General features: G+C 41.3%; 1 protein-coding gene across 2 annotated transcripts; it reads right to left on the bottom strand.

The window, feature by feature from the left end:
• Positions 1-29,423: 29,423 nt before the first annotated feature.
• Positions 29,424-36,096, bottom strand: LOC147424012 (uncharacterized). Of its 2 annotated transcripts, XM_086501216.1 has the most exons (19): positions 35,978-36,096; positions 35,538-35,862; positions 35,227-35,440; positions 34,959-35,124; positions 34,617-34,850; positions 34,359-34,500; positions 34,234-34,291; positions 33,482-33,537; positions 33,351-33,405; positions 33,214-33,278; positions 31,547-33,131; positions 31,298-31,447; positions 31,039-31,200; positions 30,902-30,950; positions 30,669-30,818; positions 30,536-30,594; positions 30,322-30,456; positions 30,147-30,238; positions 29,424-30,066 (listed from the first exon to the last, which is right to left on the bottom strand). In XM_086501216.1, exons 2-19 carry the CDS (start codon positions 35,661-35,663, stop codon positions 30,013-30,015), a joined length of 3,552 nt encoding a protein of 1,183 aa, XP_086357342.1. In that variant the 5' UTR covers positions 35,664-35,862; positions 35,978-36,096; the 3' UTR covers positions 29,424-30,012. The 2 variants fall into 2 exon arrangements, with proteins under 2 accessions (XP_086357342.1, XP_086357343.1); XM_086501217.1 differs by lacking the exons at positions 29,424-30,066; positions 30,147-30,238; positions 30,322-30,456; ... (1 more) ...; positions 30,669-30,818; positions 30,902-30,950 and having other exon boundaries at positions 31,078-31,200; positions 31,269-31,447.
• Between the last annotated feature and the right edge of the window lie 35,993 nt (positions 36,097-72,089).

The following is a 72,089-nucleotide window of genomic DNA, read 5'->3' on the forward strand; positions in this document are numbered from 1 at the left end:
ATACTGAGGCCATCTTGGCTTCCAGATGTTCTCCATGACTCCCTGCTAGCAGCAAGCTAACACGAATACCATTTTTCGGAGTTCTCTTTGTAAAACACCTATTATTCTGATAAATCGAGAATATTGTAACTCCTATTTTCTCGGATAAACTCTGTAATTAATGAGCCGGGGCTACAAGCTTCCAGATCGTATCAACCTGTCATTACCCTAGCTTTGGTAGAACTCTCAGTTATTAGTTTTGACCACCAGAAACCTTGGCTAAGGTATAAAAGCCAATTTTTGTAAGTTTTTTGAAAGTTTTTGGATAATGAAATACACAGCGTGAGCTAACGACGCTCACTTCTCTCCTTCTCGTGTTTCCTACTCCCTCCGCGGTTGTCACATTGCAGTCACGTTTTTTGCATTGCAACCGCATGTAAGAGCTCTACGCATTGACATAAACACATCACAGTATTTCGTAGCTTTTGGCGTTGCCGATCCGCAGCCTAGAATTTACACTTTTAAATCCAAAACTACGCTAAGCATTTAGATGCATTCTGGGTCGAAACTCACTAGGTCAAAAAATCCACTGCTGTTAATAATCGTGATTTTGGAACTTGATCTAAAGTGCGGTTTGAGACCATAAACATGTTTGCTTAGGTCTTATAAACATGTCCTAGAAGTTTTGTACGTTTGGATGTCATTTGATGCTGTAACTGATGTGATTTGTTTATAGATGAGCGATTGGCTTTTGGTAATTTCAGTCACTTGAGTGTAACTTGAGTTAGATGCGACTTGTTAGTTGTTTTCCGAGAGATTGACAACCTCTTGTAGACTCTATGCACTAGTCGAGTCAGTTTCATCCCATGGATTGACAATTTAATCGTGGTTCTTACTAATACTGCAATAAGATAGAATGGTGAGGTTAGACATGCGTCCCACATTTGGCACTTCTGCCAGGGATCGAAGAGACCTAAACTAGGGAAAAACACGAGCGTCTTGTGAAGTTATCCTTTAACTTCCTCTAGGATCGCCTATAGTTCAAAACTTTGTTTTAAAAACCGCATAGCTTAAGATTATCGTCTTTTGTTGTGTAGAGGTAGCTTGGAAGTAATCGTACTTGCTGAGTGTCTTTAGGATTGTAGGATTGTAGAAATAGATTAGGATTTTGAGGATGATTGGTAGACGAGACAAGTCTTAAGATCAATGCTTAGGAAAACATAAAAGACAAGAAAACGAGTGTTGGTGAACACTTTCCACAACCCCATTGCATGAGAATCTAGGAGTAGGGTAAGTAGGATCCGAAGTGGATTTCAAAACATTGCTCTCTTTGAAAGAATCAAGTGTAAGTTGTTATTGAAAGTTACAGAATTTCAGGTCTATGGCTAGAAATAGCTCAAAAAGACTCGAAACCACTTAATCTGACTGGAGAGTAAGCTTAAAAGTTGTTTGAATCAATTGGTAAGCTCAAGGACACTTCGAGGTAAAAATTTCAAGAGTTGGAAAAACTCAGATTATTTCTTGTCATTTTAGGTCAAATTAAGTTTTGACTTGATTCATAGGCTTAAAATAGCTCATGTAAAGACTGTCTTTGAAAAAAATGCAAAAAAGTATTCATTTCAAGCCTGAAGTTAATAATCGCAATTATTAACTTTCTGCTCTAAATTGACCAAGATTCATACCATTGACTCATTGCATGTGTACAAACAACTTTTGTAAAGCCCAAAAGATTAGGATCACCACTCTGTCAAAAAATTGGGTAAAAACTAAAGTTTGTACTGACTTTTTGAATCTTGAGTGTAAATAGGGAAAAATTTTGTCCAAACTTGTTGAAAATGGATTCATAGTCTTATATTGATGTGATAAACATGTGTACATACTCACTTGACCAAAAAGATGCAAAAACTTGTCAGTTGTAAATAATTGCGATTATTTATATCTGCCCTATTTTTCAACTTTTTTGACCAAGTCAGCATACCACTAGTTTTTCCATGTTGTAATAAGCCCATAAACCAAATTTGGTAAGGTTTGGATCACTAGATTGAAAATTGTGACCAAATTTGCAAAGTTAGTCTGACGACAGAAAATTGATGACCATTTGACCAAAATGTGTCCAACATGACGAAACTTGGATAGTGACCTTAACTTGAGGTGCTTAATAGATCTGTGTCAAAGTTGGGGCAAAAAGTTGCAAAAAATTAGAAGAAGTAAATAATTGTGATTATTTACATCTGCTTCAAAAAGTGACAATCTTGCAAATGTGAGTATACCACAAGGTCAAGCATATCAAGTAGACCCCACAAATCAATTTTGGTGAGATTTGGATCATAAAAGTGAGACTTAAGCCAGATTCTTGAAATCACAGTCTACGGACAGAAAACATTTGATAAACTTGATCAGATTTTGTCCAAACTTGTTGAAACTAGTCCAAAGACTTTAACAAATTGTATACTTGCCAAACCAATCTCAAAAGTGCAAAAAACTAGCAAAAGTAAATAATCGTGATTATTTACTATTGCTACCCAGGGACATCAATTTTGACTTTTGTACTTGTACAGCGTTAAACTGCTGTTCTCGAAGGAGATCAAGTACTTTGCGAACATGTTGCTTGTGATCTGCTTCATTCTTAGAATAGACTAGAATGTCATCAAAGAAAACCAAGACAAAATCATCCAGGTAAGGTCTAAAAATATCCTGCATAAGTCGATTGAAGCTTGCAGGAGCATTTGTTAGACCAAAAGACATTACTGTGAATTCGTAGTGCCCATACCTAGTATTGAAAGCTGTCTTCAGAATATCTGATTCCTTGATCCTGATTTGGTAATATCCTGACCTTAGATCTATCTTTGTAAATATTCTGGCGCCGTGGAGTCTATCCAAAAGTTCGTCAATCCTTGGAATTGGATACTTGTTCTTGACAGTTACCTGGTTCAGTCCACGATAGTCTATGCATAGCCTTAAGGTCCCATCCTTCTTCTTTTGGAAAAGGACTGGAGCACCCCAAGGAGAAGTACTGGGTCGAATGAATCCTTGCTCAATGAGTTGCCTAAGTTGTTCTTTGAGTTCGATGGCCTCCGGAAGTGACATTTTATAAGGTCTTTTTGAGATAGGTTCACACCCAGGGATAGTCTCAATCTCATGATCTACCTCTCTGTGTGGTGGAAGATCCGTAAGGTCCTCAGGGAATACGTCATCATACTCCCTCAGCCAGTCTGGTCGAAGTGAGGTATCTGATTGGTCCACCTTATTGAGTTTAACTGCATATATTTGCTGACCCTTCCTTAGTCCCTTCAAAAGTCTGCTGGCCTTAACTAGAGTAGCCTTAGGTCTCCCGTTTTCCCCCTGGATTAAGGCTTCATTTCCCAAGTTATCTGTAAAGGTAAAATTCCCTTGTGCACAATGTATGTGGGCCCTATTTTGCTTTAGCCAGTCCATCCCTAGTATCCCATCAAAGAATCCTAAGGGTAAGGTTCGAAATTGGGCAGAAGTTGGGTGTCCCCCTAAATCAAAGTCAATTTTTCCTGCAGAGTGTTGAGATACTACCTCCTTGCCGTTTGCTAACTCGACAACTAGTTTGCTTGACGGATACTTATCTAGCTTAAGCTTTCTCATGCATCTGGGTGAAAGAAATGAAAGAGTACTGCCACAATCTATAAGGAAGTTAACTTGTTCACCTCTGAGAGATCCTGGCGTATGAATGACTGTGTATTGCTCGCAACCATTGGGATTGTCAATTGCAGCATGCAGGGTTGCTCTCTCCACTGCTTCGTCACCCACAGTTGGTTGAACTACTGCGGCATTCACTCTGGCGGTAACTCCACGCCCTCGCCCTCTGTTCATTCTTCCGCGTCCTCCTCTTCCATTAGCTTGGCCACGCCCACGGGTATTCAAGGGTATGGCATTGGTGTTGGTTGCATGAATGTTCCTGGGGCAATTGGATCTGTAGTGTCCATGCTCGCCGCAACCATAGCATCGAACATCGGGGAACTCCATGGTTGTGGTGGTAGCCACAATAGGGCGCTGGTTATAGGTTTGATTGGCTGGTCTGTTGTCCCAAGCAGTGTTCCTTGCCCTCTTTGCCCAGTGACTCCTCCTATTCTGATTAGCCTTTTGTACTTCGAGAGCTAGAGGTTTAGCCCTCAACAAGGCATCCTGAAGTGTTGACGGCCTGAGAGCCTCCAGCCGAGTGTTCAAGGGATCGATTAGTCCTTGACAGAACCTTGCCACCTGTTGTTCCAAGGTCATCTTAGGAGCATATCTCCGAAGAGTGACAAACTTTGCATAGTATTCTTCGACCGTTGAATTCAGCTGCCGAAGTGAAAAGAATTCATTCATTCTCAAGGTCCTATAGGCAGGTGGTAAATAACGTCCCATTATCGCAGCTTTGATGTCTTCCCAGGACTGGGAAGATCCCTTAATATCCATGTCCCTGCAATGTTGCTTCCACCATATCTTGGCATCGCCAGTCAGGCGGAACATCGCAAGCATGGTTTGATTTACGGGTTGGGTTCCCGCAGCTTCAAAGTAATCGTCCATGGCTTCCATCCATACTTCCGCATCTCTCTCCACATTTGCCCCCTCGCCCTTAAAGATCGGAGGTTGGGCTTGTTTGAGGAGAAGCTTCTTCTCTTGCGCTGCCGAGTACAGAGCAACAGGCGGTACCTACATGGGTTATACGAAATTCTTGATACCACTACTTGAATTTCAAGAGACACGAGACTTTAATAAAAATTCAAAATTCCACTTTATCAAGAGACAGAGATTCAGAGACAAAAAGCACTTTATTGATGGAATTTTATTACAATCAAAATTCCTCAAGGTTTAGAATGACTGGTGACCGCTTATTACAAGGCTTTATGGATTTGCGTATAACATACGCCTAGGAAATGGTATTGACATGATGCACTACTTCATTCGTGTAATAGTTCTTATACACATTCTTGAGGGGATAATAAACTAAGATATCGGGCCGGAGTTCCGCTTTCAGTAATCCAAAGGTTTTGACTCGGTTTGCTGGGATCACATTGGTGACCTTCTCCAAGAGCCAGTCATTGATAGTTTGGTTGGAGTTGCCCGAAACAGTATGATCCAATCGAGTGGGCACCAAGTAGAATATCTCTATCACTCTCAACTCTTCTCCCCAACGTATCTTCTTCAAGTAGGTCGCCAGGCATCCTAGCTTCCGAGCATTGATGTAGTAAACCCCTCCTGGAAATGTCCAATCAAGTTCCCATCCTTTATCAATGCGAGTGGAGTGTGGCGTATAAGCCTTCAACAGTATCTCCATGACATCTCGCCTGAACTGGTAAACTGGGGATCTTCGAGCTTGCTCATAAATAAGCTCAAACACTTGGAACTTCTGATATTCGAGCACGGGGTCTTCCTGCAACACCAATGCAAGGAATTCGGATCAACGACCTATATACTTTCAATTCCTTTGAAATGTTCAAACAATACGACTTTATTTTCCCAGCCTAACCTAGGCTCTGATACCAGGTGTGAGGTCCCCACCCCGTCGTATCAAACAACGGATCTGATGGTAAACCTGGTGGCCACTAGATCTATAGCGGAAGCAAACAAAATGGTTCAGGGTTCAACTAGCGGACGATCTCTCATCACAAAGTGAGTCGAGTTCGAGCCTACTAGCAACGAGATCTAGCTCCACCTCGCAGGGAAAGCGTACTTAACTATCTAGCGATCCTAAGACCCACCTTCCAAGAGGAGAGAAGCCTCGAGTGCCTTTTTCCCCATGTTTCAGAGGCACGTACTCTCGAGAATTCCCCGCTCTAGGGCCAATGAGCGTTACTAATATCGAGTAAGCACTATGGGGACAGAGAGTTCCCGACCAATCGGGACCACCCATCTCGTAGGCATTGGCAACCTGAGCCAAGCCCCCAATTTCCACCCCCACACTCACACTTCCTCGTGTGACCTAATTACTACCACAAAGGTTGTTCAACATAAATATTCCTTGTTTAATTCCGAATCACATGGTTCGTTAAAACAGCCCTTCAACCAGTATTGCAAACAACACCAAGACAGAGTTCTAGTAAAAATTCTACTCAAACTTATTCATAAAAATTCCAATGTTCTGGAGGTACAACATCCCCCCTCCAGCGAGAGTTCACTCCTCCCGTTGTCGCCTAGCTGCCCATACAACTAGGTATGTCCACCGCATAGAAAACACGTCATGGACACTCCCACCGCATAGAAAGCAAGACGTGGGTTCCCACCGCATAGAAAGCAAGTCGTGGGTATCCACCGCATAGAAAGCATGTCGTGGATTCAAGAGTCCTAACGAGGAACTCTGCCCCCTGTGATCAGTAGGGGGGTCAGGACTGATTCAACATTAGAAATAAAATGAACATGTCGAGCTAAATTTTTCCTAGAAAACATTCTTTCCTCTTGCAAACAGCATACCCATCAGACATTACCTTCCTACTTTAGAACTTAATGTACAATGATTTCAATGCCGAGGTTTCCGTCGGATTTCTCCAACATGTTTGGGGATATGAGCATTCCTAACTAGCGTATGCAATGTTAATTTAAACAACTTGAATAAAAATTATGATCTACCTCTTCCACTTCTTCATCGATGGCCCCTGAGATGGCCGGTATTTGCTCGTCCATGGGAGCCTTCCCCTTTCCGTTGACATTGCTCGTTCCTGCTTCACGATCATGGGCACCCCCGAAGCGCGTCCTCTTAACCGGGGCCATTTCTCACTACTTTAAATGATTAGCTTGGAGAAAGAGCTAAGGTTCACAAGCATCATAACAGTCCAGTGGGTAGATTAGTGACATCAATTAATCCCTCATATATGAGAGTCTAGATTTCCTTCATAAGCAATCATTAAGGATGGCACATAATCCTATGGGAACCGGCTCTAAGATAATTATTCGGATTGCATGATCAAGAATAATTAAGATTTCACTATTAGAATTACCAGAGAATTGGATTAAGTATGATTAAACTATTTCCTAGCAATTTGATGATGCAGATTTACCCTATGCATATGTGTGAGGAAAAACCAATTCTTAGAGACTTAATGACGGATTAATTTCTCCTTAATTACGTCTTAATGCATAAGAAAAATGAATTCAATTAAGCTGCAATGTTAATGAGTGATTACAATAGTGATTCTCTTCAATCTGTACAAATACTAGCTTACCGATTAATTGCTATGCTATCTAGAGAGAGAAGATTCTGATAATTATGCTCTAATCATTAATTCGAGAGTGAAGAATGGCTGATAATTCAGCTATGGAATGATGATTACATAATAGAGTACGAATAAGGAGAATTTAGAGAATAGTCATAGAGATTTTCGGCTAGGAATAGACATAATGTACGAGAAAATTTGATGGTGGGAAAAGATATTTTCAGATGGCATTAATTAAATTGTCGTTACCGTGATTAAGAGCTGGTAATCTTCTCGATTTTCTGATCTAATCGAGCTTCTTGAGATGAAAATTCGGCAGCACCTCCCTCCTAGCTTCCTCTTCAATCAGTGTGTGATTCGGCAGCACCTCCCCAATGTGTGTGGGTGTGTGTGTATGCACTGTGTGTGTGTGTGTGATCATAAATAAGTGTGTGTGTGTGTGTGTATGCAGGTCTTTAAATAGGTTCCTACAGGCTGAAAATCGATCTGGGTTGCTAATTGCATCTGGGAGCTTCTCCAGTTAAGCATGGTAAGTCCAGTTCTCTGCCCACCAAGTGTCAGGTTGGCTTGGTTAACTGGTTCTGAGACTGAGTTGCAGGCTTGGCAGCTTTCCCAAGACTCCCACAAAGCAAGAGGGCACCCCCTAGCTGCTATAGCTGATCTGGAGTGGGCTGGAACCTGTTCCCACACAGTTCCGGGCCCCCGGTACCTCCCTGGACAATTTTTAGGAAAATTGGTTCTAGGCTAAAACGGGTCATACAAATCGGATTTTGATGCCGTAAATTGCCATACGAAGCTCTAACTAAGGCGTACTGGCCCAAGTACCTGCCATATTTAGCAAATTTTCGAGACGGTCAAGACTGGACGGGTTGGGTGACCAAAAACTTACTATTTTTGGAAATTTTTCACAAAAATTATTTTAATTCACATTTTCAAGCTTTATAACATTCTAAACATCATGGCACCGACAGAATCTGGAAAACTGCTAAAAATAGTAACTTATTCCATTGTATTCATTTCGTGGTACAAGGGTGCTCTTGTGATCGGGTCAGAGACCTTACAAAGAAGATGTCCCTAAGGATAACCAAAGTGAGAAAACAGCGTCCACTAAACCAGCACAAGTGGGAATGGCTGCTGCAGCACCACTTTCAGCCATAGAAGATATGCTTAAAAGGATGAACGACATGATGAACAACATGCAAAAAGCACCTATGAGAGGACCAGGACAAGGGATACCTCAACAGGGACAACCAAGTAGGCCACAAAAATGGTGTGCAATTGAGGGAAAATGGACCAACCATGAGACCCACGCGTCCTACTTTAGACCAAAGTATGATGGGAATGTTCAGTACGTGCCCATGAGGCCACAAGGACAACCCATGTACACATATCAACCTAATATGGCCCAAGCTCAAAGACCACCAATGGGTATGGAAAGACCTCAACCTGTGTTGGGACAACAACCTCTGTATCTAGGACATAATGCAGTGCCTGTAAAGTACATGCACTCTGAAGGAGTCATAGATGAACAAGCATTAGTGCTTGTTACACCCTATGTGGAGCCTAGTCCATCTACAGTAATGGTAGAAGGAGATTGGTATAATTCATTTTCACCACCAATGGAAGAAACCGTGACTTATGCTCCACCAGAGCTCGCACCAATGTATTATGTAGCTAATTAAGGTGTCAGACCTCCCATGATTAGACCCATGATTAAGCCAAGAATGGGAAACTGTCACAACTGTGGTGCTGATGATCATTGGAAAAATGAATGTCCAGAGCCTGACAAAAACCTCAAACTAGTTGAAGCCTATTGCATACAATGTTGCAAAAAGGGAGAACACTTTCCTGAAGATTGTCCTAAAAATCCTTTAAACAAGGGTAAAACAGTAGTAAACGTAGTCCAAGTAATACCTAGTAGCTCATCAGAGAGTGAACCGATTGTTCCTATCAAGGCAATCACTAGAGCCCAGGCAAAGAAAAAGAAACACAACTCCTCTGGTGATTCAAAAAATATGAAATCTTGGACTCTCAAAGGATCAAAAGAAGCAGAAGCAAAAGATATGAGATGAGAAATCAAAAACAATGGGTTGAAATCGAGGAGAAAGCAAAAAAGCTATTCCAAGAAAAGGTAAAAGAAACTGGACAGTGAAATCAAGGAAACAACCGTGAAATCTAGAGGATCCGTTCTGGTAGATAAAATTTTTGAGCCTATTCATACCTCCTTGGAAGCCTACCAAGCAGGACTTATAGCATGCCAAAACATGAAAAACAAATGGAAAAACTATCCTTCTCCGGACATGGAAGGAGCTAAGCTGGAAGCTCATCAAAATTTGGTAAGAATCACGCAAGAAATTCTGGAAAAACAAAAACCCAAGCTTGAAATTATCACAAAACCTAGAGCTTGTGGTAAGAGAAACGAAAGAAAAACCCAAAGTGGTGGCAGAACCCCACCTTGAAACAAAAGAACCAGAACTTATAGTGCCTGATAGCGAGGATGCCTTAGACGGAATTCCATTTGTAGAGAAAGACTGGCCAGGACACGTATGGGAAAAAGTTAGAGAGATCAATAATGGGAGCCTAACTCTAAAGTCGGCTCCTATAGAGGAAGTCTAGTTGGATAACCTACCTTCTGATGTGAACATGGATGTACAATCCTTGTACGGGGATTGCGCATTTGAAGCTTCGGGAATGTCAAAACCATTGACCTTGAAAACATTACCTTCTTACTTGGGAGATAATGAAGATAAATCCATAGTGTGTAAGACCACTCAAGTAAAAAGAGCTAAACAAACCCTAGAAGTAGACAACATTCATTCAATCATGTCTACACCCATCCAATGCACTCTTACCTTGGGAGAACTGTTAAAACTTAGACCATTTTTATGGAATGATCTACAGAAAACCCTAGAGAAGGTGGGGATAACGGGATTAATCTCAAAAAAAATTAAAAATTTGAAAAACGAAACGGACAACAAAGAGATTTGATCTGTTCTCATGAACAAAGTCGAAGAATATTACGAAGGGGAAGAAGGAAACACCACCATTCCAGTGAAATATAATGACATTGAAACCATGGCAATACTGAATAGTGGAGCAGGCATAGCCATAGCCACGAAAGCAGTGTGGGAATCCTGGGGCAACCAGCCATTTAGACAAACTCGAATGAAATTGCAATTGGCTGACAGACACATTGAGAGACCATTAGGGCTGCTTGAAAAAGTGATAGTCAATTCCTGTGGAATTGAATATCAACACACTTTTGCCATAGTAGACTTTGGAAAAAAACTCAATAATGAAATCATATTGGAAAGACCTTTCATGTGATAGGTACAGCTTATCCAAGATTGGGGAAACAATTATATGTACTTGAAGCAAGTGGGATCTATAATAAGAGTAAATCTAAAAGATCACACTTATAGAGATGTCTTGAAAACACCCATACAAGAGTTTGATTCAGTCTCTTTAGCTGAAACTAAGCTTCCATCGTGGTTAAACAAAGACACCCTTATTTGGATGTGTGGAGCTTCACAAAATGGAAGTTTAAGATGAGAAGAATGTATCCTAGAAAGGAACTGCACAGACGAAGCCTATGTACCTGAACCCTTTACAGAGCATTTGTTTGAGTCATTTGAGTGGACTCAAATTTTAGAGACCATGGATGTATGTGTGAATATGTCTATGCCTACTCAATTTTGCAATGAGGATGGCTATGACATAATTCCCATCCAAATGATTTCAGCCCTCAACATTGAAAACGAAGATGAGGAACCTAGGGACTTGATGAAAGCTAAACAAGTCTTTTCAGACCTCTACTACGATGCAACAGATGAGTTAGATGAACACTCAGCTACCTCAGAAGGTTCGGGGTCAGAAAAAGAACATGTGAGAACTAATCTACTCTTGAAAGGAGGGGAGGAAAAGTTTTTTGACTTTCCAAACCAGAAATCGAGAAGACAAAAATGGTATAGACGAAAAAGAGACACTAGAAACATGAAAACATGACCTATGCCATCAGTCTCCAATCAAACACAATTCCTGATGCAGATAGATGCAAATGGTTGTGTCAAAGACAAAATCATGGGCAAATATCCTTCAAACAAAAATTCAAAAATTTCAACAACATCGAGAAAATGAAGAAAGGATACTCAAGCAAACTCACAGGATAAGAAACCACTTATGACACGAGTTGAGCGGAAAAAGAAATATCAAGAGTTGAAAAAATCTCTAAATGAGATATATACGACCGAAATGGAAACCACGGAAGAGGAGGGTAAGGATGTAATAAGTATTCCATCCCATTACAAAAAGTATACTCTACAAGATCAAAAAATCATTGTCAAACAACCTGCTAGGGAACTATGTAAACAGAGCGAGTCCTATGAAGAGCCTGAAAACGCTAAAAAGATAGACTTAGCTGAACCGCGAGAAGAGCCTAGACCTGCTTACATTGTGAATGACCTAACAAAAGAAGAAGAAGAAGAGCTCTTGCTGAGCTTCTTAAAGGAATACCAAGATATCTTCGCTTGATCTTACAAGGATCTCAAGGGTGTTGATCCAGAAATATGTCAACATACCATACAAATGAGAGATGATGCAAAACCAAGTAGACAAAGGCCATACACCTATAATGAAACGTTTGCCAGGAAGATAAAATAAGATATTGAAAAACTAAAGGAAGCCAAATTCATTTACGAAATTGAACACACAGATTGGGTGTCTCCAATTGTGGTAGTACCCAAGAAGAATGGAAAATTACGAGTGTGTGTTAATCTCAAAAAAGTGAATGCAGCTACCATTAGAGACAACTTTCCTCTTCCAATCACTGAGCATGTTTTAGAACGAGTTGCAGGAAAAGAAGCTTACAGCTTCATAGATGGCTTTTCAGGATATAATCGGCTTTTGGTTGACCCAAAAGATCAGCATAAAACTCCTTTTGCAACAGAATGGGGTATTCTTGCCTATCGGGTTATGCCGTTTGGGTTAACTAATGCTCCAACCATATTTCAAAGGTTGATGAGCCATGCTTTTATATAATATCTTAGGAAATTCTTAGAAGTATATATGGATGATCTTTACATACGTTCATCAATCCGGGCGGCTGATCATTTTGAACACCTCAAAAAGGTATTCAAAAAATGTAGACTTTATAGGATTTGCTTAAATCTTGAAAAGTGCACATTCATGGGTAGACAAGGAAAAATTCTTGGACATATAGTGTCTAAAAATGGCATAGCTATTGATATTGAAAAAATTCATGTCATTGCTAATTTGCCTAGACCAACAACAGTTAAGGGGGTACAAGCCTTCATGGGGCATTGTGGATATTACCGACAGTTCATCTACATGTACGCTATAATTGCAAAACCCATGTATAGCTTAATTACACACTTTCAGTGGACCGACGCATGTGAAGAATCCTTCATGAAGCTTAAGCAAGCTCTCACCTCAGCTCCAATATTAAAAGCACCATATTGGAATAAGATATTCCACGTACATGCAGATGCTTTCAATTTTGCTATCGGTTGTATACTAGCTCATCCAGGAGATGGAAAAATTGACTTTCCTATTTCTCATGCTAGTCGACAATTGAACATGGTAGAAAAGAATTACACCACCACCAAAAGGGAAGGATTAGGAATGATCTATGCCGTTAAAAAGTATACACATTACCTATTAGCCAACAAGATTGTGTTCTTTGTAGACCACCAAGCTTTGTTGTACTTGGTCAACAAGCCATGTAGCACAGGAAGAATAGTGAGATGGTTCATCATTCTTCTGGAATTTTATTTCAATATGGTTGTAAAAAAGGGCACTACACATCAACGAGTAGATCATTTGTCAAGGATTATTTCAGGAGAATCACCTAAAGGGGTAGACGATGATCTACCATATGCCTATTTGTTCTCCGTGGAAATGATACCTCGATGGTCGGAAAACATTTTTTCATTGATGACAATAGCTCAAGTGGATTCACAAATACCACTTCCTATTACAATTAGATTAATCAAGCAATCGGCTATGTACCAATTACTAGTTGGTAGGCTATACAAAAGAAATCGAGATGGAATATTGCTCTTGTGCATTAATCTTGAAGAAAAGAAACAGTACCTAAGTCAAGCACAGGTTACCATAGTAGGACTTCACTTTGAGGAATTCTAAACTATGCAACGAATCTTGAGACTTGGAGTATTTTGGCCGACTATGAGGAGTAATGTTCGATCTTTTGTAAAGGATTGTCCTCAATGTCAAAAACAAACACCCATACCTCATATAACACTATTTCAAATGTCGTATGTTCCTAAGTGGAGTAACTATCTGTTTACTTACTTATCGAGCCGAACATTTCCTGAGGATATGAGTAAATGTTGTCAAAGAGCAATTGAAACTGAAGCAAGAGACTATGCTCTTATTGGGAACCAATTGTATCGGAGAGGTAAAGATCAACATTTACGTCTTTGTGCAAATAAAGACGAGTATATTTTGATTATAGAACAAGCACATGCTGGATTAGCTAGAGGTCACTTTTCTAGTGAGACCACCGCAAGAGCAATCTTGATGGTAGGCATATGGTGGCCAACACTTTTTGCAGATGCTAAAGAATATGTTCGAAGGTGTGATGCTTGTCAACGAGCAAGAATGCCAACACACGTAGATAGCATGCCCTTAAGACCAATGATGGGAGCTAGAGCTTTCGCAAAATGAGGTATAGATTTTGTTGTGCCAATACAGCCACCTGCTTTTAGAACCCAAGCTCAATATATCATTGTAGCAACGGACTATTTGACCAAGTGGGCCGAGGCTAAAGCAACTCAAAAGAATGATGTCAGAATCACTGCTGCATTCTTATATGAGTATGTATTCACGAGATATGGACTACTAATAGAAATTGTCAATGATCAGGGAACTCATTTCCTCAATGAGGTAATCGAGTATTTGCTTAATGAGTTTATGGTCATCCATAACAAATCATCTCCCTATCACCCACAAGCAAACGGACAAGCTGAGCATACGAATAAAATTCTTAGCTCGGTGTTGACTAAAATAGTTAGTTCAGGAAGGGCGGGCAACTCATTGTTCCAATTGCACCAAGCAAGGAGGAATGGAAAGGAAGCAATCAGAAGGCCAAACCACGAAGTAATCAATCTTCTCCATCCCCTCAGCTTGCTACAAGTAGCATGCAAGGAGTCCGGCAAATTTGGGTACCAAAAGCACAGCTTAAGGATAAGCCGATTCAAATCTGGGTGCCTAAGACTTCACCGACAAAACAAAAGAAGGTTCCAAGGGTTAAAACACAGAGACAAGCATCGCTGAACGAGGAACCTAACATGAAATTGGTGTAGATATAGTGGAAATTTGAGATTTTGAGTTCCAAATTGGTTCAAACTTGACTAGTGGGCTTAACAGATCATGTACTTTGGATGTATGATGGCAAAATATTAAAACTCCCCCAATTTGGCTAGAAAGTAAATAATCACGATTATTAACTTTTCTACCAAAATCAACATTTTTTTGTACAAATTGGTTCTAGGCATTGTATAGACCCTGTGTATGAGATATAAGGAGATTTGGATCAAGAAATGGTGTCCATAACCCAAAAATTGGCTTGCAAAGACTTCTTCATGTTTTTTGGCAATTTTCCAAGTTATAGAAGTTATAGGTGCTCATTTTGTCTTATACTTGATTTTTGGCATGTAATATGTGTGTACACATGATAGGTGAGGTGATGTGACAATTTCCAAGAAAAAATAGTGCAAAAATAAATAATCACGATTATTTACAACAGTGACAATTTTTTTGCAAAACTTACAAATTTTGCCATAAACACATTCTATACTCCTAAAACAAGGCCTAAATTGAATTTGGTCAAGTTTGGTCTTGCCGGCATCACTTTGTGCTTTGCCGACTCTGAAATCACCGATTTCTGTGAGTACACTGCCTGTTGATTTGGTCAGACAATTTTGAGGCTTTGGACTTGTTCGCAACATAGTCGTGAAGCAGCTCATCCAATTCTGGCTCATTTGGAGCCAGTTTGACCCCGTATGTCGAATTTGATGATTTATAGCCTTCGAGCCATTTTTTGCTTTTTGAGGGATTTGCTTGATTGATTTCACTAAACCAATCATATACATTGTATATGGACCTCGTAGGCAAGCTGTCTGTGGAGTCAGATCGAAATTCTGGCATTTGTCCAAAACCTAGCTTTTCTATTGGGGACCCCCTCGACCCCTACCGAATGGCCAACTGATGATAAAGAAAGGTTCTATAATGTCAAGGCCTGCTGCAGTTCAAATCCCATCTGATTTGGTCGAGCTAACAGGCCGCTATGGTCAGTTTTTGGACGTAGGTTTTCATGCTCTGCTCGGTTTCTAGGGTTTTTTCTAGGGGTTTAGACTAGCTACCGGCCATACAAAATGGATAATTGACGAGTAAAGAACTTACCCCTCATGTCTCGTGTGAGACGGCGCTGAAAACGGGCAAGTGTAGACTCCGAAAAAGACGCGTGAAAGAGGTCAAAAGCTCTCTCTGCAAAGGCCGCAAGTGGAAATGAGGTGGTTTTAGCCTACCCTACCTAGGATATCTATAACCGGACTTACCGGACCAATTTTTCCCAGATTCCCTCGTTAGTCCTACTAGGCCGTGAAATCTATGTTAGACTCAAAAATTTCCTTGATCGGATTCTTGTAGCTCATTCTACAAGAATTTTGCAAAAGTAGGCTTGGCCGCCTAATTTAGGCTTCCCGCTTCCATCTTCTGATTTCATTGAAAATTTTTGTGGTTGTCCGCCTTGTCTTTCTGATCACCATCGTGTCTTCCATTTTTCCATCTAAGCTTCCTTGCTATTTATTATTAATTTTTGACCTGTTTATTAAAAAAATTAAAGAAAATAGCAAAATGCTTCAAAAAAGTAAAGTGAAAATCCAATAATTAAGAAAATCCATTGAAAAATAGAGCTTTATTGTTTTTTGTTGGATTTTTTTATTTTTAAGTCTCAATATCAATAAAAATGATGAAAAATATCCAAAGAAGACTATTTTTTGATGATTTTCTGATAATATATACATTATTTACACTCATCGAGAAAATATTATCAGTGAATTTTCCCTTGATGATGGATTATAAAGGCATTATTAGGTAATTTTGCAAAAAAATCACACGTTAACATCGAACTTTTTCCTCCCTCGATCTTCAAACATTGCCCTTAATTACTTCATACTTAGTGCCCTTCCACCCCTCCTAGATGGCGTACTCCGGGACCACTGTGTGTATGGGTGGAACAATCATGTCTATGTATAGCCGTGGTTGGCTCTACCATGCTTTGCAGAAATTTGTTTGGACTTTACAGTTTTGTTACTTGCATGCTTTTATGCATCTATGCTTGTTCAAAAATTGATTTGAAGCAAATTGGACCAAAATTGTCAGCATTTCAGACTAAAGGACATTTCAGAGAAAAATCCGACAAATCTGCTAATTGTGACACTCTATTCACTAAATAAGATCCATGCAAGCAGCAGAGAGGGCCAAAAAGAAGCTCAACCAGAAAGAAAAGTTGCAGGAGCTGCCCGCATACCAATTGGATACAGATTCAGTCAAAACAGCCAAGGCAGCATATCTTTCAAAAGAACAACTAGAAGAGCATCACACCACAGTCTTCACCGGCAGAGTCAAGAGTGAGGAGGAACATTAGGTCGAGTTGCAACTCTTACCTAAAGAAGTATATGATGTTGCCGCGAAGCCTGAGACCAAAGAAGCCAACCGCAGGCTAGGACTCAGAGATTTCTATGAACAGGAGCCGTGCGGAGTGGATTTCCAGAAAGCTTATGAGATTTTATCCACTATTAAAGAGGATGAAACTGCCCAAATTTCTGACACGTAGGGAAAGAAAGTCAAAGTGGTAATAACTAAAGAAATAGTGGTAGAGGCACTCAGACTGCCCATAGAAGGAATGACCATGAGGACAAGGGACAGGAAAACGGCAAGTTCATTCACCAAAGAAATCGCCACAGTCACCTTTGCAAATTTAGTTCACAAGCAAGTGGAAGAGCCGGCCATGTTATACCACCAGCATTTCCACTTCTTGGCAAAATGGCAACCAAGGTATACCACGCCAAATCACGCGGTTGCCACCGCTTCCACACAAGTTCTCAAGTCAACAACCAGGCAACCTGTGGACCACGTAAAATACGTCCAGACCACTCTGAAGGGCACAAAGAAAGAAGGGAAGATTACTTACATGGGTGCGCCAGAAGTCTTGACAAGGATTGCGTACCATGCCATAGGCATGGCCGACAACCTGCCACATGTCCCAGACCAAAACACATGGATACTAGCAGCACAACCATCTCCTAGAGCTACGAGATTAGCAAAGAGAACCTACGGATCTAATGAAGAGTCCGCTGAAAGCTCACCAGAAAGACACGGCAACGAAAGCTCAGATAATGAGGAAAAGAGGGCAAGAAGAGAGGAGATGAACAAAAAAGATGTGGCCGCACACCAAGAAGAGCCCATGCAAAAGCAAGCTCACTTTGAAAGAGAAAACATGCCTACCAGAGCAGCCGACAAGCACAAGGAAAGGACCCGAAAAAATGGGTGCCGGACTTAAGGGCCCAAGGACAAAGCATCACACACGAAAAGAGGCTAAAGATCCAACCGAATCTTTAGAAAAAATGTATCAAGAAGCAAAAGCCCTAAAGTTGAAAGAAGTCCAAGAAGAGGCAAGGAAAGCAAAAGAGGCAGAGGACCAAAAACAAGCCGAGGAAACGGCAAGGGAAGAGGCACAACACGAACAAGTTGCGAGTCTCGCCGACCCACCTCACCGCCTACTACTGACAGCAAGAAAATCCTATGCCGAGCCCACCACCATCATCTGCAGGTAAAGACACCACTACAAAAGATGAGCCTGAGAAACAGAAAGCCACAGAAGTTGAGTCCACCAAAGAGACAGAATTTTCACAAGAGGCTAACCAGCAAGAGCAACAGCAAAAGGCAGAAGAATCTGCACAACATGCAACCACTACACAAGAGCAACAACCAGAGAAAGAACCCGAGCCAGAAAGGGACACAACAAAGTCTGAGCCAGCACCCTCTACTGCAGCACAGCAAGAGAAGGCTGAGACACAAGAGAACAACCACAACCTCAAGGGCAAGAAGAACCAGCAGCCACGACACAGCCAAGAGACACACATGAGGCTGCAGGCACATCAACCCAGCTAGCAAGATAGGAAGACTAACAGTCTAATGACGAGGTATCCTGCAAGTAAACAAATATGCAAGGCAAATGCAGGATATGACGGAAAGACTCCGATCAGCAGCACTTAGCCGCAGCACAAAGGCTAAAAAACTCGAGATGGTGATTGACGCTCTCCAAGGAGAGTTAGAAGACAAAATGAACGTCATCATCGATCTTCAGAGGCAAGTGCAGGAAATGAAAGCCGAAGCTGAACAACATCAGCAAGCCAGAGATAGAGCAGAAGGAGATGGAAGAGTTAGGTGATCTGCTTACAAAGTTATCAGATGCATGTAAAGCCAAAGATGAACAGCTGACACAAGTCATAAACGAACTTCTAACAACAACCCTGTCAGCTCAGAAAATTCAGGTGCAGTTGGATGTTGCCAACACTTCTTTACAATACTCCAAATAAAGAATAAATGATCAGGCAATTATCTTACGGCAAATTAGAGAGAATCCAGCCGTAGCCTTGATCAAAGGGACAGATGAAGTGTACAAGGCATTAGAGAAAAAGAACAAAGACCTCGAGCTGGAGTTAAAGCTAGAGCAATCTCAGTGCAAGGAACTGGATTTGATGCGGGTCCAAAGAGAAGAAGAATTGCTGAAGGAGATAGCTGAGCTTAAAAGAATTAACCAGCTGCTGAGAGAAGGAAATCCGGATACGCAAGAAGAGGCAGGCACTTCGGAGCCACTGCAAATAGATATACCCTCAGTGTCATTTGCTGAATTAGAGACACAGTCCACAGCATAGGTGAGAGGTGAGGAGGATTTCCATGTAAACATTACAGATGCAGATACAGTGCCCATGGTCTAGCTCTCAAAATATGAAGAAGATGCACTGAAAGAAAAGATCACGCGAGAGGTGGATCAGCAGTGGAAGGCAGCGATGGATTGGGAGTTGAGTTCTTCACTCCGTCAACGTTACACAACTCACTCCTAATCTCAATCAATGCACAATGGCATCAGCAATCCCTACCATACCCCTTGATAAAAGTGGAGTTACTACAAGTTAAAGAAAGGCTTTATACAGACATGCAAAAAAATGGTGCAGATAAAGACCACCCGAAGTGGAGGTCGAGCTGGCTGAACAAAAACCCAAGGTACTTGATTTTGTTCACAAGAGCACCTGCAGCGCTACAAAAAGATCCCACTTTTTATCCTGTGCCAAGAGTAAGGACTTGGCAAGAGCATGAGACACTAACAAAGAAGCGTCCAACCTGGCTGAACTACCCGAGACAGCTCCAAAAGGCCACAGAGGAATACATGGTGAAAATCCTAACGGGCACCGTGTCTTTCTTCAAAAGTCTATCGGATCTCTCTTGTGCAATGTTATAAAATATGTCGAATGCTGCTCACCTGTATTGAAGTTTTTCATGAGCCAAAGCAAGCAGGCACCCCTGGATGTCATTCCTCGAGGGAAATAAAGGTTTGTGCTATGATCTCAGTGGCCAACCTTCCGAAGAAGTCCTCTACGGCTTCTACACCAGATACAGGTTTTTACCTTTACACGATATGCTGGCATTTGAGGAAGCGTTCTACACGAGATTCTTCACTTGGCGAACAAAGATATTTTCACCAGTGTGATCAGCAATCTAACCTCAATGTTTGTAGGCTACTCAGCGGTGGAGCTGAAGAACAGAGTAACCATGCAGTTTCTGCGAGTGCCCAATAAAGAAAGGAAAATCCGATACCAAAAGGCACTGAATGCGCTTAAACACCGACTCGCCAACCGGCAATTCGAAAACTATTTCAGCCCATAAAGCTGTGTCAAGGGACGACACAGGCGAGGAGCATTAGGAGAAACTTGGACTCAATTTTGGGCCCTGTAAGAAACGCCAACTCAGCATAGAGAGAGGTAATTATGAAAAATGTAAAAGTTCTTTTTTGGAATTCTATTTATCATAGTACATACGTAAAAGTTTGCTCAATCACTTAAATGCATGCTCGTACAAAATGCTTTTCGAGAGCTTAACTTAAGTGTACACAAAAATCCATGTATGTCAATCTTAATGAGTGATGTGATGTGCAATGAGAGAAAACACATAAATGTTGTTTTCAAAATACAAAAATAATGCCACAATGCATCTGGAACGTCCAAAAACCTTAAGATAGCTCTTTAAAACGCTGATCAAGAGCCTCTATTCGCTTGGTAGTGACCTCATGAGGCCCTAGGCTTAAAAATGCTATATCTTGAGTTAGAGACGTCAGCTTGATCTCTATTCGCTTGGTACTGACCTCAAGAGGCCCTCGGCTTAAAAATGTTATATCTTGAGCTAGAGAAGTCAAATTTCAGCATTTTAAAGAGCTATCTTAAGGTTTTTGGACGTTCCGGATGCATATATGGGCTTTAAAAATGCAATAGCTTAATCCTAAGGCCTCATGAGGTTAGAGCCAAGCGAATAGAGGTCCCAGAGACCCCTCAAGGGCCTCTATTTGCTTGGTTCTGACTCCTTCATAGTTTTAAATAGTACTTATCAAGTACAATCTATTCAAATTTAAATTGCGAATACTTCATAATAAGGTGATTGATACTTATGCGAGATGCACAAGTACAAGTACTTCACTTTATAGGATAGCAACAGCGGGTCATAAAAAGGCATTCGGCGCTTGTGCAAGATGTCATTATCAAGCGCCTTCCTTTTTTAATGATAGTGACAATTTCACCAAAATGGTTTTCATGGACATTTTTAAAATGAGAAAAAATGTTTTTTCAACGTAACGTTAACCTTCTTCCTATTGGCTAAGGAGCATTCTCTCACTAGAGCTAAAAGGCTCGAAAATGAGTCCATTTCTTTCCTAATGGGGGGGAATGTTAGCAGCAAGCTAACACGGATACCATTTTTCGGAGTTCTCTTTGTAAAACACTTATTATTTTGATAAATCGAGAATATTGTAACTCCTATTTTCTCGGATAAACTCTGTAATTAATGAGCCGGGGCTACAAGCTTCCAGATCGTATCAACCTGTCATTACCCAGCTTTGGTAGAACTCCCAGATTATTAGTTTTGACCACCAAAAACTATGGCTAAGGTATAAAAGCCAATTTTTGTAAGTTTTTTTAAAAGTTTTTGGATAATGAAATACATAGTGTGAGCTAACAGTGCTCACTTCTCTCCTTCTCGCGTTTCCTACTCCCTTCTCGATTATCACATTGCAGTCGCGTTTGTTGCATTGCAACCGCAGGTAAGAGCTCTACGCATTGATGTAAACACATCACAGTATTTCGTAGCTTTTGGCGTCGCCGACCTGCTGTCTAATTTCATCATAACTAAAAATTTACACTTTTAAATCAAAAACTACGCATGGGCGGGGTATTGTGCATCATTGCTAAGCATTTAGATGCATTCTGGGTCGAAAACGACTAGGTCAAAAATCCATTGATGTTAATAATCGCGATTTTGGAACTTGACCTAAAGTGGGGTTTGAGACCATAAGCATGTGTGCTTATGTCTTATAAACATGTCCTAGAAGTTTTGTTACGTTTGGATATCATTTGATACTGTAACGGATGTGATTTGTTTGTCGATGAGTGATTGGCTTTTTGGTAATTTCAATCACTTGAGTGTAGCTTGAGTTAGATGGGAGTTGTTAGTTGTTTTTCCGAGAGATTGACAACCTTTTGTTGCCTCTATGCACTAGTCAAGTCAGCTTCATCCCATGGATTGACAATTTAATCGTGGTTCTCACTAATAGTGCAATAAGATAGGATGGTGAGGTTACACATGCGTCCCACACTCCCTCCCACCGTTTTCCGTCCAGTGCCTCTTCCATATTTTTTTGAGGGGGCTACACCAATTAGCCTCGTGCATTAATGCATGGTAAATGCCTTTAGAGTGTGGTTTTCAAAAGAGGCTGCTCCTGGGCCATCTCCAAGCATCCTATTCAAAGTTGGATTCACAAATTGGCATCACCACCTTATCAAGCTCTTTAATCACCCTATAGACTAGTTAGATCTTAAAGCCATCCAGTTGAAATTGGATGGCTAAAGAGTCAGCAATTTTTCAACACTTCCTGTTGCCATCCCAGAATTGCTCTAGTCGAACGAGCCTCTTATTATTCACCTTCCTGGCCATTTCTATCTAGTAAGGGCTTTGCGGTGGCCCCAATATTTTAGAGAGCCAAGGGGACCAGTGCAAAATGGAGTTCTTAAAGTATTTGGTTACTTCCCCCCATTCCAAAACCTCAGCAGCACTTTTGCACTTCCTCATCAGCTCCCCTGAGAGTCCACCAGATCTAAGGTAAGACCACTTCGGGACGAGAAGTTTGTCGTGCATCACAACCGCCTTCCACTTTCCCCCTTTTGATCCCAATTTTTTTGCATCAAGTATTTCCTTGGTCATGATAGCCCAAGCTTGGTCCTGTTTAGCCAATGAGACCATAAATTTGGCACAAAGGGCCTCAGCATGAGATACAGGGTTAAGAATGCGGAGCCCTCCTTAGTCTATTGGGCGGGCAACTACCTCCCATCTAGCCCACTGCCATGGCCGGGAGGATTTCGTGTTGTTCTTCCAAAGAAACCTTTTCACTGGCTTGAGCACGGGGCTGAGGAAAGCAATATACGGGATCATAAAAGCATTGATCACTCTAATCCGGCTTTGGAAGGGTAGGAGAACAAACTCCCACCTTCTCATTTTGGTGCTTATTTTTTCAATGACCCATTGAAATCTTTGACTGTGGGTTATGTCCACCCCTAGGGGGGCTCCCAAGTGTCTAAATATACTCCCTTTTGAGATAATTTCTTCTCCCCAGACTACAGGGTCAAAAGAGTCATTCTCCGACAGGGAGATTAGTCTTCACTTCTCTATATTGCACTTGGATCCCGAGGCCACGGAAAATGTTTTCACAATCTCCAGAGCTCTCTTGACAACTTGAGGGCACACCTTCAAGAATAGGAGCGAATTATCAGCGAACATTTTGACAAGTAGCCGGTCGTTGCCCGGCAATGCCAGACCTTGAATCTCTCCCCGTGCAGCACTGGCTTCGAGCATTGTAATGAGAGGATGCGACCCGATGGAGAACAGCAAGGGGGCCAGGAGACATCCTTGCTTAATAGACCTTATAACCTCAAAAGATCCCACAATTCTATCATTAAACAAGATCTTTGATTGACTGCCACTGCCTAATGTGCGTATGAGGCGACACAGGCGAGGCCCAAAGCCCAGAGCTCCCATGACTTCTTCTATATAGGACCATTCTATCCTATCATAGGCTTTGTCGAGTTCCAGTTGCAGCAAGATGCACTCTTGCTTGGAGAAGGATGCATACTCTATTCCTACCATTGCTGCCAAGATATTGTCATATATAGATTTCCCTTTAATGAACCTGTGTTGATGGGGAGAGATGATCCGACTCAGAAGGGGGGCAAGTATAAGAGCTATCACCTTGGCAATAATTTTGTATGCTACTGACATCATCGTAATAGGACGCCAATGTTTAAGTTGAGAGTAGCAAATCTGTTTGGGGATGGTCTTGATAAGCCCTCTCTTAACACTTGCATCCAACACTCTTCGGAAACAGCTAGATTGTCCATCCGTGTGACTGGACCCTTGAGATCATCCCAAAATTCCCTGAAGAATTCATTCGTCAGTCCATCCCAGGCGGGGGACTTTTCATTGCCAAGAGATTTTAGTGCTGCTGAGCATTCTTCCTCAGAGAAGGCCTTTTCCATTTGGTTGGCTTCCTCCTGGGGAACCTTCTTTTCAACACTTCCAAGTAAAGACGCTCGAGCTTCTTGGACACTTCCTGAGATTGGGTCTCTGGCTGGCTGATAATCTGGCTGAGATACTTGAGCATAAGTGCAGCCATCTCATCTTGGTTTTGAATTGTATTCCCTTTCTCATCATCGAGCACTTGCACGCGGCCTCGACTTTTCCTCACTTTCAGAGCCCAAAAAAAATGTGCTTGGTTAGAAGGCTCTGGTTGCAGGAAAGTTTCCCTAGATAGCAATCTCACCTTCTTGATTTCCTCCAGCTGTTCATTGGCCAGGTGAGATTTAGCTTCAAGCCATCGCTTGTGCTCATCTTCAGTAGCCAAGTCTGGCAGCCTTCCTAGAGGTTAATTGCGCTACCTCCTCTGTGAGATGTTTGATATGTGCCTCATTGGATTTTTTTACACGAGGACCCGAAGTTTTGATAGCTTTTTGTACACTCCAAACAAATACATTCCAAGCACTAGGTTTATTCATCCCCACATCTTTCTTGAGCTTTCCCAACACTTTCTTGGTGATGCTTCTGAAGAGAGGGTCTTTGAACAGGTGTGTCCCTGTAACAAGAAGCTTTTTCTCCCTTCTCGGGGATTGCCCCCCCCCCCCCCTTTTTCTTTCTTGAGTTGTAAGTGTAATGGCATGTGATCGGAGAGGCATGGCTCTAAACCTATTCTCAATACTTTACTTCATCTTCTGACTACTCTTATGGCAAGAAACTCACCACTAAACACAAAGACCAAGGATGCCTCGATCTCCACTTCTATCCCACTCTATCTAACTAATCTATCCAAGGTAACTCTGCCGATTTTTGTATGTGTTCACACTAGTTTAGGTACTTGTTTCTCGACAACGGTGTCAATGTCTGAGGAGGCTTTTTATAGCATCTGTCGTATCTCACAAAGAGACAGTTCCAAGACTAAAATGTCAATCTTAAGGAACAAGTGACTTGACGAGGACATGGAGGCATGCCAAGAGGTTTTCAATCTCTTGTTTGAACACAACACTCTCTGTGGAAATAGTCCATGAACTCTCTAACTTTAGAAAACCTAATTTCTATCTCTCGGATCCAATCATACATCCACACACAAAACCAATAGCAAGTCAACTCCAATAAACACCAAACTTGGCAGGCACAATCCTTACTAGATAAGAAACACTTCTGGGCCAACAAACCTAAATCTGCATACGAAAAAAGAAATGCGATTTTTCAACAATAAAATTTTAGGTCACCAAATTTAATGTCGGACATTCCTAATAGGTGTTCCCAAGCATTGGGAATTTGATGCAATTGATGGAATCTGAAAATAACGCTTGGATAGGGAGATATGTCACCTGGAAGATCGTGAGAGTCGACACTCGGATCTCGCAAAACGCTTGCAATGTAGATATCGACGTGTAGAGCTCCTCAAGGCTCATACATTGATGCTCTCAGCTTGTCGATACGCTAATCTTGCGGTGCAATGCAAAGAGATGAAATTTTGAAAGCAAGAGAGTGCTCACGACGTACAGAGAAAACTTTTCAGCTTATTTTTTATAATATAAAAAGACTATTTAAAACCTTACAAAGTTACCTTTTATACATTGGCTAAGGGTCTTATATGTACAAAGGTCGAAACTACTTCAAAAATAAGTTACCTATTAGGGCAAATTGTCTAACTTATGATACTTCTTGGAAGCTCATAGCCCTAGATTCCACATAAATAAATAGTAAACAAAGATCTAATGGTTTTCTAGCAGGAAAATTACAATCAATTTCTATTACAAGGGCTCAAAAAACCTCTCGAGCGCATCTCCTTCTCTTGAGAAGCATTTGTTGTTGGAATTTTCCAATAATAAGCCTAAAGAAAAAGGTTGAAATGAGCTATCTATATACAAATTACATGCAGGGTATCACTAAAATATCCTCTCTTTGAATTATTCCCATCATGGAAAGATGTAGATATGTGTGAGTGAGATGTCATGGCCTCCGCCTTTGATGGTGCTCAATGATAGCTCCAATCTATCTATGATGTGGTCATCTGAGTCTCCTCATAGATGGACATGGTCATCTCCCTCAGGTGAGCTCTATCCAAGGTAACACCTCTCTAAGTCCATGAAGCAAGAGTGGTGTGAGCAACATTACCAGTTCTTGACCATGTCACAAAAAAGAAGTCAGTAATCATGCTAGCAAGAGAGAGTTAGCACCCTTGGACTAGCAAACCTAGAGAGAGAAAACATCCAACTAAAATGCTTTACAGGTTGTAGTATATCTTGAATTGTTCAAACTTCAATAGACCATTGAGATTTCAAAGAGAATTCCAAATGTTTCAAAACAACACTCTTGGACCCTGAGGTCATAAGGGGGGCATATAATGATGGACCTATCTCAATTATAAAGGACCATCTCTTTATGAAGACCAATGAAGAACCATTGAACTTCCCAAATCTCTCAAATTGCCACACCATGTGTAAAAAGAAAAAAAATATATCAAAAGAAAAATCCTAATTTATGATCGGACTAGTAGTAAATTTTTCATTTGCATTAAAATGCAAACAAAGTAGTTCACTTTGCTTTTGAAAAGGCCAAAAGAGTATTAACTAACCTTTTTACAAGCATTTAACATGTTTCTCATTGCGTGTTGATCAATCCTAGATTTCCTCACACCATTTCAGATCTAGGTTGAGACTTTATTTTCTAGTTATTTATGCTTATCATAAACCTTTGTGAGATGATACAAGGCTTGAAATTTTGAGTGGCTTTAAGGTTACGAAGATATCCCACTTATGATAGACTCCCTGTTCTAATTTCAGCCAATCAATTACATGGTTATACTCAACTGCTTATTATTGGCCTAGATAAGGCCTTTGGAGAGTGTGGACCATTGATTAGATCTTGTTGATTAGTGCCACATGGCAAGCTATTGATCCTTTTCTTGTGAGGGCAAATTACAAAGCATCATCTTATGTACATGTGGCCAATGTGAGAGATAGTCGACATTTATTTTCCTATTTCTTTAAAGAGTAGTTAGTCATACAAACTCTCCTTATGTAGGCCATTATGAGTTTTTACTTCATGTGTAAGTGATATATTGTCTTGGTCTATTGCCAATCAATTAGTGGGTCATACACACTCTTCTCAGCCTCTTTTGTAGGCCATTGTGAGGTTTTCCCTTGTTTGCAAGTGACAATTGTCTTGGCTAATTGAGTTAAAAGGGATTTATAGAAGCTTTCATGAAGAATGAGTCTATCCGCTACCGTCTTAAAGATAGTTTGTTCCTTTAGATTTTGTTTTTTGTTTTTTTTCTGTCATACTCACAATTGTGAGTGGAGATGTTATATTAACTCAGCAAAGAATGTACAATGAACCTCAAGCGCACTATATGTGCCTTGAGGGGACAACATTTCCAAAAAGGGGACTATACAACTTGTAAGCCAAATATCTTGTTTTTTCCTTATCTAGCTGCTCCATCCGTAGATTATAGGCTTGTTCACCCCAAGAGGGCACCATCGAGCAACTGATGCAATTGATGCAACTCAATGCATGATTCCATTCTTCGGCTTGTGAAGCTGACCCTACTCTTGATCCTACTAAATAAATAAGCTCAATGCTTTCACACATGATATCATTGAATTGGGCTACCATACTACTACTTTCAAAGATCCAAAGTTTCAAGCTTTCCAAATTTGCTTTAGATAGCAAAATGTGGTAATTTGTGTGCACACTAGAGGGGCTTGGTTTTGGAATCTTCTCCCTCCCAACACCAAAATCGTTCCTAAGGAGTACCTTCAGATAGTTTGTTCCTCCAAATTTTCTTAGAATTACTTCAGTTTTGAAGCAATCCTCATAGATCAAATTGCTCTCCGCACTATGTTGTATCTCCGCATTTGTCCACATAGGGGGGTTGGTTATTCTTGAGACTCAACGCAAAGTTTAAGTCCATGTACCTCTATGGCCTCTTCTTAGTCCCTCTTAGACTTGAGTTGGAACCTTTTGACAAGGCTATAGATATTATAAAACTAAGTACACTATATTCATTACCAAATAGGAGATATGCACATTATAGCAAACTATAGATATATACTTAACACATTTATAAGGTCCCAGATCACGTAAAGCATATCAGTCATATAACAAACATGATACAAGAGCATATGGAGTATAGGGCTGAATTCATAGAAGAGCATATGGAGTATAGGGCTGAATTCATAGAAGAGGACAATATGCAAGAACTTAGACACCCCATTGTGAGCTACATAGCCCACCAAGGGTGGTGTCTTCACCTCCCCTTGTTGCTTGAGCCCTCACAATTCATTATTTGTTTCTTTATTGCTTAAGTTCTCATTGTCTCACTCTTGTCATCATGCAGGGCTCCACTAGGCCCTCGAGTGTCTTTCCTTTTGGTTGTATCCTCAAGAGACCAGCTCACTCCAATGGTTGCCTTAGTGATGTGATCATTCTTGCTGCCTTCCTCGTTGTGGTCTTCACTAACCTTGTTGTTGGACATACTAACTTACCAAGCTATTTTGATGTGAGCTACCAAATCCCAAGATTCTAGCCTTGCTTGTGTTGCGAGGGTGTTTCACTTGGAGCGCAATGTATTCCACTTATCGTGGCCTTTTTCCAAGACATGTCAATCTTCATTAGTTATCTTCCACCATTTACAACACGAGCTCATTGGTTTTGGCCAGTCTTTTGAATCGAAGCTCTGATACCATAAATGTCAATTCCTCTGATACTACATAATAGTCAAGTTCGTGGTGGCATACCTCCAACTCAGAATCAATCATCCATAGCCAACGGCTAAGTTTCTCAAGTCCATTGACATCCAGCTCACTTCATGGTGCACATATTTTTTAGTTGCCCATGGGTGGCTACCACCAATGACTATACCCATTGACATCCAGCTCACTTCATGGTGCACATATTTTTGGGTGGCCCATGAGTGGCCAACCCACCATCCATGACTATAACCCTATGCAAGTGACTCAACTCAATTGATTACACCCAACCTTGAACCCAATGTGTGTATGTGTGTGTGTGTGTGGGGAACAGCTCTATGTGAGAGCACTCATCAACCCTTCTAATGAATCAATAATATCCAAAAGAATGATCTACAATGTGAATTTTGCAATAGCATGAGCAGAGTGTATGCCTTTATCATTTTTGGGGAAAATGTTGTGCAAATGCTATTCACAAGCAAATATCTAATTATAGAGTTTGCCTGGTTACTGTATATTGAGATTGTTAATTGTATTAGCGTTTCCTCTCTGTTCACGGTTTACATCATTAAGTACAATGTCATATGTAGACAACCATTCTTAGATGCATCAGAAGTTGTAAACTGCGATTGTGTGTCCTTATTTTTGGGTGAGTTAATCAAACATGCTAAGAGAACACCCAGATGGTGAAATGAAATGAAATGAAACTCTTTCACGTGTATGCAGGACCATACAATCAAGTGTATCACTCATCATTCTAATGCAAGTGAGGGCCACACCTCTGAACAAGAGCCACCCATAACCAACAAGCCTTACCACATGCTTGATTCTGCACTTCAGCTTTGTGAAATATGCAGTCTTTTTATTTCTCCATGGAAGTGCAGCTTGCTTTGTGCAGGAGAATGAGCCAACCTTTGTAAATAAGAATGGGGAAATTTTCTGTTGTAAGTCAATTTGACACCTCTTAACTTACATCGATATCTCATGTTCACAACCCACTTTGCAATCCCAATATGTGTGGCAGGTGGATAACACAAAAGCCAAGTGATCATCATCCAAAGCAGAAAGGGACATCAAACGGGTTAACAAGTGCATCTCGATCTTATTGGTATGAAGGTGCTGTGCAATCCATCTGTAATGTGACCTACATCTATATGGTAATTCCTTTGACAGTTTCCATCGAAGTTCTCCACACTCACCCATATTAACATTCTTTTCACTGTTAACCTCACTGGACGTGTCTAAAAAATCTGTAGCAATGCCACTCTGAGTTCGTTCCGAATACCTTTTGCTGCCTGCACATAGAACTCCAAAAATTTGATAAAATATTTGTAATGCTCCTTACCATGACACGATTGCAGCAGTAAAAGGTCACCTTTTGTAAAGCTAGGAGTTTCTGTTCGGTCTCATTCAAATGCAGCTCCACAAACTCACCCATACTTGAAAATAGTCTTCGGTGTGCAATCTCTGCAGAGTTAAGCACGTTGATTGCAAGAAAACACACCAAAGACCATACCCACAAACACTGCACTTAGCAACTGCAATCTTACTCTGAGTATCAGAAATACTCTTGAGATAGCTTTGAGAGCTGTCAACTTGAGACGAGATCTCTTGGAAACGATTGAGACCATTTTCAAATTCATTCCTCCACTTCTTCTGTATGCCTTGGAATGTCTCATGTTGCTCTGCAAGATAGCGAAGCGAATGTATACTCATAGACAATCAAGAGTACTTGGTCTAGTCATGAAGTTAGCCGGTGCCTACCTTCTAGTTGCAGCTGTAATTGTTGAAAAGTCTCTCCGGATGTTTTTGTGCATTCATCTCTACAAAATACAAGGAACATCATCCAAACTATAAAAAAGCCAAAAGCTAATTTTTTTCAGAACATTGCACGTACAAATCTGCTTGGATCTGCTCTTGAACCTCTTGACAGCGCTGCTGGACTGCCTCCATGGCACAAGCAAGAATTTCCGTAGACTTTTTTTCAGTGTTGACCTTTATCTTTTTCATCATCTTATGAACTAATGCAGCAACCAATTGCATCTCCCTGACTCACCAAACAAGACATGCTGAATGAGCTTGCCCATGTTAAGCTTACAAAACTGGAGACATGGCTGGCTAGCAGTTTACCCGTTGGGTACTGCTTCAAGAGGAACGGTCTCAGTTGTCTGTAGATGTTCTGCAAGATCAAAATATCCTTTGCTAAGTGCTCATCAGGCCATAATAAACTAATATCCCCTTCATTTGAGCTACAGATGCAGACAAACCGTCGATCAAAGACATTTCAACATCTACAGGCTTCTCAATTATCCCAGAAGGTCTTTGATTTCTCCTACGGGCTCTTCGACCTGTCCCACAGTTTGGACCTTCTTTGGCAGAAGATACTGGAATAGGCCTGAATGGAAATCTACGTTCTTCTGCTGTAAAGCCTGATAAGGCAAGGAATCGTTTTTTGGTCAAACTAGCCAAAGTTTTCAACTCTGCTTGCAACTTTTACCTGAAGGTATACTCAGCAACATTGCTCACATGGAGACTTCCAAGACATGTTTGCCTCCTTTTCAGTCTGTTTTGGAGAAGAGTAGCACATCAACAGTTCCTTATCCAGTTTGTTGTTGCTCTTCTCACCTACTAGTGAAGCCTCCTCATATGAAGACACCTCCCTTGACATTACATGCCCTGGAGTGAGGTGGCCAAGATGATCGCTGTAAGCAGCAGCTACTAGAGCAAGCAGAAAATAATTTTGAGCTTAGCATAAACAAGTAGTAAAGAGATCACCACTATTATCCAGTGCCACTGTTAGTTCAGGAGATTTCTTTGACTTCTTTGCTGGACTTTTATCAGTGTTCAGGTCCCTCTTTCTCTGTCTGACACGGTGCACACTCTTAAACAGGAAAGCTTCTTCAGAACCTGTCACTTTAGCATCACACAAGTTCGGTGAAACAGCAGGAGTGTCTGGCTGTATGAAATCAGCAATGTCATTATTGTCTTCACTTTTGCTAGTGCCAGCTTCAGAGAGTTTTTCCTTAGCTGCTGTGCAATGTTGATCGTGTGCTGGGAAAGAAGGCCTTTTGACAAGACCGTTATCAGATTTGCTTTCCGTGAGCTTTCCATTTGTGTCGTTCGCTGCTATCCACTGTTGATCATCTGCTAGGAAAGGTTGGCTTTTAGGAAGACAGTTATCAGCTTTGACTTTTGTGAGCTTGATGCGCTTGTCTATGCCTGCTAAACATGGATTATCTTCTGATACGGGATGTTCGTTTTCATCAAAAGAGAAGACATCTTTCTCAGATGCCTTACTCAAGCATTTCTCAGCTTTTTCCAACAATAGACGGTTTTGCCTTTTGACCCTAAAAAGTTCTTGGCCCTGGCAAGGAGCATGTGGTTTCTGTTTAAGTGTAGACCTTGAAATTACCTTTGCTCTTATGTTTTTTGCCACTGACCTGTTCTGCTCGCTGTCTGTTTCTATGGGATCTGAGGTTGAATTCTTTTGCTTCCTTACATCATCAGCATCCGACACTGGCAAGTTTGCATTGTTCAAAATGTTCAGGATCTTTTCTTGCAGGTGTGTAGCCTGTTTCGTGTCTGCAGATTTGACATCTTTAGGGGTTAAAGCCTTATTTGTCACAGACCTCCCACCCTTGGATAAGGAACTATGTTGAATTCCATTTTCAACAGCACCCGCATTGTCATGACAACTTCCCTTCTCAACAAATTCAAGCTCTGATCCTGGTTCCGCCTCATTGCTCCCGCTTTCCTTAGCAGATTCAGAATCTGTTCTTATTTTTGGCCTGTTTGGAGGATCACCTTTGTGACCTGAATCGATAGTGTTCAAACAGGCACTTGTGCGACAACTGGAAACAGCATCCTTTCTACTTTGCAGAGAAGTTCTGCCGCTGATTTTCTTGGCCCCTATAGTACAGTCATCTTTTGGATGACTGAAAGATGGTAAAATTTTGCAATTATCAGTATATTGTGAGCATGTCTGTTTTGGGCCTGCTTCTGTGTGCTCTTCAGGTTGATGGGCTGATAGACAGTGGTTAGACTCTTTGTTTATAGTGGCATCAGCCAATTCTGTTGATGACTTTCCAGCATTAGGATCAAGAACATACTTGTCAATACAGCCATTTTTACATGTAGCATCTTGTGTTAAGACCTCTTTGGGGTGAGTTATGAGGTTTCCAGACACCTTGCTGTTCGCAGCAATCTTGTCATAGGAGATTTTGGAAAGACTTGGTAACCTAAATTTTCTAGGCAGGGGAATTGCAAAGCCAACTGAAGCCTTTCTGAAGCTTCTTTCTATTTTTGCAGAAAAACTTGGTGTTGTATTGGTATTTTCGCAGTCACCTGGCTTCAAAACTCCCTGAAAAAAACATATAGGACTCAGTGTAGCATTTGGCAACATGTCGAGTAGTTGGAAATTGAAGAAATATGAAGTTTATCACCTTCTGCAACTCCTTTTGACAATGATTTATTCTCGAAAGCACAGAGTCCATCAGAATTTCTAAATCTGTGAAATTTGATAGCCTTTTTATGAGTACCGAAAAATTGCAGTAGTAAGAAGTCCAGAAGTACCACAAACCTTCAGATTTCAGAAATAGTTTGAGTTTGATTGTTTTCAAGCGAATCCAAGTATTCTGCCCTCAGCACACAGCTTGTCAATTGATCCATTGAACATGGCAGCTGGAGAAATTGCAGAAAGACAACACATACCTGTGCTGGCGACAGTGATTCGCGGAAGGCAAAGTCAATCGAGTGATTCGAACATACTGATTCAGAAACAAGCTTGCCATTAAGAAACACCAAATAACAATCCAGAAGCATTAATCATAAGGTAGAACAAATCAGTGACTGTGAACATTCCCAAGACTCTAAATGCAAGCTTTATCAAGAATTCTTGTATCGTATCATTGCCAATTGGCCAAGCTGTGGTCAGTACAGCAATTCTGCTAGGAAGACATACTTATCTTTGAATGTCATGTGTCCTAGGCCACGAGGCATCCGACCTAGCCCACCTAGAAAAACTGGCTGTGGAGTACAGATCTTGAACATGATGAAGGACTATGAAGGAGTTGAAAGATGCATTCACATCCAGTCCAAATATCATTGAGGTCACTTTTTGAGAAACCACAAGGACATCAAAATGTGCCTAGCTAGTAGACCAACAAGGTGTAATCACGATACTGCTAAATCCTAATAGTTACTATGGGCTACTAGGTCTACATGTTAGATCGTTTCACCAACCGAAAGAGCATGCTTGCATCAGATAGATCAACAAGCAGTCCAAATGACCATAAAAACATAAAAACCCAAATAAAAATTCATCGTTTGAACTTTCGCGTGCAAACACTCCTGCTAGTTCCTATCGATACTGAGCCAGGACTTATGGATCACAGTATTCCCTTTATACTTGAGACATGCAAACATAATACCAAGTACAAAAGAAGCATTTGAAAGATTCTGACCATGTACATCACAAATTCTGTTGTAAAATACATCCAGAAGAGACACGCTGTTGGTAGCCTGTACGAAAGAATTCTGTCAGTCACAAGACTATGACAGAAATAATTCAGATTCATCGAAGACCCACATTGCCCAGATTTTGTTCAGAGTCTGAGTCCAACGCAGTATAACAGCTCAAATGATCCATGCCAAAGTGTACCCATCGTTCATCCATTAAGGGTGTGCTTCGACCATCAAAGATGATATCTTCAGCTAAAAATGAGTACACACTGGCATTAAAAAACAAGGCAGTATCTGTTAGCTTCAATTGCAAACAATTACAGCTTATAGTTTCTAGTGTGGAAACTTTTGCCTCAATGCACAACTTCAAAGGGTCTTAATGTACCTTTGTGATTTTCCTAAAGAGTGATTCATGTGTTCGAGGAAATATCTGGTTTCTACAAGCAAATCAGGTTTCTTTTTCTGGTGAAGCAAGACCATCTTCTCTCTCAATGTTTTGTCTTCAAGACAGTCCAAAAGTTCAGGACTTCGCTTCGAAAGTCTGTAAAGAACTTCCACTATGCTTGCCTGCACAAAGAAGTCTCCACATAGTGGCAGAACCCTTCTAACTATATAGAGCCTGCAATCATTACAGAAAAAAATGGCTGAAATTGGGTAGCAGAATTGTTTTCTTAAGAATAGCTCTTTACATCAGATAATTTTTTTGGAAGATCAGAATAGAACTGACCAATCTGCAATAAGATCCTCCAATAATAGTTTCTGGTTTGGAGGACACATTATGATGATGGAAGACAGAGTTTCTACAGCAGTCCGTTGAAGCTTAATACCAGTCAGCTTGGATCCGGCTAAAGCAAGCAAGCGCTGTAGAAAGTGTTCTCCAGCTAAAATTTTGCCTGTGGTCAGCAACTATTGTTCAGTGATAAAGCAAATTCTATACACCCAGTCAGTACTTTCACTTCCCCAACTAATGGGGATTTGTAAGGTAAGAAACTTACACTGTCGATGGTCTGCCATGTCCTCTATCAGAAACAGGAGCTCACAGACAGCATTTGAGAGGTTAGGCTGACCTAAGTCTCGATGAATTAGATTGTCATACACCCTTGCAAGACGTGGAAGAACTGAGGAAACATCCTCAAAAGAAGACCATTTTCGCAGGCAATCATAAACCTTTTGAAGATTTCCATGATCAAGATTACTAGGCAGTGAAACCTGCTTATGAGGAGAAACGGTAAGTCTGCAAATGACCTCAAGAAGTGCAACACTTTGTAATTTTCTCAGAAGAAGCTTTAACCAGAAAAACAGTAACCTTGTCAAAAACGTCTAAGACTGTCTGGAATGCTACTTTTGAGAACGGAGTATCAGGATCAGAAGCTAAGACATCCAGCAAAGCTTTGTCGGCTAGAACATTTGCTGTTTTTTTAAAATTCTCCATTCCGAGAGGGAATGAAAATCCAAAGAGATTTGATGAAGTCTAAGTCGATTAGACGCACATAAGCTTCCCCTTGTATTTTGCTTGCTCAGTGCCCTTCTAGAACTCGCCCGCAAGTGGAAGGGATTCCAGCAGGAGTGGTAGAGCAGAATCCATTGCAAGGATAGTTAAAAGGACGCTGTGCGAAAGATCGTCAAAATACCTGCAAATACAAGCGAATGCGTTTCGTGTGTGTGTGTGTGTGTGTGTGTGTGTGTGCGTGCGTGCGTGCGCGCGCGCGCGCGCGTGAGGGAGGGAGGGAGGGAGGAGAGGGATACCGGGACGACGATCGCGATGATACAATTAAGAACATGGAGAAGCTCAGCTCCCATAGCCAGCTTCACTGTCGTTACGTTCCCGCCCCAGTTTGAACAAGTTTATAATTGATCAACTTTTTGGCTATATGTGTGCCACGACACTAAGAAAATGAAAAATGAAACTAAAACTATAAAGCTTATCCCAGCAAAGGCCACGGCCCACACCCAAGCAGATTCCAAAAGTCTCCCCTCCTCACTATCTCACACGGGGGGTCAATGGCCCACTTCAATTTTGCGGATCGAGTGCGATCTGCACCATCCGATCCGCTTTTTGTAGATTCGGGAAAACATGTAAATTCGGGTGCCTTCTTCTCCCAAATTTGAACCTGAGACATCATCGTTGCAAGCCTATCATCTTAACCACATCACTTGTGCGTGCTTACTGAAAGCATTGGGAGATGTGCTTCTTCTATGATGAAGCCCTCGTATTGTAAATTCGGGTCAGGACTCAGTTTAGTAAATTTGAACGGTATTGCAAGATCAACGACCCACGATGCCCTCGCTCCCCATAATAAAAATGGGCCATTGATTTCCTCATTTGAATGCATGTGTGAGATAGTGTTGAGGGACATCTCCAACTGAATTCTTTTCAAAAAACAAGAACATTGCAGGTTTTGATAACCGTCTCTCTCTCTCTCTCTCTCTCTCTCTCTCTCTCTCTCTCTCTCTCTATATATATATATTTATTTATTTATTTATTTATTTTTATTATTATTATTATTTATTTATACGTACTAGGAAAGGAGAATGTTTTCCCCAATCACACAATGGATAAGCAAAGCAAAATTAGCACTCACAAACAAGTGGATTTAGACATTGAAGATAGAAATGAAACCTTGGAGGAAGGAAGTAGAAGAAGAATGGAGAAAAGCAAAATTAGTTTTTCTTGGCGAGCACTAGGAGAGGGAGAGAAGATGGTGCTTAGTAGTGCACAAGAAGGAGCATTGTAAGAAGGAGCATTGTAAGGGAAGATAAGAGGATTGCAAGTCATGCATGATTGTGACCTTAACCATTAAGTGTAGCACACGGAGAGATAAAGAACCTTCGAGTGTATTTGTCTTTCAATTTTGAAAAACCCTTATTATACGTTAAAGGAGTAATGTATTTAGTTGTATTATACATTAGTTGTATTTAGTTGTGACTTAATAAGTGAGCATTGACCATTACAAACCAATGAGTTAGCATATATGAGTGAGAGAGAAACAACTATTGAAGATCTGCTTTTCATGAAAATAATGTTCGGTAGGGTAAAGGGGCCAATGGTGGGCCAGCTAAGAGGCGTTGGCCATAGCTCCCTCCCCTGTTATCAGATTCGAGTCGGAGGAGGCGTAGAATCGCATTGAAGAGAAGGTTTCATCACAAAAATCTAAGCGTCTACCTACGATTGCAAAATAATACATAGCGTAGCGCATTCTCCGATGCAAAATGAAGCTTCTCACGTGGTAGAAACGGGCAAGGCCCAGTAATAATCAGTTTTTCAGCAAATCAAAGAAGGACACATCACCAAGATTCCAAGCATATTCCAGTTTTTTGGCTCGAAATTGGCAGCTTTGTTCTGGTACCCGTCTCCTTATTGGCCCCTTTACCCTATGTGAAACACTCCTATATTTCTAGCAACCATAATATAAGCATCCATAATGAAGGAGCTATGGAACATGAATAGAGAAGGAGCACGTTGCACTTAAATGTGAATTATAAGTGTGGGCAAAGATTGTGAACCATCTCGTCCAAAACGTTCACCCTTTGTAAGTTGCCTTTCCACCTTGTGGACACAGACAAAGAAAAAATATGCTTCCTATACACATTATTATATAGACGTTTTCACTACTAGTTAAGTTTGTGCGCATTCTATGCTATAAGTAATTCTAGATCGAACACACTGTACACACGATCTTTAACGAGCATGCGAGGGGAGGTGGTGCTTGTCAGAGGATGTAGTACTTAGTGTAGACTTAGCGGAATTTAGCTTATGAAAGTAGAGAGTTTTCCTTAGGAGAATGTTACCATATACATGTGGTAGTGATGTGTGTGAACACACTTAGGACCACCGGGGCATTTATTCCCTCACTAGGAGGTTTTTCCCCACGTGCATTGTATATATGCCCATTACTCTAGTGCTATCTTATCTTTCCACTGCACACTAAGTAATACACCCTCTGTTGTGTGCCTTAAGCTTCCTTCGTCTTCTCCGAGTTGTGTGTGTTCTCTTGCAACCCTAATTCCAACAATTGGTATCAGAGCACGTTGCATCCTCCCAAGCTTAGTCGCCAGCAGCTCCAGCACATGCCTGCTCACTTTCTCTGATTTCATTGAGTTTTGGCGAGCGTTCGCATGTCGACAAATATTATGGGTTATCTCATAGAGCTTAGTCTTCTCATATTTTTGATCCGGGCTCATTTCGGCCTCCTTTTCCACTACAGGCAGTATTGTGCAGGCTATTTCATCATTTTGTGCAAAACATTTGTCAATGCCGTTTTCTGCATAACAGGTCCCTTAGGGTCTTCTACAGTTTTGTGCTACATAGCACGTGTTATTCCCACTTTCCTTCTCCTCTTTTCAGGCAATTTTCACATATCAGGTGCAGCATTTACCATGGCTGACAACAACACAAATGTGTTCAAGATGTTTGTTGTTGAGGACAGATTGGATGGTGACAATTACCCTATGTGGGCTTATATGATGCAACATGTTCTTGTGTCGATGGGCGTTTGGAACATTGTGCAAGGCACTGATGTGCGTCCTGGTTCTGAGGATACAGGCGATGTTGAGGATGTTGCAGATCTTGCTGCAAGGATTGCTGCTATTAGAGTTGTTTTGCTTATGGTATAACAAGCTCGTTGGGATGTAAAAGATGTGTAGGCTCATGCATTGATTGCGTTGTCTGTGAAGTGCACTATTACTCCTCGTAGCGAAAGCTTGGAATATTATGACTAGTCTTTATGCAAGTCGAAATGGGCAAAATTAGCATTGCTGCGTAAAGATCCAGAGTCGAAGATTATGCATGTCGAAGATGATATGGACACTTTCCTTGCTGGTGTCAAGGATATCAATGAGGAACTTATTTCTACGGGTGAAGTCATTTCAGAAAGTTCCCTTGTGCAGACTGTTCGTGATGCCTTGCCATATTCTTACCATACCTTTGCTAGTACTCGGAGACTTATGACCCAAGGAAATCCTGAAGTTGTCAAGTTTGATGCATAATGCACATTGCTATTGCAAGAGTCACTTTCTAGAAAAAACTGGACTAGATAGCATGCAGTTGAACAGGCTTTTATTGCTACTCAAAGAAAAGGTGGTAACAAAAATGCAGCCACTTCTCATGGTTCTTTTGCGAGTGGAAAATCACCTGTTTCTAATGGTTCTGCTAGTAGCAATTTGTATGGGAATTATGGTGATAAGGGCAAAAAGAAGATGTGTTGTCATTATTGTAAAGCTAATGATCACTTGATCAAGCAGTGTCCTAAGTTGAAGGCCAAAGAGGCTAAGAAGAAAGAGGTTGGGTCCACTACTAATGTTGGTTCCACTACAAATGCAACTATTGTTGAGTTTTCTGTGAAAGGAGATTGGGATGTTGATATTGATGCAGAATGGGCTTTTAGTGCAGAATGCACCTATAATCCTGTTGTCCATGATGCATGCACGTCAGTTGCTGCATATTCACATGTGTGGTATTTTGACAGTGGTGCTACAAAGCACATTACCGCACATCGTGATTTGTTCACCTCTCTTGAGTATGTCCCTCATGGGAATTTAGTTACTTGTGCCAACAATGCCTCTTGTCCGTTCAGGGAGTTGGAAAGATTGTGCTTACTGCTCCAAATGCCAATTCTTTCACATTTGTTGATGCACTTTATGTACCTGGGATCAAGAAGAATCTTTTGTCTGTATATGCAATTCCTAGACTTAGACTTGTAGTCAAGTTTGTGGATGACAGATGTACAGTACATGACCTCAATTTTGGTGATGAAATTGTTGCATATGGCATTTTATTCCTTGGGCTATATAAAATCACTTTGTATGACAAGTATGGGCAAAATTTTGCAAATGCAGTTGTGGATTCTAAGGCTATTTCAGATGCAAAACTTTGGCATGCACGTTTTGGACATCTAAATTTTTCCAGTTTGCTACGTTTGCAGAAAACTAATATGGTTGCTTCTTTGCCACCTCTTGAAGCACCTGTCAAACATGTTTGTGAAGGATGTATTTTGGGTAAGATGCAACGTTCAAAGTTTCCAAAGGATGGTTCAGCTAGGGCCACATGCTGGTTGCAGCTTGTGCATAGTGATGTTTGTGGGCCCATGCAAACTCTGTCCTTGGGCAATTACCTTTACTTTGTGACTTTTATTGATGATTACTCCAAGCATGCATGGGTATATCCGCTTAAAGCGAAGTCCAAAGTATTTATGTGCGTCAAACGATTTTTGGTTATGGCTGAAAATATCTCAAAATGTACTATGGGCACCCTCCATTCCGATTGAGGGGGGGAGTATATGTCTCATGAGTTTAATGCATTTCTAGCCAGTTGTGGGATAAAACACCAACGTATAGTTCCTTATACGCCTCAACAAAATGGTCTTGCTAAGAGGAAAAATAGTTCACTTACAAAAATGGCACGATGTATGGTCAAGAGTCAAGCTTTATCGCATTCGTTTTGTCTTGAGGCCATCATGTGTGCCGCTTATGTACTAAACAGGCGTCCCACAAAAGCTTTGCAGTCCATGACTCCATATGAAGCATGCCATGATAGAAAGCCTTCTATTGAGCATATGCGTGTTGTTGGTTGTTTGGCATATGCTTTGGTGCCACAAACACAACACAAGAAATTGGATGATAAGGCTGTCAAATGTATTTTTGTTGGTTATAGTGTTGAAAGCAAAGGTTACAGGTTGTATCATCCACAGACAAAGCGTATCTTGGTCTCATAGGATGTTGTGTTTTGTGGAAGATCCTATTCAACCCTTGCTATCATGTACTAGAGACAATAATGTAAGCTCACAGGACATTTATGACACTTTGTTGCCTCTTTTCAGTGGTGGAAGTTCGAATGTAAATTCCAATGAGGCAAATGTACAGCCTATGGGGGTTTCTGAAAATGTTATAGATCAATCTATTATTGGTGCAGATGTACATGATGTACTTGATGAGGAAAGGGCTGAGAATGAGTAGGCTAGAGGTATGCCTAAATGGCTGGTGCATACTTTGTGTGACAATAAATTGGATACACCTTTGTCTAGTCATACTCGTTCAATTTCTCGCCGTGCATCTTATGCATCAAATTGTTATGCTTTGGTTGTGTCTAGCTTACATGGAGGAACCTCTGTCTTTTAATGAAGCACAGAACTCAAAAAATTGGATGACTGCCATGCAATCAGAATATGATGCACTTATAGAAAATGACACATGGACTTTATGTGATTTGCCTCCTAGCAAAAAGGCCATTGGTACAAAGTGGGTTTACAAGTTGAAACGCAAGCCGGATGGTGAGATTGATCGTTATAAGGCTCGACTTGTTGCAAAAGGTTAAGCACAACAAAAAGGCATAGATTATGAAGAGACTTTTGCTCCCACTTGTCGTATGACTACAATGCGTTTTCTATGTGCATTGGCATCTCATTTTGGTTGGGATGTACATCAATCAGACATTGTTACTACTTTCTTGAATGGTGACATATTTGAGGAAGTTTACGTTAACACAGCCCGCGGTTTTGTCAAGAAAGGACAAGAGGACAAAGTGTGCGAATGTAAGAAAGCTTTGTATGGGTTGAAGCAATCTCCTCGTGCTTGGTATGAGAAGGCTAACACTCATTTGGTCAAACAAGGCTTTCGTAATAGTCCAACAAAAAGCACATGTATGTAAAGTGTGAGGATGATGTACTTCTCATTGTGGTTCTCTATGTAGACGATTTGTTGATCAATGGACCAAATGAGAGACATATTGCTGAATTTAAGGCTTATTTGAATGCTACTTTCAAGATGAAAGATTTGGGGATGTTGCATCATTACTTGGATATATAGTTTAAGCAATGTGATGGCGGTATTGCCATGTGTCAGAAAAGCTACATAGAGACATTGCTATGTAAGTTTGGACTCGAAGATTGCAAACCTATTGCCACTCCCATGGAAATAGGTTTGAAATTGAGTCTTCATGATACTGGTGATCTTTACCAAATTGAAACACGAGGCCGAATATTTAGTTTTTAGTCTCACAGGTCAGCAGGTTCATGCATAGCCCAGGGTCTAAGCATTGGCAGGCTGTCAAGAGGATTTTTTGCTACTTGAGTTGAGAGTTCTCCTAGCCTTCATCGCGCGAGAGAGAGAGAGCTCGATTGCCTTCCTCTTCCCCTTCTTCAAGCTGTCTTTGCCCTCTCATTGATTAAGGGGTTCAAAAGGCGAGCCACGTCAGCATCGAGTTGCTAGTTGTGGGAAAAGAGAGAACGAAAAGATGCACCACACCGCACAATTGTCTAGTAACCTCTTCGAAACGGGAACAAAGTGCCAAACAACTGAATTTTATAATGCCAACAAAAATCGACGCACAATTGCCAAGGCGGTGCCGTTGTCAACACCGTTAACTTAACTAATTGCAGATCAAGGAGTTTAAGCTCCCTTTTACAAACGCTGAGTTTGAGCGTCCGTCGATGCTCGGTGTTGATGAACGTAAAGCTAATTATGATGATTTAATCGCAAAAAAAACTCCTCCTTGCTCGCAAAAGACGACTCCCTTCCTTTCTTTGATCAAGAGATCTTGACCCCAAAGAAGGGGAGAGAGAGAGAGAGAGAGAGAGAGAGAGAGAGAGAGAGAGAGAGAGAGAGAGAGAGAGAGATTCCTTAGGCTTCTCCTTGTTTGCTTATGCCTCCTCTCTATAAGGGAGAGAGAGAGTGAGAGAGATTGAGAGGTCTCCGAGTCTTCAGAGAGAGAGAGAGAGAGAGAGAGAGAGAGAGAGAGAGAGAGAGAGAGATCGCCTTCCTCTTCCCCTGCTTCAAGCTCTCCTTGCCCTCTCGTTGATTCCTTCTTCCCCTCTTCCCGAATACTTTGCCTACTCTTCTTCCTCACGCTATCCTCGCCCAAAATCCCTTTTTCTTCCTTCTTTATTTTTAGGCTAGTCTTTTCTTTTTGTTGTCACGCCTCCCTGACAAGGAATGTGTAACCTAGTGATGATGTGGCAGTCCGAGATTTCAACCTACATGAAATTTGACGCTGCTTGAATCAAACAGGGGTGCCACTACCTACTCATAATTTTTCCCTTCTCGACCGTCGCCATTCAAGCTCGCTATTGTGCGCTATGAGCGCATTCTCTCTCCCCTACTCTCGCTATTGTGCGGTCTTGCTATGGGCGGCCATTGGCTCCACTCACTTGGGAGGATTATGGGCAACCATTTGGTTTGCTTTTTGGTCGCCATTCAAGCTCACTACTGTGCGCTATGAGCGCATTCTCTCTCCCCTACTCTCGTTATTATGCGGTCTTGCTATGGGCGGCCATTGGCTCCACTCACTTGGGAGGATTATGGGCAGCCATTTGGTTTGCTTTTTGGGCCATTTCCCTCGAGGGGCACCACATTGGACATGTATATCAAACAAAGCATTTTTGAGCATGACATGTGTAGCCAACATCCCCCTTGCATTGCACATTCAATCAAGGTACTGCCAAGCACAACATCTTTCTCCAACAATCCTTGACTAACAATATCTTGTGAATTTTGTTGCCATTCTGGGGTTTGGATATGGCCACAAGCCAGAATGGGCATAATTTCACAATTGTGCTCCAAGAGACGACATTTTTGAATTGAAAGCTCATCAGAAACTTGATGTGCTTTGGTACACGCATTACATTTGACATACATAACTTCCAAATCATACATCTCCATTAGCCGTCTAGCATGCAACTCAACTCAAGCATTGCCAAGCAGTGCGGCATCTTTTCCAAAAATTCGTTCGATGAAGCCCAAACACTCCTAGATGGAACCCTGTTAATATCTAGGCTACAAGAGCTCCAATTTCTGATTTGAAAAGACCTATGTGCTCCACAAAGTGATCACTTCAAGCCTGTGCATTTACTTCATCTCTTATCCTCATATGTAGTTGCCCAATCCGGTACAGATTTGCAATCAATCCCAACTTCAAACTGTCATAACTTCCTCTCCATAGCTCCAATCGACAAGCCATAAAGACTGGCCCGTAAAGCACCTCGAGTACTTGACTTGTCTCATTTGTAATCACTTCAATTATACTCTTTTCTAGCATCGTCAAGACAACTTTTGGCCCTTCAAGGCCACATATAGCATGCATTTAGCATTTAACCTGCTTCTTATCAAGTCCTTATTACTGCTGGATAATCATATAGGCTTTAAATAGACTTTATATGCATCTCGTTGCTATTTTTCCCATCCTGGAAGCGGAGCTGCATGAAATCCACCCGCTCTGAACCTGCATAACCTCCAGTCTGTGCCAACCGGTCTTAGTCTTTAATCTACATTTGCTATAAGCACTTAAAGCTCTTTGCCATCATGAAGCTCACATAATTGGTAAGTACATGTAAAACAAAATAAGGCTTAAACCCTATCATTAATGGTCTGGCTTAATTATTAGGTAGCTGTCCATTGCAAATCTTTGAACCGTATCTGCAGTATCTCCAAAGCACTCAATCATGGAAAACCTGTTTAGTAAACCTCACCAGACTCAAGTGCTCCAGTTAATTATGCACACGGCTTGACCATTAAGCTCGATTTAGGGAACTCTGTCAAACTCAAGTATTCTTTAGTCTGTCTGCACACGAAATGGCCGTCAAGTCCTTCTTTTCAAGTTCTGGCTACATATCAACTCAAAAGATGTAAAAATACCTTATCAATTGTCCAAAGATGTCAATTGGAAGATATCCATGTAAGCATACTGACCACAAAACCCAAAAATCTTCCCACTTAGCATAAATCTAAATGCAAAATCTACTACCAAGTAACTTGCTACAAGAAAATAACTCATGTCCTTTGAATCTGCACCATGTACTTCAGTAGCGCCCATGATCAAATGGGATAATAAGGAATTGCCTAAACATTGGAGCATCATAATATCCACATGAGCATTCATTTCCTCTTTCAATTAGCATCAAGCATTTTTGGTGCATGCTTGCTATTCTTGGATCCAATAGCATGGAACCACTATGCATACCCAAAAGTATCCATCCGTATTGAATCTGCTCTTGAAGATCCTTAGAATCTCCTAGATCAAACACTAATGAGAGTACACAACATTTTTGGAACCCACAATATACTAGAGCATCACCTGAAGCATAGTGCAACACTCACATCCCATAAACTTCTGGCAACTTTAGCTCGTTACTAGCAAGCATCAAAGTATATTGACTCTCGTTTACTAGCAGCTAGAACATCATTGACATAAGCATCAATAGAATTAGCATCCAAATCCAGCCATGGCTAGCATATTGCCCAAGAAAATGAAGAAATATGTGCACTTTTGGCAGTATCAATGATGATTTAGCATCATCACCCCCTCTAGCTTCATAGCCATCACGAAGAACCTTGGAACAATCTGAACCTGTATCATTAGAGGAACTTTTACCTGGGGTTTCAACTTGATCATGAAAAACAACTTTAGCCTGTAAAGCTTCACACATAGCACCCTCAGGAAAACCACCCTTCAAACTACGTTCATCAGAACTATAGGAGTTATCTCCTCATACATCCCATGTATAGGCATAGAAGTAGACTCCCCATCAACATGATCTAGTCAATCTTCAAAGTCATCAATGTCGTCCTCTGCTTCCTCAGCTGTATCCATGCTATAGCACTATAAAGGTTCATCTAGCTATAGCATTGTATAGGTTTATCTAGCTATAGCATTGTAAAGGTTCATCTAGCTATAACATTGTATAGGTTCATCTGTATGCATGCTATAACACTGTAAAGGTTCATCTAACACCCCCTCTAAAGGGGTACATGCATTAGAAAGCTCTTCTATACTGTTATAATCATCTCCTTCGGATCTAGCCAAGAAACCATCAATTATGGCATCTTCTTCTGTGATCATAGAATTTGCAAACATATTGTTAGTAGCAAACATAGATTCAGTGGCATTCTCATGCACATCCTATGTTGGCTCCATAATCTCCGATAGTTCATCATCTATTTTGTATATAATAACTTTATTTGTGCAATCATCTTCAATAAGCCTATCAATTTTCTCAAATTCACATGCTTTCATGATGTTGAAGATTCCGTTAACATCCTGTAAAGGCTCATCCTCTTTGAGAACTTCTCGAGAACAACCCATGCCAAGGTCAGCAACTTGAAAAACACTCACTACACTGTCTATCTTCACTAGAATCGCTATTGGAAGTAACTTCCATGCGAGCAATCTTTGAAAAAATTCATCTATATTTGTTTCAACATTAAATTTATTGTTTACCTTTGCTAGGTTGCTCAAAATATGGTCCTCTCAAGCTAATCTCCTACTTCCAAAGTTGTATTTGCCTTGGCTTTGCTTCTTGCAAAAATGTGTTCCCAAAATTCATCATAGTTAAGGAACTGCACCTGGTCCCCTTCACCTTTACTGAAGATAATCTTACTTCATTTAGTAATCTACTTCATTGTCAATTCAATAAACCCTGAGCTTTTGATTGAGCAAATCCATCTGCAAAATAGTCCCAATCTGTGGGATATGTTTCTACCAGCTCTCGAACCTTATCTTTAAACTCAGAAATTACAACTTCTTCAAAAGCTACAATCATCCGATCTTCTGGAACTCCTCGGCTCTTTATCTCCACTTTATAGCATGCAAGGATACCATCTGGATCGTGCCCTTGAAAAAAACCACAATGTTCCTATATGGCTTCAAGTGCCATCTCCACCACATCATCAATTTCCTTTTCATCTCCATGTCTTTCACATCGAGCAAACATCCCTGAACTAATTGCAACATTTTTGGCAAATTTTCAACTGCTCGGTTCTGATCAAGTCCTTTTGAATTGAAATCTTCAATAAATTGCAACCATTGTTCTTACATCTCCATCTTCACCTCCCACCCCGACTTGTATCATGTCGGGTTCACCAAGTTGTCGGGGATTAAGGGGTTCAAAAGGTGATCCAGGTCAGCATCAGGGTGCTAGCTATGGAGAAGAGAGAAAGAAAAGATGCACCACACCGCACAATTTTCTAGTGACCTCTTCGAAATGGGAACAAAGTGCCAAAACAATTGAATTTTATAATGCCGACAAAAATCAATGCACAATTTCCAAGGCAGTCCCGTTGTCATGCATTTTTTGGATGAGCATAAAGTCATTAGATCATGCCAAAAAGCTTGCTAACCAGCCTCATATACATATGTGTACATAGTGCTTTGAGTCTTGGAAGTGACCATGTAAAAATTCATGTACAAAGGTTTGGTTTTGCCGGGCTTGGGTGCTGATGTTTTGGGTTGTTTGAGTCCCCAAAACGCGGTTTTCAATAAGTATTTTCATCCGTGCTTTATAACTTGTGAATCGGACTTGTACATTATGAGTTTTGCGTGTCCGAAGTGGGTGGTCTCGACTTAGAAAGTGGTTGCAAATGCATGCGACAAAGGCAAATAAGCCAACTTGATGATCTAAAACTAGAAATGTTGAGAACTAAATTTTTGGAGATAGCTGAAGTATTGGGCATCAAGCCGTGCTTTACGACGTCGTATTTGGTGGCCGGAGCAGTGCACTATGCTCCTGAGGAGTTGGTCCTGAGAAGGGGTCAAGCTGGAAATTTTTTGTGGGGAGAGAAGGGACTTGGGTAAGAGTGGAAGGAATGTACCTTGTGGCAAAAATGGGATTATCCCACATGAGAAGAGGAAAGGGGAAAGTGGGGGGTATAAGGGGAGGATGGGGTGCCCATTAAGGGTGTCTCAAAGGTGAGAGGAGCTCTCTCAAGGCTTGGCTATGGGGGCTCGTGGGCTTCATGGGGTGGAAGATGGCCAATTTTGGGTTCCCATTGCTTGCCTAGGGTACCTGGCTTTTTTTTTGGTCCCATGGACACTTGCCACACCCCCCTCCCTTGGGTCAAAGTTCACCGACACCTTATCTCCTACCCCACAAAAGGCCAAAAATGGACCAATTGAAAGAGGTCTACAAGGAGAGCCTTGTCAGCTGAGAAGAGAGTGAAAATATTTGGGGATAAAAGATAAGAAAGGCCCCCATTTTAATAGCTACAATTCTTTGCAACACCTGCAAACTTTCCAGAGAGCTCATTTTTAGCAAGGGAGAGTACACCCCCAACATTGAGTGGCCACAACTCTCTCATCTTTTATATGTGTTTAGTCTATGGATACTCTACGTCAAGACGAGCTACACCATTATGTCCTTGGTTTCTCCTAATTCCAAGTGTACTTCATGCTAGAAGGGTTCTTCATAAATCTTCACAGGTGCTTATCACAGGTGGTTTTGGCAATGCAATAGTTCTTCCTTCCGATGGTGTGACTCGTGCAATGCTATAGAGGCACTCATTTTCCTTGTTGTTTGCATGCTAGCATAGTTTTGGTGCCCCCAGGGAGGAGCAAGTGCTCCTGTGCCTCAATTTTTGTAAAATATGTCTATTCTACAACAAGCAGAGAATGTAAAGGGGATGTGGGTCCTTATGGACAACCACCTATGTATGTGCAAATTGTGGACAACACTTGAGTCGTTCGTGTAATTGGATTGCAACCTTTAGAGGGTCGTGAGGTTTTTTGAAGCCAAGCACTAGGGGACCGGGTTACCCAGTGTGAGGTGGATTAGGTACTGGAGCAATCCATCGACATCCCTTGAACTTTCGACGTCACATGTAAGTGTTTTTGTGGCAATCAAACATGGCGAACGAGTTTCCACAATTTTATGGATTGCATAATGAGAATGCATGGACTTTTATTGAGAAATTGGAAGTTAATTGCTTACTGCAAAATATACTAGATCAAGCTATATTGTTGCGGTTGCTGCAATACAGTTTACAAGATGAGGCAAAAGTTTGGTTACAAAATCATGAAGAGTTGGTGCAGGCACAAACTCCAGGGGCGGTCTTGGACTGCAAAGTGTGAAGCAGGCTTTTCTGGCACAATACAGGAGCATCGAAGTACCTGATGAAGTTTGGCATGAAATTTTGGGGTACACTCAAAAGGTTAATCAAAGTGTTGATGATTTTGTCATGCAGTTCACCCGTTTATGGGATAAATGGGCTCGAGCTTTGGGAAATGAAATCCCTCCAGCCATGTTAAAGAAGGACCGTTTTGTGGCAAACTTAAAGGAAAGTTTGAAGTTCAAAGTTGAGCTGAAAAGGCCTGCTACCTTCAAGGAAGTAGTCACTATCGCAAGGGAGAAAGAATGGAAAGCTCAAATGAGTATAGGAAAGCGGTCCATGTGCAAGGTAATGGTGGCCAAAATGAGGGAAATCAGGGAGAGGCTGGAGCCCAACCTGCTCAAAGAGTTGCAAACACTGAGCAGTTACAACAAAATATGCAAGACATGATGACCATGATGCAAGAATTGCAGCTCAGTGTTCTTGGAGGTGGAGGTGGTCGTGGTCATGGTAGAGGAATGGCCCAGCCATGTGAAGCTCAGCCTAATGCTAATGCAGGTTGTAGACAAGGTGTCTTTGAGCCTCAAAGGAGGTTCATCCCTACCTGTTATAATTGTGGTGAACTTGGTCATATCAGTACTTATTGTCCAAAGCCAACAAGGATGGGAGGATATGTTTCCACTTCCTCAGAAGATTCCTAATAGGGCTAATGATTATGCATTGGATATACGGGGAGATCAAGGTACTGAATAGGAAAATTAGGTCTCAACCTCTGGTGGTCATGTGAGTATTGTGCTGGTTGAAAGGAAAGAAGCAGATATGATGCCCGTAGGCAAAAGAGAAAGGGAAGGCTATGCTGCTCCAGGTCCCAGTAAGAAGAAAGGGAAAGAGAAAGAGGGTGAAGATGCAAAAGCTAAGAGGAAGAGAAGACCTCATAGACGGTTTGACGTAGTAGATCTACCTTTGGGAGAAGGCCAAACAACTTATAGTTTAAAGGAAGACCTAATTGGGAGGAAAGTAGATTGTACTTTTGGACAATTGATGAATATGGTTCCCAAACTTAAGAGGCAGTCAAAGTCATTAGTGAATCCAAAAAAAGAGCGAAAGCATAAATAAGTCAGAGTGTTGGCTATGGGAGAGTTACCCGACATTTGTCATGTGGTGAATGCTTGGCAAAAAGGTGTGGGCAAGAGAGAGGCCTACATTGATGGAGGTGCTCAAGTTTGTGTGATCACACAGTCATGTGTCAAGAGACTGGGTTTCATTACATGCGGAAGCTCTGGGTTTATGATTCAACTAGCAAACCATGCCGAAGTGAAGTGTTTGGGGCTGATTAAGAATTTGGAAGTTGAAGTCTTTAGCGTGAAGGTTATAGTAAACTGTCATGTTATGCCAATTGGCCTCGGAGATTTTCCTCTCATTTTAGGACGACCTTGGTTGAGAGCTGTTGGTGATGTGCAAGATTGGGGCAAGGGCACAATCTGTGAGTATGGCAAGAAGGGTGAAAAGAGGGTGTTTGATATGACTACCAAGCAACCTTTGGCACTAGAAGATGTGAGTGAAAATGATGAATCCGAGGTTACCAGTGAGCACCGTTCTGAAGATTCAAAAGGTAGCACTGCTTCTAGTTCTAGTGATGAGGGTGAAGTGTCATTCTTGCTGTTGGATGAGGAGAAGAGAGAAATTGGTGAAGTATTGGAAGTGACAGGGGATATAAATGCTTTGAGCCGTTTAGAGCAACTTGAGGAGTTGATGCAGCTTAAGCAGGAATTACCAGTGAAGAAGGAGTTGATTCAAAATATGTTGAGTATTGATTTGACACAAGGAGAAAGAAGGGAATACTTAACAATGTTGAGCAGGTTTCCAAATCTTTTCATCACTTCATATCAAGAAATAAGTGGTTTTGTTGGAGATCCTATGAAGATTGAACTGGTTGAAGGGGAAAAACCAATAAGATAGAAATTAAGAAGGATGGGAAAGGAGTAAATGAATGCTTTAAAGGAAGAAGTGGATAAACTTTTGGATGCAGGGTTCATTGTGCCAGTTGATAATACTGAATGGGTGAGCCTTGTAGTGGTGACTCCAAAGAAAGATGGGAGTTGGAGTTTGCATTGTTATAAGCCATTAAATGCAGTGACCAAGAAAGATCCTTTACCCTTACCCCTCATTGATCAACTTTTGGATGCACTGGCTAGTTTTGAAAGATAAAGTGCTTGTGATGGCTATTCAAGGTATTTCCAACTATCCTTGCTCTTGAAGACCGAAAAAAGACTACTTTTATCACTCCATGGGGTTGTTTTTGCTTTTGCTGCCTTCCTTTTGGGTTGACAAATGGACTTAGAGATTTTGAAAGAAAAGTGGATTGGGTCCTTACCCCATTTCTTGGGAAGTTTGTCAAAGGATTCATAGATGATTTCTGTGTATATAGTCCAAGGAAAGAGCACATCTAGAAGCTTGAAATGACTTTTGCAAGGTATGCTAAATGCGGGGGTCAATTGAACGCTAAAAAATGTCATTTGGCGCAGCCAAGGGTGAAGGTTCTTCGACATGTGATTTCAAAAAATGGAATAGAAGCAGATTCAAAGAAAGTGGAAGCTTTGTTATCGTTGTCATTTGCAAAGGATACAAGATAGTTGGCCACTTTCATATAGAAGGTTAAATATCTGTCTTGATTTATACCTTTGGCCTCACAGTTATTGTATCCATTGCAACAAGTGGTTAAGAATGTTCCATTGGAGTGGACACGCAATTGTGAAAATGTTTTTGATAGAGTCAAAGAAGTTTTGAGTACACTACCTATTATGCAAGCTCTTGATTGGGAAAATGAGTTTTATGTTAACCCATTAGTGGGAGATGATGCCGTTGGGGCCATGTTGTTGCAAAGGGGGAAGGAATCTCAGTATATGAAGCATGTTTATTATGCTAGCATAGTGAAAACTCCTCATGAAAGAAATTAATCTGAAATTGAATTGGTGATGACCAATATGGTTTATGCTTGCAGACGATTTAGACATTACTTGTTGCAAAAGTTGCTCACTTTTCTCACCTGTTATTCATTTCTTCCTTAGCTGTTCAATAATTCAAATATATCAAAAATAGTGATGAAATGGGTTATTGAACTTTAGGAGTTTCAATTCACCTTTTTGATAGAAGAGAGTACTCGGGCTACCCTGATAGATTTACTCACTTATAAAGAAACTCCTGTTTTGGTTAAGGAAGAGGTGGTGTGAAAGAAGGAAGTCAAGACTCTTGCCATATCTGATGCTTCACTGTTATATTTTGATGGCTCTTATCGAAGAAGTCATGATGCTGCTTCTGGAGGAATTTCCATTTATGATGCACAAGGAAAACTTGTAAGGAAACAAGGACTGAAACTTGATGCAAAAAGTAACAATGAAGCAGAGTACATGGCTCTTGAAGGTGACTTGCACATCTGTTTATAGTTGGGAATTAGCTGCCTACAAATCAAAGGAGATGCCTTCTTGGTTGTGAAGCAAGTATTGGGACTATGGAAGATTAAAAATCCTAAACTGAAAATTTTATGCTTTAAGGTGAAATCGTTACTCAAAAGTTTGAAGCATGGAGTTTGCAGCATATTGAAAGGTCTCAAAATGAAGAAGCTCATGATGCTGCCCAAGAAATGATCACTTGTGTGTTTGTGCTGAAGGCAAATACCACTTTATATCATGGGAGGGAAGTGTTATAAAAGGAGATGGATTTTTTGTCGACAGGTGTTTTACCTGAAGATCTACCATCCTCAAAAAAGTATGCTTTTATAAAAAAAGCTAGAAAGTACAAAATGCTTGATGATGTTCTTTACATGAAAGTAAGTGATTTAGTATTGCGTCATGTGCCCTGGAAAGAGGAAAACTACAAGATTTTGGAAGAAAATCACGAGGGATCTTGTGGAGGCCATTTGGCAAGGAAAATTCCATTGCATAAAATTTTGCAAGAGGGCTATGTATGCACAAGTATTCAGTGGGATGCTAACCATTTGTGCAAGTCTTGTTTGTCTTGTCAAAAATTGGGGAAGAGAATTTTGAAGCCTGAATTACGAAAGACAATTCTAGCTTTTGATGTGTTTGAAAAATGGGGTCTTGATGCTATTGGACCCTTACCCATGACTAGTAAAAGGAATGCTTACATCTTAACAGCAGTGGATTATTTGTCACGTTGGGCATAAGCCAAAGCTGTCAAACACATTACTAGTAAGGAAATGGGAAAGTTTGTATATGAGCATATATGTTGAAAATTTGGTGTGCCACTAGAACTCCTTTCTAATAGAGGATCCAGATTTAGAGGAAAGCTGTTTGGTTTCTTAATTCAATGGAGAGTTGGTGAAAATATTGACAAAGATGACCCAGACACATGGGAAGACTTGGGATTCATAGTTGCTTTGTGCATGATGGGCTTATAGAACTGCTATCAAAACGAGCACATTTCTCCTTACCGCTTGGTCTATGGCAAGGAAGCTTTATTGTTGCCAACAAAGTGGAGATTCTTGCACTCAAATTGTTGTCATTGGGAAATGAATAGCAAAGAGATACTTGCAAAAAAGGCTATTGGATCTACAATGTTTGCAATTGGAAGAGTTTTGGCTTTAAGCTACTATGAGGAAGTGTCAAAGAAAGCTCAAATAAAGGCTAATGAATGTATGAAGGATAAGGGAATTGAAAAGGGTGATTTTGTGTTGCAATATAGTAGTAAGCTAGACAATACTTTCCAGAAAAAGTTTCAAGTTAAGTGGGAAGGTCCTTTTACTGTTGTGAACAAGTTTGACAATGGCACATATCAATTGGCGGATTTGGGTGGTGCACAACATAAATACCGTGTTAATGGCTATAGATTGAGGAAGTATCTGGCACGTTTGATGAAAATTGTGACAGATGAGATGCTATCAATGGAGGAAGACGGTGTGAAGACATCTGAGAATGTGAATGAGGTTTTTGGGAATGAGCTATAGCAATTGTTCACCCTATAAACCTCTGCTTGTCATGAATGATCAAGCAGGCTCGGGGGGGGGGGGGGGGGGTTTGGCAAGCTATGTCAAAATTTTTTTGGATGAGAAAAAAGTCATTAGATCATGCCAAAAAGCTTGCTAACTAGCCTCATGTATATATGTGTACATAGTGTTTTGAGTCTTGGAAGTGACCATGTAAAAATTCATGTACAAAGGATTAGTTTTTCCAGGCTTGTGTGCTAATGTATTGGGTTGTTCGAGTCCCCAAAACGTGGTTTTCAATAAGTATCTTTATCCGTGCTTTATAGCTTGTGAATTGGACTTGTACATCATGGGTTATGTGCGTCCGAGTTGGGTGGTCTCGACTTAGAAAGTCGTTGCATATGCATGCAACAAAGGCAACTGGGCCAACTTGATGATCTAAAATTAGAAATGCTGAGAATTTAAATTTTTGGAGATAGTAATGGGCTCCAAGCCGTGCTTTACGGCGTCGCATTTGGTGGCCGGAACAGTGCACTATGCTCCCGGGGAGTTGGTCCTGAGAAGGGGTCAAGCTGGAAATTTTTTGTGGGGAAAGAAGGGACTTGGGGAAGAGTGGGAGGAATGTGCCATGTGGCAATGGGATTATCCCACATGAGAAGAGGAAAGGGGAAAGTGGGGGGTATAAGGGGAGGATGGGGTGCCCATTAAGGGTGTATCAAAGGTGAGAGGAGCTCTCTCAAGGCTTGGCTATGAGGGCTAGTGGGCTTCATGGGGGGGAAGATGGCCAATTTTGGGTTCCCATTGCCTGGCTTTCTTTTTGGTCCCCTTGACACTTGCCACACCCCCCTCCCTTGGGTCAAAGTTCACCGACACCTTATCTCCTACCCAAAAAAGCCCAAAAATGGACCAATTGAAAGAGGCCTACAAGGAGAGCCTTGTCGCGACTGAGGAGAGAGAGAGAAAATATTTGGGGATAAAAGATAAGAAAGGCCCCCATTTTAACAGCTGCAATTTTTTGCAACACCTACACACTTTCCACAGAGAGAGAGAGAGAGAGAGAGAGAGAGAGAGAGAGAGAGAGAGAGAGAGAGAGAGAGAGAGAGAGAGAGAGAGAGAGAGAGAGAGAGAGAGAGAGATTGCCTGTCTTGCCTCCTCTTGCATTGGTTGGAGAACAAGAGAAATAATACCCTCCTTTTGCTTGCCCGAGAACGAGAGAAAGAAAGCCTAGTTTCCCCTTGCTCTTGCCCGAGAGCTCCCTTCCTTGCTCTCCCGCTTCACCACCTCACACTCCCTTCATGTCCTCAAAATCGAGAGAGAGATCGAGAGAGAGATATGTCGAGCTTTCAAACCGGCTTCTTGCTCGTCACCTCCTTGCCCTCCCAACCTTCACCTCACGTTCTCCTCTCTTCCATGCTCCAAAAACCCCCTTCTATTAATAGCCTCCCCCTCCCTTAGCAACGACGGTGCCGTCGTTGCTAGGGAGCATAAGAAACGGCCCCTGCTGAAATGGCATGTCGGTTTTCTCATCTCCACCAAATTGCATGGTATTGGTACCAAATTGTGCGCCCTGGCATTCTGAGCAGATTTTGCTTCATGGCGGTCGCTATCCGAGGCTCATGGCACCCGGCGCAAGCCTTTCTCTCCCTGCCTATGCTCGTGCTCGCTGCCTGCTGCCATCTCCCCTTTTATTTTTTCCCTTGTCCACACCCATCCTTAGTTTAGGGTGGCCATTTAGCTTATGACCTTGGGCGGGCGGGCCTAGTGCTTCATTGGGCGGCCTTAAGCTTTGTAAGGGCACCACATTTGGCATACGTATTGGGCAAAGCATTGCCAAGCACAACATCTTTCTCGAGCAGCCCCTATTGAGCTAGGCATATCCCACAACCAATACGCCCCATGAGACGACATTTCGGACAAAGAGCTCAACAAGAACTTTTTGTTCTTTTGTAACGGCACCACATTTGGTATACGCATCGACCAAAGCATTACCGAGCTTCCATAATTGTTGACCTAAGTAGTGCCGAACTCCATTTTTGCCTATCAAGCACTACAAGTGATGACATTCTGGACAAGATTCACCTCGAGCACTTCTTGTACTACATTCAAAACCCTGGTTGAAGCTCAAAACTCCCAGATGGCACACCGATCGAGCAGACCAGACTAGTACAGAACCGATCCCCGATGAATCTTTAACGAGCAATATCTTGGCAACCAAAACTCTAATTGCTGATTTGAAATGACTGACGTGCTCCACAAAGTGAGCACTTCAGGCCTATGCATTCACTTCATTTCTGTCCCCTCACCTGCAGTTGCCCAATCCGGTACGAATCTGCAATTGACTCTAACTTCAAACTACCATAATTTTTTCACCGTAGCTCCAATCGACAAGCCATAAAGACAGGCCGCTAGAGCACTTCAAGCACTTCAGTTCTAGATCATAAACTACCATCTGTGCTCACTTCAAGCATACTCCTTTTTAGAATCATTTAAGCATCTATTGGCCCTTGAAAGCCGTTTTTTTGGCATACATTCAGCATTAAACTTGGCCTGTTACCAAGCCGTGAACACTGTGCATTAATCAAGTAAGCTTCAAATAATCTTGACGTGCATTTTTATGGTATCTTTCTTAGCATGGGAGCGGAGCTGCACAACATCCACCCCCTCTGAACCTGCATAGCCTCCGGTCTGTGCCAACTGCACTTAAGAAGCATCATCAAGAGCATCATCAGACTCATCGTCTGATGCATACATAGCATTATCTTGAGGAGATTGATCGGTGTTGAAATCTTCAATATTAATCTCACTTTCTTGTTGCTTAAACAACTAACTCTTTTTCCTGCAATAGGAGCTCAGTGCCATCAAGCTCACATAACTTATAGGTCGCATTGTCATAAACATTAAGTACTACATATGGTCCAAGCCATTGTTTAACCATCTTCCGCATTGTAGTGTACTGGTTCTCCAGGCTACTATCATATACAAGGACCCAATCCCCATCTTTAATAGCATGAGGTCATTGTCTATTCTTACCATCAAATGCTGCTTTATTCTTTAACCTTGCTTCCTTAAGATTTACTTTAGCATGTTCATTATCTTCTTAATGCCTCTCAAGTTCGCGAATGCACAAAGCAAGCAAATCTTCTGTAGACATTCCTTCTTCCCATGGCATTATGGTCCAAGAAATAACCGCTTCTCTGTAGGCATAATGGGTTTTTGCCCATACTACATTAGCTCAAATGACATAAAACCTGTAACAAAACTATGTGTAGTTCAATCAGCCCATAAAGCAAATGGTAGGAGTTTATGCCAATCATCAATATGTCCCTGGCATGCCTTTGCTAAAGCTTTAACAATAGGCGGTTGCCCTCTTTCACTTTTACCATTACCCTATGGATTGTATGTTGTAGTGAGAGCCAATTTATTGCCCAAGCGAGCAAAGAAATCCCGAGCTTCATGTGCATCCAGATCTCCTCTATCAGTAGTAATTTTACCAACACATCCATACCTGGAAATAACATCCTCAAGCAAGAACTTGCATACATAATTGGTAGCTTTGGTACATGCAAAGCTCTGCCTTCTACCTGATTAGTAATATCTTCTCTGGCAAGAACAATATACTACATCTGCCAAACACCCACTAGCATAGTAATCAGGTCCACCACCCACTTGTAGTGCATAGCCATTGGATAGGTGGGATGCAATCCATCTTGATGTCGCACAATAGAATATTGTTGACATATTAAGCATGTATCCACAAACTGAGCCACATCTCTATACATATCTTTCCACTGGTAACGATCCTTAATCTTGACAAAAGCTGCCTAGACCCCTCTGTGTCCAACCCATAAACTTTCATCAAATTCTTTGATAACTTGTTGTTGAGTTGCTTTATCACAAACAACCCATTGTACCCCTCTAGAGCGCTTTGGTTGCTTCCATAAATGTCCATCCTTGAGAAAATAGCCGTAAGCCTTCTTTTTGATCCTTTTATACTCTTGATCCATCCACTCTTCATGCTTAGTAAGAGTGCTAAGGTAACGACCAATCAAAGGCCACTCTCCATCATAGAACTCCTTAGAAATACCTCAAAAATATGAGCAATATTACCACAATTTGCATGTAGATAAGAAGATGTATAGAACTTCAAGCCAACATCATCACTCATGGTAAGCATCTCTTCTTCATTTTCAAATCTAGCCCTTGATAACATATCTCCAACAGGATTATCTCTTCTTGCATTATGACAAAATTCAGGGTTAAGAGACTTAATATAGGCTATCCATTGTCATAGCATAGCAATATCTAGAGTAGAGCAGTTTGCAATCATCCCTATCAGTGGCAAGCGATCTGTCTCTACCACGATTTGAAGCTCCAATAAAGTATTCTTTATCAGACCTTAAAGAAATAGCAATGCCCCAAAGTTCTCTCTTAACCTGTAGGCTGTGGGCAACCTCTTTGGCGAGCATTGAGCACTTTTTCTCCAAATCAAACTGCATACCTATGGCCTTCTTCATCATCCTGACCTATAGCCCATCCAATACCTATCGGGCTAGTGTCAACTGTTAAAATTACTGGCTTTCCATTTGTAGTCGGGTTTCCTCAAAGCAGGAGCCTCAAGAAGCATCTTCTTTAATTTCTTTATGGCTCACGTGTGAACTTCTTCCCAGCCAAATCTTTTACCTTTTCTCAACAGTTGATAAAGCACTTCTGCAACATGAGCAAAATGTGGCAGCCAAATAAGATAGAATCAACATGCACCCAGAAACCGTCGAACTTCAATTACCGAAGAGCACGTTTCCTTCATCTTTTGAATAGTTTCAACTTTAGTCGGACTTGGCCTTCTACCTTCTGGACTACGCATATGCCCCACAATTAGAACTTCTTTAGCACCAAAATTGACTTTTTCCCTGAAAGTGTTAAGTTAACTTCTTCAAGCCTGGACAAAATAGCATCACAGTTAGCAATATGTTGAGGAACAAACTGTCGGCACCCCCTCTGATCTTTTAAGTTTTACCTCATCTTTTGAGCCTTCCTCACATCCTTTAATTGGTAGATCATCAATGAAAGGCATAGTAACATGAGCGATAAAGTCCCTTAATACCTTATTCATGCCGTTCATCATATGAGCTACAGAATTAGTAGCACCCTGTGGAAGAGTGCACATCCTTACCAGCTCGAGAGGTGTACACATTGTAGTAAGATCCCTGCTCTCCAAAGCTAACTAAAATTGATCATATACAGAGTAAAGATCACCCATAGAGTAAATTGATCTACCTGCAAAGGACTAAGCAAATTGATCCATGATTGGGCCAGTACCCACATTGCGAATTGTTACCTTATTAACCGGCTGCATGTCCTATATGAACCTTAAAGTACCATTTTTCTTTGGAACAGTGAACCATCCATTAGAGTATGGCACACATGATGGCTCCAAAATTCCCATTTTATATCTTCTTATTAAGCAAATCGATAAGCTTTGGCAAGCGAGCTTTAGGAACTGGAATGGGACATAAGCTCCATGGCATGTGAGGAACAATCCATAGGTCAAACAACAGTTGGATCCACACACCCAATCTCACTTGGCTCAAAAGCAAAGTCTTTACTGTGTTTTTTGAGCATACCTTGAAAGCACTTGATTTCCTCTTTGTTGAGAAAACCATCTTCTCCAACCTTCAGTTTTGCTGCAATTTCTCCTTGGTAAATTTATGCCCAATGTTCTTTGGATTCTTGAGCATAGGCTGTCAAGAAGCTTCTTTAATCACCCCATCACTTCCTTTTGGTAGAGGTGTAGCCACTCGTCTCACTTTCTTTGCAACTGTCTTGTACTTCGTCTCTACCCGTGCTTCAATTGCTTTACCCAAGTCATCCTCAATATGCATAAGTGCCTCCTATATGTCCAACTCTTCATACATGTCCATTGAGTGCACTTTAACAACTTCAGTTCCACTTTGTAATTTGTTTTGCCTGATATCCTCAAGCTCTGACATAGTGTCAACATAAGAAATCTCTTCGAAGATTCTAGAAATCACATCATCTGGTTCAAACAAATCACATCCTTGCAATTCACTTTGAATACTTGAAACATAATGTTTCTCCCATTTAGGTGAATCATTAAATTTTTTGTAAGATACTGAACCCTCAGATGTAAATCCCAAAAATCCTGAAGAGAAGGTTTCTCTTTGCGAGAACTTCTCCTCACGTGTACCACCATAGTCCCGCTTTATAGTGGCGCCCCAAGAAAATCCTGAGAAAATCTTTGTTCTTTGAACTCTTTGCGTATCTTTGGCATTGGACGACCACGTAAACTGTCTTTGTTCCTGGCATGGTCAACACATACAATTAAAAATTGAACCACTTTCTTACCATCTTGGCTCCGAACCCTGGCATAGGCCTAGCCATCATCAAGCACCTTGGTTTCCATTCGCAAAGTCGTAATGTAGGGCTGTCCTAAAATCAGTGGGTAGGAGGAATGCTCCTGTATAAAGAAGTTTTGCTCATCACAGACATCCCCAATAGCTACCTTGACATTTGCACATGCACCGTAAAGATCGTATGGAAGCATGTTGGCAGCTCGAATCCGCCACCCGTGGTCCACATCAATAGGCCACTTCCTCTTCTAGTGCAAATTATTTGCCACATCAGATTGATTTCTGAACCATGGTCTATAAGGGCTAAGATCGGCTCCTCAATGTCGCCAAGCTTTACCACAGTTTCAGTTGTTGCTCTTGCCCAATGAGTCCTTGAAAAGTCACTCTTGGGTATATTTTCTTCATCTTCCCTGTCATTAAAATGCATGTTTCTTACCTCAGGTACAATCGGGTTTGAAACCACCACAGGCTTTGAATCTTCTTCTTCAAGTTCTACTAAATATTCTTCGTAATCATCCAAAATTGCTTCAATGTGTCAAACCACTTGGCTCTTAATTGATTCTGTCTCTTGCTCACTCGGTATCTGTTGCTTCATTTTTATAATGTTGATGATCTCCTCATGGAAGTCGCACTTGGCAATTCCCAGAATATCCCCCAATGTGAGCTCCACTTTACTATTCAAGATACGCTCTTAAAAAACATTCTTCAGATCTGTAGCCAATTCAATATGAGATTTAAGCTTATACGAGGGTCCCTTAGGCTTACCTTGCCTTTTGTCCTTCGGAGCCTCCTCCATAACCACTTCAGGAGCAGCCTTAGGAGTAGGCCCTTCTTCTTTCTTGCTGCTGGATCTCGTTGGCCTTTTTGACATCCCAGCAACCTCTTCATCCCTTATTCGTTTCTCTTCCACTATAGCTTCATTGGCTTGAGCTTTAGCAATATATGCATATACTGAAAGAGAATCTACTGGATCGGTCCACCCAATAGTTTCTCAAATTGAATTCCCTACCCGTCGTAACTTTCCATACGTTACCTTATCTGCTTCTGCTATCTTTAAAGCATACGGCCACAATTGGCCCTTTGCACTTGTACCTTCATCATATCCCTTACCACAAACGTGCAACCCATATGTAGTTGCTTCCACAAGAGCAACATTATGCTATATTTCTTCCACTAGCTTCTTCATGCTGCCCCTGCCAAAGTTTAAGTGGAGCATCTCTCTTGTTGCCCTGAGATGAATCTTCTTGTCTTTCCAAAAACCACATTCTTCTTGTAAGCTTCATCAAACTCATCACACTCTTTCACATACCTATGGTCTTCACTATCGCACCACATGCATCGATTATCCCAATTTTTACGTGGTGGGTGCTGTTGCTTAGGTTTGGAAGTAGACGCTTTTGTAGCTAACCCTTCAAATTTAACAGTTTTGAAATTTAAATTTAGCTCTTGAATACCTTTTACCAGATCGTCGAGAATAGGCCCCTCCACCTTTGGTACTATCGAGGGTGATTTCTTTTTAATCTCTTCTCAGCATCCTCTATTACCTTGACCATGATCTGCTTATCAACTTGCTTCTGTCGTTTTACAATCATATTCACCACTTCAGTGACTATTTTCAAATCTGATGTCAACCCCAGTTCTCCTGCCAGGTCCTCGAATAATTACACCAAATTCTTTTGAAGGCGTGGATCAGCAGCTTGAATAAACAATTCCACCTTTTGGTCCTTCAAAGAACGTTGTTCAGCTGATGACAACTGATCAAACTTCTTTTCAAATTCTCGTAATAGTTCTCGTGTAGATAAATTTTTACTCTTCTTCTGCACCGACTTCATAAAACTCTACCCTCTGCGAATATTCTAGAAAATATTCCTCTTGCAACGCCTTCTTGAAGTCCTCCCAATTTGGTCCTTGAGCCGCCTGAATTTCTTTAATCCGGGCCCTAAGTTCTGGCACTGCAATCAGATGAAATCCTTCCACTGGTCTTGGTCTTCAATTCCATTATCTTCCATAGACTGCTCATAAAGATTGCAAAATTTGAAATATCTCGGTCTTCAAACCGCTGCAATATTGTTTGCCAAGCTTTATGAATCCATTCTTGCAGATTATGTTGTTGTTGGGCAGTGTGTTGTTGCATCATGTACGCTGCAAACTACTGCATCATTTGCTGCATGGCTGCCTCTTGCGGTGTAGACATAGGCCTAAACTATTTTCCCACCTCGGCTCGGTTTCGCGTCGGGTTCACCAAGTGTCGGGGGATATGTGTTCGAAATGTGAGCCAGGTCAGCACCGGGCTGCTAGCTGTGGGAGAAGAGAGCGAGAAAAGATGCACCACACCGCACAATTGTCAAGTAACCTCTTCAAAACATGAACAAAGTGTCAAAATAATTGAATTTTATGATGCCGACAAAATCCGATGCACAATAGCCAAGGCGGTGATGTTAACAACATTGTTAACTTAATTAATTGCAAATTAAGGAGTTTAAGCTCCCATTTACAAAATCTAGGCCAAATAAGTTATTCTGCACTAATTCAAAATGTCCGCCGATGATCGGTAAATATTTTCCATGTGTTGCCAAATCTGTCTCCTACTGATTATATTCTTGATTAGGAATGTCTTCCTCTCCGCAAGAGAGAGAAACAGTCCCTCTTTTCTTAGCTTTGACCTCTTTGCTTGCTTCCTTTGCCTCCTTGCTTATCTCTTCCTCCGACTCCTTGCTTATCTCCAAGAGCAAGAGGGAGAGAGTTTCCTCTTACTTGTCCGCGAACAAGAGAGAGAAAATTCCTCCCCTTTCCTGGTTCCGAGAGCGAGAGAGAGAGAGAGATTACTTGTCTTGCCTCCTCTTACATCGGTTGGAGAACGAGAGAGATAATACCCTCCTTTTGCTTGCCCGAGAGCGAGAGAGAGAAAGCCTAGTTTCCCCTTGCTCTTGGCTGAGAGCTCCCTTCCTTGCTCTCCCGCTTCACCACCTCACACTCCCTTCACGTCCTTGAATTGAGAGAAATATTGAGAGAGAGATATGTCGAGCTTTCAAACGATAGCGAGAGAGAGAGATTCTCGTTCAAGATTCCTACTCGTCACCTCCTTGCCCTCCCAACCTTCACCTCATGTTATCCTCTCTTCCATGCTCCAAAACCCCCCCTCCCTTAGCAACGACGGTGCCATCGTTGCTAGGGAGCATAAGAAACAGCCCCTGCTGATGTGGCATGTTGGTTTTCTCATCTCCTCCAAATTGCATGGGATTAGTACCGAATTGTGCACCATGGAATTCTGAGCAGATTTCGCTTCATGGCGGTCGCCATCTGAGGCTCATGGCACCCGGCGTAAGCCTTTCTCTCCCTACCTACGCTCGTGCTCGTTGCCTGCTGCCATCTCCCCTTTTTTTTTTTCCCTTGTCCACACCCCTCCTTAGTTTAGGATAGCGATTTAGCTTATGACGTGGGTGGGCGGGCCTAGTGCTTCATTGGGTGGCCTTAAGCTTTGTAAGGGCACCACATTTGGCATACATATTGGGCAAAGCATTGCCAAGCACAACATCTTTCTCGAGTAGCCCCTGTCGAGCTAGGAATATCCCACAACCAATACGCCCCACGAGATGACATTTCGGACAAAGAGCTCAGCAAGAACTTTTTGTGCTCTCGTAACGGCAACACATTTGGTATACACATCGGCCAAAGCATTACCGAGCTTCCATAATTGTTGACCTGAGCAGTGCCAAGCTTCAATAATTGTTGACCAAAGCAGTGTCGAGCTCCATTTTTGCCTATCGAGCACACCCAACTACCAATGCACTGCAAGTGATGACATTCTAGACAAGATTCACCTCAAGCACTTATTGTACTGCATTCAAAACCCTAGCTGAATCTCAAAACTCCTAGATGGCACATCGACAGTGCGGACCAGACTGGTACAGAACCGGCCCCCGGTGAATCTTTAACGGACAATATCTTGGCAACCGAAACTACGATCGTTGATCTAAAAAGACCGACGTGATCCACAAAGTGAGCACTTTAGGCCCATGCATTCAATTCATTTTTGTCCCCTCACCTGCACCTGCCCAATCCCGTATGGATCTGCAATTGGCTCAAACTTCAAACTGCCATAACTTTTTCATAGTAGCTCCAATCGACGAGCCATAAAGACAGGCCAGTAGAGCACTTCAAGCACTGCAGTTCTAGATCATAAACTACCATTTATGCTCACTTCAAGCATAATCCTTTTTAGCATCATTAAGCATTTGTTGGCCCTTTAAAGCCATTTTTGGCATACATTCAACATTAAACTTGGCCTGTTACTAAGCCCTGAATACTATTCATTAATTAAGTAAGCTTCAAATAAGTTCAACGTGCATTTTTAAGGTATCTTTCTTAGCATGGGAGCGGAGTTGCACGACAATGTCCGTCGTGGTGATCCGCTAAAATTGGCGCCGTTGTTGGGTAAAGCGATCCTTAGGTGGTGAGTGACCTAATCGTAGCTTTTTACTTAAATACTTTGATTTTGATTTCCACTTCATTACACGTTACCGGTCAGGCATCGACACGGGGTTTAGTGCTTGGTAGAGGCTAGAAGTCGAGGAATTGCTAGGTCTACTCTTGAGAGGTATTAGGTTGTGAGTGAGATACGAAAGCATTTCATTCTGCATATCCTCTGATGCTTTGAAAGTATTATTCCATATATTGTTTTTCTTCCAATTGTGCACCATTTGTTGTCGATTAGTAATTGGATTCAATTCTGCAATTGGGGTTTGCATAGTTTATCTGTATAGTTTAACGAAAGAACTGTATGCCATATGTGCTTGACCAGATTAGGGGTCGTGGCCCCCTGGGGTATTCACCATGGAAAACTTATCGCACCACGTAAGTGCAAGGGAGGGGGGTTCTTTTACAAGTTACATAAGCATATAAGTTAGGGACAGGCTTCGAATAATTTACCTTCCAAGCTTAAAAATAATGGAGGGGGGTATTATATTTTGGGGGGGGGGGGGGGACAGTGAGAAAAGGGAAAAATGAGAGGAAGTTTTTGTGTTTTAAATTCATGGATTCCCAAAAGAGTCCTCAAGCTTGTGAGTCAATAGCTACAAAGATACATGCAAGAACTAACATTGCTTTGTATCAATTGCTTGCTTTGTGATTATAGTTCATTTGTTGAGGGATGAAAGCTAAAAATAGTTTGTATATATGTAAATTTACATAGAGAACCTAACACAACTTTATAACCATGTTTTTTGAGTAATTTAGATGGGTCAAAATTGGACGAGTAGGTAGAGTGCAGGCTGATTTTGCGCATAGTTTGAAAATCAAACTAAGACACATCAAGGGTACATGTAGTTATCAATAGAAGTGGTTCTTTAGTATGTTGCCAATCACTATGCTACACAATCTTTGACTAGTTTTACTTAGTTAGATCATGTGAGACCTAAATTTTATATGTAAGATAAAAATATGATAGTTTTCTTCATTGGTTATCGTATAAGCGTAGAAAGGGGGGTCATATTTCCTAATATGAGTCGTATATAGGGGTTTTATCAAAGTTGTCCGCTCGCAGGTGGCGTCCCATTTTGTATCTAGAGTAAATCCCCTGGGCATGGCCCCAACCCATCCTCTTGGATTAGGTGCGTCAAGTAAAAAAATATATGACTGGTCTAGGCCCATTGTATGGCGCTAACCCGACCAAAGGCTAGCTAGAAACAAGTGTGTGTGTGTGTGTGTGTGTGTGTGTGTGCGTTTAAGAATGATTATGTGAGGTCTCCACCCCGTCGTCTCAAATGACGGATCTGATGGTAAACCTAGTGGCCACTAGATCTACAGTGGAAGCAAAAAAAGTGGTTTATGGTTCATCTAGCGGATGATCTCTCATCACAAAGTGAGTCGAGTTTGAGCCTACTAGCATCGAGATCTAGTTCCACCCCGCAGGGAAAGCGTGATTAACTTATCTAGAGATCCTAAGACCCATATTCCAAGAGGAGAGAAGTCCCGAGTGCCTTTCTCCCCATGTTTCAGAGGCACGTACACTTGAGGCTTCGCCGCTCTTGGGGCAATGAGTAATACTAGCGTCGATTTATAACACTATGGGGACGGAGAGTTCCCGACCAATCGAGACCACCCTTCTCATAGGCATTGGCAACCTGAGCCAAGCCCCCACTTTCCACCCCATACTCACACTTCTTTTGTTACCTAATTACTACCACAATGGTTGTTCAACATATAAGTTCTTTGTTTATTTTTCCGATTCACAAGTTCTTTAATACAGTCCTTCAACTAGTATTGCAAAGTGGCACCAAGACAGTAATTCTAGTAAAAATTCACTCATTCATTTATAGTTCCAATGCTCTGGAGGCACGAAATCCCCCAACGAGTGTTTACTCCACCCGTTGTCACCTAGTTGCCCATACAACTAGGTTGTCCACCGCTTAACAAGCAGTCGTGGATATCCACTGCTTAACGAGCAGTCGTGGATTCAAGAGCCCTTAACCAAAAACTCTAGCTCCTGCGAATAACTTTGCGAGCTGCCCCCTGTGATCAAGAGGGGGTTCGAGATCAACATTGGAATTAAAAATGAACTAGCTGAGCTAAATTTTCCCTAGCAACCAATCTTTCCTACTTCAGACAGTATATTCCGAAAGCATTCTTTCCTACTTGAATATAAAATACAATTAATTTAAATGCCGTGGTTTTCGTTGATTTCCAACATCTTGGGAAATGTGTTTTCCATCCTACCTTATCGAATGCAATGTTGCTTTAACAAACTTGAATTAAAACTTGACCTACCTCCACAACTTCCTCGTCATTGCTCCATGAGATGGCCGGTACTTGGTCGACCATGGGAGCTTTTCCCTTTCCATTAGTGTTGCTTGTCCCCGCCTCGCGGTCGTGGGAACCACCAAAACGAGTTCTCTTTATCGGGGCCATTTTATACTCACTACTTAATTGACAACTTGGAAAAAGAGAGCTAACATTCGAGAGTAACATACGACCAAAATGACAGATTAATTTCAATAAGCAAATCCCTTTTTGCGAGAGGTTTGATTACTTCAAGACATAGAGATTTCTGATAGCACCTTATTTCTTCTATGGGAATTGGCCCTAAGGTTAATTATTTGGCCTAGATAGTTAAGAATTTCAGGTTTCTTCTCAATCTATTTTCTAGAGATGAATTCGGCATGCTTAATCACTTCCTAATGCAAGTAGAGGTTTGCAGATTTACCGTATGCATAGGTGAGAGGGTTTCTCCCTTCCTAGTGATTAATGATGGATTAATTTCACTAATTACATCCTAATCTATGAGCTAATTGATTCTAATTTTGTTGTTTAAACATTGTGTGGCAATAGAAAGCAATTGACTATCTCTACCTCAATGCCGACTTGTTCTTAATTACAATGGTGACTAGCGGTTGATTCCTTAATCATACATTAACCTATGATTAAGAGAGACTAACTGCTTGCATCATTACTAATTAGATTAAGATTTATGCAATAGATCAATGATACGGAGAATTAGAGAGTATCCATTGAGTAATTTAGCTAGGGTTATGCACAATAGATGCGGGATTAAAAGAATATTGGAGAGAATTGCAACAAGCATGAATTAAATTGGATATTACCGAGATTAGGCTGAATTCCTCTCGAAATTCTGATGCAATGGACTCCTCTAGATGAGAAACGGGCAGCACTTTCCTCCTTAGCTCTTCTTCCAAAGACTATGTCTGCCGACAGCACCTCCCCAATGTATGTGTGTGTGTAGGACTGTGTGTGTGTACTTAGTGTGTGTGTGAGCATATATGTGTTCTTGTGTGTGTGTGAGCATGCTCTTATATAGGCTCACAAGCTGAAAAATTCGAATTTTCCTGCTATATGCATCTGGAGGAGTACTCACTTCATGCATGGCAGCTCTAGTTGCATACTTACCAAGTGTCCTAACCTGCTCAAGAGCTCACTTAGTCTCTCTCTCTCTCTCTCTCTCTCTCTCTCTCTCTCTCTCTCTCTCTCTCTCTCTCGCATGGAAAGTAGCCCACGAGCCCTGTGAGTGTGTGAGGGCGCCCTCTTACTGCCAAACTCAGTCTGCAGTGGCCTGGAGCCAGTTCCCACACAACCCACGAGTCCCGTGCCTCCCTGCACAACTTTAGGAAAATTAAATATTAATCTAAGACGGGCAATACGAATCGGAATTTAATGTCGGAACTTGTTGTACTAAGCTCTAACTAAGGTGTATTAACCTGGGTACCTGCCATATTTAGCAGCCCCCGGCGTCCGAAAATGCATTTTTTTCAACTTTGGGGTACGGGTGCAGTTTTTCGAGACGGTCAAAACTGACGAGTCGGGTGACCAAAAACTTACTATTTTGGAAAATTTCCACAAAAATTATTTTAATTCAAATTTTGAAGCTTTATGACATTCTAAACATCATGGCATCGACAGATTTTGGAAAACTGCTAAAAATAGTAACTTTTCCATTATGATTGTTTCATGGTACAACGGTGTTCTTTTAGCTCGGGGTCGGAGACCTTACAGATTATCTAACAATAGTTTGAATTCTCAAACTATTGAACCACACCATGGGACTAGAAACTAGACAAAATGTGTATAATAGCCAAGAACTATGTCTACATTAGATAAGAAGTAGTCTTTAAACTTGACAGAGATAAGACTACATTTGACATACAGACTAGATATTGACATATACAGTGTTATCTGTCAATATATGAAATTATCAAAGAAGCATATACAAGGGCTATCAATCAATTATCCAAATAGCTGGACATTGGGTGATCATATGTTATTGTTACAGTTGTCGTCGTAATCCCAAGGAGGAAAGCTCTTACCTATCACCATCCAAGAAACACACAAGTTCATCAGTACTTGGCTTTAATTAGGAAGATAGGTGTCAACGACCTCCTCCCCTTGTTATCATTGTCAAAAATTACAACAAAAACTAACAGCATAGCATAGATCAAGTATCATATGAATCACTGAGTCCATATGTTCTACTATGTTTCCATCATTGTTTTTTTAGAAAAAATTGGACAGTATCTCCTTTGTAATTTGGATCAATTTTCAAAAAAACCAGCCCATTGCCATCTCATCCAAGACCCTCACATGAGGATTAAGGATCTTAAATTACCAATAAAAAATGATTTTAAAAGCAAAATATTCAAGGTTTTCATTCCCATCAATGTACACTTACCTTCATAATGAAGTAGTTCCTGCACAAGCTCAAATGTTGAGAGTAGTTTAATCTTACATTTATTAGATAAGGATGATTTTTCAGTATGATTTCAAAAAAACAAAATATTCAAAGTGATTTCCCATAACTGACTCACTTACCTTCATAATGATTGAGTTCACGTACAAGCTCATGATGTAGAGAAAAGTTTAACCTTGTACATATTAGATAACTTCACAAACCACTTTTCAATTTTGAGTCCCACCAACGTATACTTACCTTTATAAGTTAGAATAAGAAGGAGAATAATGCCATCAAAGAAAGAGACAAGCTAGTATTTTTAAGCTATGATTTTTTAAGACAATATTGAAGATCCCAGATTCAAGTTTCAAATTGTGCCAAGATCTTCTTAATTATATGTTATGAAGTGTCCATGTACTCTAAAGTCCCTATAAGGTAGATTTGATCAAACTGTAAACAACTATCTTTGAGAGTAAAAGCCAGTATAACATCATTTATCTCAATATGTAAGCCAAGATAAAAATACACCACAAATCATCTATTATCAAAACTAAAGTCAACAAAGAGTCATTCTATATGAACTCCAAGACATCCTGGCAATACCAACGACACCCAACAAGGGACCAATGAACAAGATATGCTTGAGATGCAGGGACCAGTGAACAAGATATGTCCGAGATCAGATCCCTCTATATATCACCCATATTAAGATAACCAAAAGAGCATTGAGTAGGTGTTGATGTACCTACCTGTATGCATATTTGTCTTCCAAATTTATGAGAGGCCTGGTGCCATATAAAGTAAATTTTTCATGTACTTGTGTGTGTGTGTGTGTGTGTGTGTGTGTGTGTGAGAGAGAGAGAGAGAGAGAGAGAGAGAGAGAGAGAGAGAGAGAGAGAGAGAGAGAGAGAGAGAGAGAGAGAGAGAGAGAGAGAGAGAGAGAGAGAGAGAGAGAGGTAGAGAGGTAACTATCTACAAACTACCTCTTGCTCATGACCAATCATGAGGGTGCGGGCTACTGCAGCAGTAGGAGGACGAGGCAAGTGCACGCAAGCATGCATGTGTGTGTGTGTGTGTGTGTTAGAGAAAGAGAGAGACTACCTCATGTATAAGCAAGGCTTGGCGTAGGTCACCGCCATGTGTGTGTATGTGTTTTTGTTGGTGAGCCATAATGAGTAACATCTAGCAACCAATCTAAGTGTATATGCTGGATTATCAATTGACATTTTATATACAACAATACAACATTTTGTATCTAGAAAAAATCACCTGATCGAGTAGAGAATACATTACTTGGGGTGGGCGCATTAGAGACCAGCTTGGCATGCGAATATGGAATGCACCAAGTAGGGGCTTTACTGCAGAAAATGCAGAAAGAGGAGGAGGAGGAGTGCCCGAATGCTGCCATCCTTTGATAAGTTCAAGCTCTTTCCATATCATGAGTTGCATCGATGTGTGTACATGCTCTCCTAGTCATGTGTGTGTGCGCTCGGCACCAAGCAAGGCTAAACAGTAGGGGTTACTAGTTGCTGACCATGTGTATGCGAAGAGGTTCTAGACAAGTAGGGGCTATTAGTTATGCGCATGTGAGTAGAAGAACTTTCAACCATACCTACTACTACTGAGCACTCTCCACAGATGTACCTTATTGCTGTGTGTATGTGTGTTCTATGTGCATTCGACTGTGTGTGTGTGTGTGCACGCGCGTGCACGCATGCATGTGCGTGTGCGTGCGCGCACGCGTGTGTGTGATGAGTGGTTCTTCTTGCGGAATCTCATCTTCTGTGCACTCTCAGAGCGCGGCCTAGTGAGTGAAACAAGAAGGCGTCCTAATATGGGGATGAGAGAGAGAGAGAGAGAGAGAGAGAGAGAGAGAGAGAGAGAGAGAGAGAGAGAGAGAGAGAGAGAGAGAGAGAGAGAGAGAGAGAGAGAGAGAGAGAGAGAGAGAGAGAGAGAGAGAGAGAGAGAGAGAGAGAGAGAGAGAGAGAGAGAGAGAGAGAGAGGACTCATGTATGGGTGTTAGTGCTGAAAACGCAAAGAAAGGACGAGTGCACAGAGAAGGAACGCCACAACACTACTGCTGAGAACGCCGCCGAGAGAAGGAATACAAAAATATATTATTGAGAAAAAAAAAGGGGGGACCACCTTGTATATAGCCCACGAAGGGGGAATTCTCAAATTTAAGATAGGTAGATGAGTATGTTAAAAAAAGAAGGCATCCATGTGCACTTTAAAGTCAGAGAAAACCTTCCCATGCGTAGTTATGAGGCCAACGAGGCAAGTGAGAGAGGGAGTTATGAGGGCTCATGCTGTGTGGGTTGGTGTACCCACACACAACCACATAAATATTTCCTAAGGATACAAACTTAATTAAGCCATCCAATTGTGAATAATGCAAGCATATATATGCGCACACTAACGTAATTCAAGGCCATCTGGAGGGGACTCATCTAACTTTCTTATAGAGAAATCATATCCTTCAGAGAGTAAATGCCATTGTTACCACCGAGATAGCTCTGAATGAGATTATGATCCTTAATGTGTGTAACAACCACCGTATCG

This window comes from Adiantum capillus-veneris, chromosome 26, assembly GCF_014529385.1.
Source record: "Adiantum capillus-veneris isolate H3 chromosome 26, ASM1452938v2, whole genome shotgun sequence".
Classification (NCBI taxonomy): Eukaryota; Viridiplantae; Streptophyta; class Polypodiopsida; order Polypodiales; family Pteridaceae; genus Adiantum; species Adiantum capillus-veneris.

Bases quoted from the DNA above. Each gene is read 5' to 3' on its own strand.
- LOC147424012 (XM_086501216.1), bottom strand. From the start codon at position 35,663: ATGGAGAATTTTAAAAAAACAGCAAATGTTCTAGCCGACAAAGCTTTG. The intron at 34,501-34,616 runs GTACATTAAGAC...TTTTAATGCCAG, and splicing joins TCTTTAGGAAAATCACAAAG to TGTGTACTCATTTTTAGCTG. The intron at 33,406-33,481 runs GTATGTGTTGTC...TGCTGAGGGCAG, and splicing joins AATCACTGTCGCCAGCACAG to AATACTTGGATTCGCTTGAA.